At 40.2% G+C, this 72,089-nt stretch overlaps 1 protein-coding gene and 1 pseudogene across 1 annotated transcript; one reads left to right on the top strand and one right to left on the bottom strand.

Moving 5' to 3' along the window:
- Nucleotides 1-25,798: 25,798 nt before the first annotated feature.
- Nucleotides 25,799-32,797, bottom strand: NPBWR1 (neuropeptides B and W receptor 1). Its single transcript, XM_070075827.2, has one exon. It carries the CDS (start codon nucleotides 30,283-30,285, stop codon nucleotides 29,335-29,337), a length of 951 nt encoding a protein of 316 aa, XP_069931928.1. The 5' UTR covers nucleotides 30,286-32,797; the 3' UTR covers nucleotides 25,799-29,334.
- LOC149126194 (zinc finger CCHC-type and RNA-binding motif-containing protein 1-like) lies at nucleotides 30,772-67,166 on the top strand (annotated as a pseudogene).
- Nucleotides 67,167-72,089: the final 4,923 nt, after the last annotated feature.

Genomic DNA, 72,089 nt, shown 5'->3' with positions numbered 1-72,089 from the left:
TAAAAAAAAAAAAAAAGAAAAGAAACTATCAATTCCCAACTTGACTCTCACTGGGATTAAACATGACAATAAGTCTGATCTGATTTCATCATCATTTAAAAAAAAAATCATCTATTATTTTTCACTTTATGTTTCTGTGTGGGAACAAACTGTTGAAATCCTTACTTAAGGTATACTAAGCTGATCTTCTGTATACTAAGATAATCGAAAATGAATCTTGATGTGAATGGAAGGGGAGAGGGAGTGGGAAAGGGGAGGGTGGTGGGTGGGAGGGATGGTATGGGGGGGAAAGCCATTGTAACCCATGAGACGTACTTTGGAAATTTATATTCATTAAATAAAAGATAAAAAAAAAAGAAAGACTCCAAATACTGCTGAGGATGGGAAGCTCAGCCATTATTGATGTGTTTCAAAACATAGCCACATCAGAAGGAAATCTGACAGCTTCTTATGAAGTAGAACACATCCTTGCCATCCACCCCAGCAAGCCCACTGCTAGTTTTTTTTTTTTTTTTTAAGGGAAAGAGTTTATTGGGGAAAACCCAGCAGACCAGAGGGAAGGGGCGAAGAGGGAAAAAGAGAAAGGAGAGTGTAAGAGAGAGGTAGACAGAGAGGAGAGGAGCTAGCGAGAAGAGAGAGAGCAGAGATGAGAAGGGAGAGGAGAGCAGAGAGCCCAGAGAAGAGAAAGCGAGAGAGCCACATGCTCAGGAACAGGTCCTTTTAAAACTTTGCCAGAGGGCAGGGGCAGGGGCAGGGGTGGCGCCTGGGCTCAACAGGTTAATCCTCCAACTGCGGCGCCGGCACACTGGGTTCTTGGTTCTAGTCCCGGTCGGGGCGCCAGATTCTGTCCTGGTTGCCCCTATTCCATGCCAGCTCTCTGCTATGGCCCAGGAATGCAGTGGAGGATGGCCCAATGTCCTTGGGCCCTGCACCCGCATGGGAGACCAGAAGAAACACCTGGCTCCTGGCTTCGGATCAGCGCAATGCGCTGGCCGCGGCGGCCACTGGAGGGTGAACCAATGGCAAAAGGAAGACCTTTCTCTCTGTCTGTCTCTCTCTCACTGTCCACTCTGCCTGTCAAAATAAAGATTTCTTTCTTTTTTAAAAAATTTATTTATTTGAAAGAGTTAGAGAGAGACAGAGATCTTCCATCTGCTGGTTCTCTTGTCCAGATGGCCACAACAGCAGAGGCTTGGCCAGGTTGAAGCCAGGACCTGGGAGCCTCATTCGGTTCTCCCACATGGGTCACAGGGGCCAAAGTTCTTGGGCCATCATCTGCTGCTTCTGCCAGGTCATCAGCAGGGAGCTGGGTCGGAAGTGGAGCAGCCGAGGCACTAATCAGTGCCCATACTGTATGTCAGCATCCTAGGCAGCAGCTGTCCATGCTGAGCCACAAAGGCTCCCTTAAATTTATTTCTTGCCAGCTTAGAAATTGAAAATTGTTAAGTCAGGTTTTGTACAGTCAATTTTGTTATTATATCACATGAGTTTGAAAAAACCATGAAGGCTTTTTTCTTAAAGATATATTATTTTTTTAAGATTTGTTTGCTTATTTGAGAGATAGAGTTACAGACGAAGAAGAAGAGACAGAGAGAATTTCCCATTTGCTGGTTCACTCCCCAAACGACCGCAATGGCCTGAGCTGGGCTGATCCGAAGCCTGGAGACAGGAGCTTCTTCTGGGTTTCCCATGTGGGTGCAGGGGCCCCAACACGTGGGCCATCTTCCACTGCTTGCTAAGGCCATTAGGGAAATGCTGCCTCATCCAGCTGGGAGCTGGATCGGAAATGGAGTTGCTGGGACACGAACCGGTGCCCGAATGGGATGCTGGCTCCACAGGCAGAGGCTAAACATTTTATGGCACAGAGCTGGGCCCAGAATTCATACATTTAAAATATCTGGAGTTGTTTCAAGTTGCTCTGGTTGTTCTGTGCTGTGTGAGTTCTTATTTTATGTCTTCCTGGGTTGACATAAACATGAACTTGCATGTCTGATACCAGAGCTTTTATGCAAAAGCAGCTGGGAGTTATTGCAGAAGGAGAAGCAGCTTTGAGCTAGATTTCCAATTTGTTACAAGCAGTTATCTGTTCCTAGCCATTACGAGTATTTGCCTTTCCCAAAATGATACATATCTGGCTTTGTCTAATAAATGAGATGATAAGTTGATCTTTAAATCATTGGTTCACTGAAGTGTCTTAAGAAAGGCCGTATATTTACCCGGACATGATTATCTTTGAAGTTTCACTGAAATGTTTTTGTTTAATGATGTGAGTACTCCTAGAGAGGTGCATTTGAGGGAGAGGTGCTGTGAGCTGGTTCCATATGGCTTTGTGCCATACCATCTCAACATCTTGTATTTGCCTTCTAAAAATTAGTTTTGTTGTTATGATCTACTTACAGTTCTTTTAACTCAAAGGTCTCCTTTTGTTTTCTCTCTGCCTCATGCCCTGCCTACCTGCATTATCTGTAAGATCCTGGGGTTTGGAACCAAAGTAAGATCGTCACAAAACACACCAAACACCGGAGTAAGGAAAAGGGTTTATTGGAGAAAACCCAGCAGGCTGGAGGAAAGGGGTGAGGAAAGAAAAGAGAGTAAGAGAGAGAGAGGAGAGAGAGGAAAGGAGAGAGGGGAGTGAGAGAGAGGAGAAGAGCAAAAGGAGAGAGGAGCCCAGAGAGAGAAGAGAGAGTGAGCAAGAGAGAGCGAGCCGAGAGAGAGGAGAAGAGCAGGCGAGAGAGAGAAGATGAGCGCCCTGTGTTCAGGAACAGGTCCTTTTAAAACTTTGCCAGAGGGCAGGCAGAGAAGGAGAGAAGCAAAGCTCATTAGGATGGGGGTGGGGCTTGACACTGGTGGTTGGGCCATGTGGCCACATGGCTTCCAGCAATGGCGGTGAAAGCTAGAGCCTAGGATGGTGTCAGGTGTAGATCGCACCATAGATAAAACTGCACCATTTTCCTAACATTCCCCCCTTTTGTTTTTTATAAAGCAGGAATTGTATGGGATTACATTAGTCCCAAGAGTCCAGGAGGGGTAGAGGGATGATGATTTGTCTTTAGAGCTACTTCCTGCTGACATGGGGCGATGAGGTACTCTTCACTGGCATGGGGCAGTGTCTCAAGCCGCTGTCTCCTGGGTAGTTAGCCTCCACTGCTAGGTATTTACTGGAGAGAAATGAAAACAGATACCCAACAAAATCCGTATGTTACTATAGCAGCTTTACTCATAGCAGGTAAAAGTGGGGGAAAAACAACTCAAAGTATGGTACATCTATACAATAGAACAATACTCAGCAATAAGCGTGGAAGAAACTACTGATCACATGTAAAAACACAGACAAATTTCAAAAGTATTCCATTAAGCAAAATAAACCAGGCAAATCTACTTCCCTACAATTCTATTTATATGCTGTTCTAGAAAAAGCACAACTACGTAGACAGGTGATCTTTGGGGCTAGTGACTTAGGGAAGCTTGGACAGGGTCATGAGTGAACATCTTATGGGTGATGGAAATGTTCTACATCTTGACTGAGATAGAGGATCTACAACTGTAAGTTCCAGTCAAAGATTATTGAACTGTACAGTGAAAAGGGACAAACAGCTCAACACACACACACAATATTGAGAGCAAACCCCCTTGCACTCTCCTCTTAACGCAACCCCTGAACATGTGGCTCCTAAGTCTCATCGACTCAGCAAAATCTCTAGTAAGGTGACTAACCAGCCTCTAGAGAGCACCACAGCACGCCAGGTAACACTGTTCCCTTCTGTGGATCCTGCAAACACCATATGTCTCAAATATGGCCCTTCTCCCAAAGGTGTGGAAACCTTTTTGAGATATTTCAGAGTTTTTTATGAGCAGTGCAAATATCTGCCTCTCAAAAGCAATTATTTGTAAAACTGGTTAATACAAAGGCATAAATTTACAGAGTCGGGATGGAATTTTCAGTTCTGAATTATACCATAGTTTGATAGTTTTCCCTAGTATTGGACAAGTGCCTCTTAAGGATTTTGTTAGGCATCAACCATATATGAACAGCACGGTTTTATGATAAAGTGCATGATTGAGATCCTCTATGATTTTTTTATGTTCAAATGATTTGTCTGAGATTTCTGTGTAATTGTTTTCCAGAATACACAATAGTGAGGTTTTTATTGTTAACATAAATGACCCTACCTCCATTATCAAGAAGCACCATTACGCTTAAGCATGAGAACTTTATATAAAAGATCCAATTAACTTACCAAGTTAATATTCCTGGATAGTTTGTTTTCTCACAAAAATTGTTTCAGTGCTCCCTCTGGTGGCTTTTCTCAAAACCAGACTTACCTGCTCTCTAAGTGTAAGCAGTTTTCAGGGCTACTTTAAGTTTCAAAAAAAAAAAAAAAAAAAAAAAAAAAGCTACTTAAACTCTAAACTGTTGGCATAAATGAAAAATTATACAATGAGCTGCCTGAAATACAAATGTCTGGCCTTACAGACACTCTTTCACTTATCCTGATTTATCCTGCATTCAAATATTTGTTGAGTACCTACTATGTGTCAGATTGCATTTCGGAGGTCAGGCTTTCAGTAGTAACCTGGGAAACGTGACACCTTCATTTCGTGGGTTTACAACCAGCAGAATTACAGACTGAGTCAAGAAAACAAAAAATTAAAATACTTAGATATTGTATTTGTATTCTGGAAAGATCACTCTAGTGCTACTGGAGAATGGATCAAAGAAAAGCACGAGTGAATGGCCGGCGCCGTGGCTCACTTGGCTAATCCTCCTCCTGAGGCACCAGGTTCTAGTCTTGGCTGCGCCTCTTCCAGTCCAGCTCTCTGCTGTGGCCCAGGAAGGCAGTGGAGGATGGTCCAACTTGGGCACCTGCAACCACGTGGGAGACCAGGAGGAAGCACCTGGCTCCTGGCTTAGGATCTGCATAGTTCTGGCCGTAGCGGCCATTTGGGGGGTGAACCAATGGAAGGAAGACCTTTCTCTCTGTCTCTCTCACTGTCTAACTCTATCTGTCAAATAAAAAAAAAAGCAGGAGTGGAAGGTCGAGTATCAATTATACAGGGCTATTGCAATCATGCTGGCAAGAAATGCCAGTGGTTTGCATTCTAGTGACTGCAGTGAGAAGGCAGAAGTACTCACTATTTGCTTTGAAGATCAGAAACTTCTAATGATATAATAGAGGAAGAAATGAAAGACAGATGTCCTATATTCTGTGGTAATGCACAGGTTTGGGGTGTGGTTGGGGCAGATGTTCTGTGCAGGGGTGAAGAACAACCATCATAGGTTCCTAGTTGAAACGGACTCCTGTTACAAAAGAAAAATTAGCAAGAGAAAAATAAAACTTATTAATACAGATATTTAATTTATACGTAGGAGATATCCAAGGAAATGAGTAGCTTCCAAAGAGACTTTGAACTCCAGTCTATACAGCATCTTCAACAAACAATGGTAATTTTTAGAGAAGCGATAAATCAAAGGAGAAGGACTATGATTCTTTAGGGGGTCAACTTGGGGAAAGGCAAATAACTAACAGACAAAAGGCAGTTGATAAAGACTGCTAATGTGGATTCTTCTGGAAACACCTCCAGGTCAGTAAGGATCCAAAGGTATCTTCACTGGTTACCTTCTGTTCTCTCTGGTAGAAAGTAGGGAAGGAAACCATGTGTCTTTGTAAATCTACAAGAGAACTTCAAAAAGTCTACAGGAAAATGGAATTGAAATGCAAATTCATTTTGGTGCAAAATTTAAAATCCATGCATAACTTTTTTCATTATCCACATTTTCCATAAACTATTTTTCACTGCTAAATTATTTTTTTTATTTAATAAATATAAATTTCAAAAGTACAACTTTTGGATTATAGTTGTTTTCCCCCTATAACCTCCCTCCCACCTGCAAACCATCTCATCTCCTACTCCCTCTCCCATCCCATTCTTCATTAAGATTCATTTTTAATTATCTTTATATATAGAAGATCAACTTCATATATACTAAATAAAGATTTCAACAGTTTGCACCCACACAGATACACAAAGTATAAAGTACTGTTTGAATAGTAGTTTTACCATTAATTCACACAGTACAACACATTAAGGACAGAGATCCTGCATGGGGAGTAAGTGCACAGTGACTCCTGTTGTTCATTTAACAATTGACACTTTTATTTATGATGTCAGTAATCACCCGAGACTCTTGTCATGAGCTTCCAAGACTATGGAAGCCTCTTTAGTTCACAAACTCTGACCTTATCCATAAACTACTTTTTAAGAAATCTTAAATCTTTGGCTTTTAGGCAAGAGAGGGAAAGCAGAGAGCTTTCTGGCATCTGAATCTCTTTTACTGCCTTTAGTTCAATCACCCTTCATATTGTGGGGAAGCTACTCTGGTCTCCCTAAGTTACTTGCTACACTAGATATGGTTTTGAAGCATGAAAGTAAAGATGTTAAATACAGGGCCGGTGCCATGGCATAGCGGATAAAGCCGTTGCCTGCAGTGCTGACATCCCATATGGGTGCCAGTTCGAAACCTGGCTGCTCTGCTTCCAATCCAGCCCTCTGCTATGGCCTGGGAAAGCAATAGAAGATGGCCCACGTCCTTGGGCCCCTGCACCCATGTAGGAGACCTGGAAGAAGCTCCTGGCTCCTGGCTTTGGATGGGCTCAATTCTGGCTGTTGCAGCCATCTGGGGAGTGAACCAAAAGATGAAAGATATTCTCTCTCTCTCTCTCTCTCTCTCTCTCTTTCTCTCTACCTCTGCCTCTCTGTAACTCTGCCTTTCAAGTAAATAAATAAATATTTTTAAAAAATGTTGTTATGTAGGAGTTAGAAATACAAGTCAGAAAAAGACCAGAAGTGTTTGCTGGATAGAAAATCTGGACATCATCAGTGATTTCAAGGTAGTTGACCCTTCAGGTCTGAACAGTACACACAGAGGGTATGTACAGAGTCAAGCCAGAACAAGAATGCCAACACCCAGAAGTCCAGTAAAGAAGGAAGAACCAGGAATCTGTATTTAAAAGAAGATGTGAAGGAGGAAATACTCTCAATAGATGTTGCTGAGATGTTGGACAAAACAAGCAGGTCTTTATCTAGGTAAAAATACAAAGGTTAAGTTGATTAACAGCATGGAGGTGATAACACTCTCAATGTCTGTGTCATCACCTAGTTTCCTATGTTGAAATGCTAATCTGAAAGGTGATGGTCTTAAGAGGGCCCTTTAGAAGGTTATTAGGTCATGTCATTAAGGAAATTAGTTCCATTAAGCGAGGCTTGAGAGCCCTTGCCCATTCTCACCAACTGAGAACAGAGCAAACAGACTGCTATCAGTCAATGAACACCATCAGACCCCACAGCTGCCAATGCCTTGATCTTGGACTTCCCAATGTTCAAAACTGTGAAAAATTAAGATCTGTTGTTAAGCCACACATTCCATGGTATTATGATATAGTAGCCTAAATGGACTAAGACAAGGGACATAAGGTTTGAGTGCCCTGAAAAGTGGACAAGCGGAAAGAAGCGGACACAAAACACACAACTGTCAGCATTTTGACCATAGGGGAATGTAGATGAAGGATCCATAGATTTCAGGATAAATATGTGGCAAAAGAATATTTTGAATGTTTTATTTTACTTCCAAATTTTAATATGGAAATGTTCAAAGATAGAGGAAAGTTAGAAGCACAAAGAACACCTGTACTCCAATTGTAAGTGATTTGATTTGTTTGCTTTGATTATGTAGATTTATACAGACAGATAAATATTTTGCTAAGTAATGTGAAACTAAATTGCATCACAACACTTCTTCCCTCCATTATTGTACCTTCATATCCTTAGAGAAATTCTACATAACAAACAAAACCTCCTTAATAGAGTTCCATGTGAAGCTGGACATGGCCCTCTGGCCCAGGTGGGCATGTGAGCTGGGGCCCAAGGGTCAGGCCATAGTCTCTGCCCTCCAGACACCAGGACCCCTGACTGTGGCCACCCACCAACCCAGTCCAGGCCTTGAAGCAGTGGCAAATCTCTCCTTTGACTCCAGCCCAACCCTGAGGAGCCTGGGAAAAATCCCTGCCAATTTGCCCAGGACCTCATGCTTTGAGTGACAGCAGGCATGGTAGAGCAAAGAGTGGCAGCGGCTCAAATGCTGTGGAGAGCCACGAGGGGGTCAACATGGGGAGAAGGTGGATCCAGGCACACAAACTTGGCATAGCTATAGGCCACAGAGTCATGCCAATCTGAACCCCAGAGTAACTGTTCTGTTCCAGTTGGAGGAAAGTAACAACCCCAAAGGCTATTTAGTTTGGCCTAAATGTTTCTCCATAACCCAGCCTGATATGCAAAAAGAATATAACCTCATATTCTCATGATGAATAACTGAGTTTCAGACAATCATAAACAGTCAATAGTTCAAACCATGTTCCAATAATACAGACTGTAAGCAATCAGACTGTCTTACCTCACTTCTTTTTCTGCATGTCATTTCGTCTTCTCAGGTTTAAATATAACCTTTCCAGGTGGTGAGGTTGTTGTAGGCAGGCATACAGGATAAAATTGATCAGGTTTGTGAGCTGGAAGACCATGCCTCCACCACACCCCTGTGTGACCTCATGCCCCCACATGGCCACGCCTGTGAGTCCACTGGCCAAAATAACGACTCCCCTCTGAAAGTGGATTAAAAGCCTGGGACACAGTGTGGCCAGCCCTTTGACCCTTTCATTTTCTGGCCTTTTGCCAGTGTGGGGCTTGCCACCCCTGTACCTCGAGGGCCTGTGGTCTTTGGGCCACCCGCCCCATGCTTACTGGCCTGCATATTCCTCCACGTGGCTGGCTCCTGGTGCTCTGTATGAATCCAGATTCCTCTCCTTCAGATAGGGCCCTCACTCTCCTAGGCATTTTTCTCACTTAATAAAAAGCTTAAAACGTATCATGCTGCCTCGTTCATTTATGCCTATATTCAGAATTCTTCTCTGAATATTAGGCAAGAACCCACACAGGCTTATTAATATTGGGAATTTATTAATAAGCACATGGTGATATCACATGGCACCCGAGATGGGACTTTCAAAGAGAATTTTAGGGGGCCATATTCCGATTTCAAGGTGAAGAATGGTGAACCAGTGTTTGTCACAAAAGCTGCCCAATTATGAAACTGCAAACAAAACCAATGGATATATGCAAAACTAGATTTATTGTAATTTTGTCTACTAACAGGCCTTAAAGGCTTGGAGAGAGCAGAGTCTGAGACAACTTTGCAGGAAAGGGTTGGCAGGTGATGTATCAGGTCTTGATATTAGAAGAGGGAATTGGTGGAGTAACTCACCACACTTGGCCACTTGGAAGTGCCTGCCACCCCTTGGGAAGATTTGTCAGCCATTTATAGAAAATGGGTGTAGAGTACAAAAAAACTGCTTTCAACTTTCCTCCCCATGTTATAAAAGACAACTTTTGCCATACCTAGGCACTCTAGATATAAAGAGGTTGCCAATGTTGGGCATGGAAAAGAAGATTCTGTGCCAGACACCCTGTTTAGGAGGCATTTTCATGTGACCATCATTGTGTATTTTCATGTGACATCGTTGTGTATATATTTTATTATTACTATATGTATAGTTGGCAATGCTAAATACTTTGTTAGCATGCTCAGTCTTTCCAGATATTCTAAAATGCCTGATACAGGTTAAAATAGAGGCAATAAAATGGCAGAGTTTGTAAATACAAGTTTGTTAACATTCATATGAAAACTTTTGCAGAGGGAATGATCAAACCCCACCTCGGTTTCGTGCACTTGTTTGAGGTATGATGGACAGTAAAGAAATGCTCAGTTCTAAGCCAGTGTGCTTAAGGTAAGGTGAGATCAACTATTGTCCCTTATGTTTCTGTATTTTGTTTTACTCTGCTGCGTGTATAATACATATGAGGATACTTCAAGAGGTTGTGGAAAAATGGAATTGAGTTTGTTTTGGTCTAAATTTTTTTGAAATGCATCCAGATGAGGTGTCTTCAAAAGGGTTTATGTAAAATGTGTACTATGAAAACATTATGCATGGATTTCAAATTTTTTCCACCAAAATAAACTTACTTTATAATTCCATTTTCCATGGACTTTTTGAAGTATTCTTCTATAAAGCACAAAATGAATCTTACTTTAGAACATCTTGTATTTTTGTATGTTAAAGAGTTTGCCAGTTTATGACAAAAGTAGATATAATAAACCAATACATGTTGCACATTTTATGTAAAAAATCTTTGGAAAAATTGTCTTCTGAAAAGTGAGCATTATCACTCATTGGGTGGGTGGAGAACAGAAGGTTTGTAAGCCGGAATTTTCATATTTGAAAGACACTTTCAAATTTATTATTACATGTATGCAGTTTATTCAAAATTGTTGTATATGTAATGGATAAATTAAGTCCTTACCTGAAATAGTCTGTCTAGATGTAAAGAAATACCCAATGTACGCTAGATGTAAAGGTAGTAAAATCTTTTTTCCAACATTTCTATGCAATATTATCTTTTGGGAATGAAATTGTTAAACCACATCTATAAGCAGTGGAGTTACAACTGCCTGGCTTCAATAATTTGGAGGCGATGGGAAGGAAGGATTTGCAAAAATATAGTAGTGTGCATACTTGGTCATTTTCGGACTCCATTGTTCTGCATGTTTCGTATATTTTGCTTTGCTATTGTAAATAATATATGAAATGGACAAATGAGTCTTATTTTTGCAACATCCTGTCCTTAAATGTTCAAGAAGTTGCCAATATGTTAGTAAGGAGTTAGTAAAATTAGCACACTTTGTACTACTCACATTAAAAATCAAGGAAATGTTTTTCTTCTGTAAATGACCTTGATGTGAATTAGTACAACTATTTCAAAATATTATCCATGCCTGTAATTATCTGCTGGGTTGAGGCAGAGATAAAGAAGTGAGGAGGGAAAAGTACAAACCCAAGTGGTCATATTTAGAGAATACTACAAAATAAAGACATTGTTACATGTGTGTGGTTTTATTTAGCATCACTGGTACACAATGGACAAGTTCTTAAATATTGTACTTATAAAATCAGAAGTCCTTATGCATTTAAAAGTAAAAGAAATAGATTAGTACATTTGTCAACAGCTTTTAAAAACTGATGGGAAATACTATGTTTGATATTGGAATTCTCAGACTACCTCTATGAGCAGTTATTTAAAAATCTACCGTAGTTTCTAAAATTCAATGTATATTCAAATTTTCCCAAGTGTCTCTGAAACTCTTGAAGCTGGTATTTCAAATCAGAATCCAGTCAAAGTACAAGGATTACTACATTTTTTAATTTTCCTTTACCCCAGAACACTATCTGCATCATATTGACATTTGCGGGGTTAAGTAAGACATGCTCTGTGTTTTAAAGGAAAGTTACGGCTGCACTGCAAAGCATGATTTTTCTGCGTACCTCATCCTTCAGGTGGCAGGACAGGCCAATTTGTGTAAGTCCTTCAACAAGCATAACATAAATTCAGTAGCTCCTGGAGGCTTATGTTATCAATCTGGCTTCCCCTACTGAGAATAGCAAACAGAATTAATTAAACGAGTTTTCTTTCTCACTCATTGAGCATAAACTATTATTCACAGAGAGAATGTTTATTTGGAGAGGTTATTTATATTTCAAAATACTTATGGCAGAGAAAAAAAAAATAGCACTTTGAAGCAGGCCAAACAAATAATTCTTATGTGATTAAAAACCACGACAATCAAAGACCTGTGTCCTGGAAATCTAAATAATCACAATTTTGACATGATACTATTATTTGTTACTCAAATGATTATTATTACAAAATATAACCTAAATAATGATCAGGCAAGCAAGAGTGCAGCCTGCTGAATGCAATTCATTAAAAGCTGCACCAAATAAGTTAATGGTGTAATAATAGGTGGGAAAATAAAATTGTGTCAAGTGTTTCAGCTTTTACCATAAGAATGCCCCATATCTCAGTGACATAAGATGATTTAATCCATTTTCAGCAATTATAACAGAATATCTGAGACTGGGTGACTTATACAGAAAAGAGATTTATTTGGCTCACAGGAATGGAGGCTGGAAAGTCTAAGGGCCTGGTTCCATTATCTGCTTAGCTATTGGTGAGGGCTTTCTTATGGTAGCATCACATGGGAGAGAGCACCACATGGTGAGAGAGCAAGTGTACAAGAGGAAGCTGGTTTTACAGCAATGCCATTCCCATGATAACTCATGAATCTGCTAGTCTATTTGTGACCCAACTGCATCCCAAAGATCTCACCTCTTGACACTGCTGCATTGAGGATCAGGTTTCCAACACATGACCTCTTTGACAACACATCCAAACCACAACACCAGCTTGTATCCTCCTGTTTACAGATATGTGTGTGCCTGTGTGGCTGGTAGTTTTAAAAGTGCATATGCCCTGGGGCTGGCACAGTGGCACAGTAGGTTAATCCTCTACCTACTGCGCTGGCATCCCATATAGGCGCCAGTTCTAGTCCTGGCTGCTCCTCTTCCAATCCAGCTCTCTACTATGGTCTGGGAAAGCAGTGGAAGATGGCCCAAGTGCTTGGGCCCCTGTACCCGCATGGGAGACCAGGAAGAAGCACCTGGCTCCTGGCTTCAGATCCACACAGCTCTGGCTGTAGTGGCCAGGAAGGAAGACCTTTGTCTCTTGCTCTCCCTGTCTGTAACTTTACCTCTCAAATAAATAAATAAAATCTTTTTTTTTTTTTTAAAAAATATGCTAGCCAGTGGATTTGATTTAACAAGTCTCCATTGCAGTCTAGGGTCTGGCATTGTGGCAAAGAGGATTAAGCTGCCTACAACACTGACATCCCATATCAGAGTGCCTGATGGTGTCCCAGTTGCTTTGTTTCTTATCCAGCTTCTCTGCTAATATGCCTGGGAAAACAGAGGAAGAGATGGCCCCAGGATGGAGCTTCTGGCTCCTGATATCAGACTGGCCCAGTTCTAGCCATTGTAGTCATTTGAGGAGTAAACAATCTCTTTGTGTGTCACTCTGCTTTTCAAATAAAATAAAATAAAATAAAATACATCTTTCTTGAAAAAGCAGTCTGGACTTATTTGGATAATGATTGCCACCAAGTCCGCTTCCCCTGGGCACTGAGTGATGTTGTATTACAGAGATACCATTCTGGTGCGAGTGGATTATTCTCTCTTTATAGGTACAGGTTGATATCTCCAGATATTAGAATGTTTGTTGCCAGAGAGACTTGATGTTTAAGATGGCTTGAATTTATCATTTTATTCACGGACATTTATCTACCTTTATACATCAAGCTTCCTCCAAGTATTGATTTCTTTTTTAAAAATATATACATCATACATTCATTTATTATGAACAATGTGTATTTTTTTATTTTGACAGGTAGAGTTATAGACAGTAAGAGAGAGAGACAGAGAGAAAGGTCTTCCTTCCGTTGGTTCACTCCCCAAATGGCCGCTATGGCCGGGGCTGCACCAGCCCAAAGCCAGGTACCAGGTGCTTCTTCCCAGTCTCCCATGTGGGTGCAGGGTCCAAACACTTGGGCCATCCTCCACTGCCCTCCCGGGCCACATCAGAGAGCTGGACTAGAAGAGGAGCAACCGGGCCACATCAGAGAGCTGGACTAGAAGAGGAGCAACCGGGACAAAACCCGGTGCCCGTATGGGATGCCGGTGCCACAGGCAGAGGATTAGCCTAGTGAGCCATGGCACCGGCCCCCCAAGTAACTGATTTCTTACTGAGTTCTAGGCCAACGAAATTCACTAAAATTTCATCAAGCCTTTACACATGCATACCCACACACATTAACATATGCATGTATAAGTTAAAATGATAAAGATGATAATGATATAATATTTTTGTTATTTTCTCTTAAACTCTTACTATAGTGAAAGAAAAGGAAAAATTTTGATGAACAAAGAGCTGGGTGAGAGATAATAGAGCTGAGCAGTTTCAGTGATGTAGAAGGGCTGGTAAGCCGAAGGACAGGTAGTAAACAGCAACATAGAGAGAAGGCTACATAGGGAGGCACCCCTCCATGCAATCTGTTTTGCCTCCAGAGCACCCCAAGTGTCCAGCTACACCCACAGGAGCTGGATGGGGGCTGGCAGCAGGGTCAGTCACTGGAAAGTTGAATGATAGTTTTAAATGTATATTTATTATTTATTGACTTTACTTTTCTCAAATATTTATTTCATTTATTTGAAAAGCAGAGTTATGGGGTAGGGAGAAGATACATACACATACACACACACAGAGAGAGAGAGAGAGAGAGAGAGAGAGAGAGAGGTCTTCCATCCACTGGTTCACTCCCCAAATGACTGCAACAGCTAGGACTTGGGCCATCTTCTGCTGCTTTCCCAAGCTCATTAGCAGGGAGCTGGATTGTAAATGGAGCAGCCAGGACACAAACCAGCACCAATATAGGATGCTCACATTGCAGGAGGCTTAACCTGTTATGCCACAAAGCTGGCCCCTATTTTCCATCTACTTTAAAGGAAGAGCAAAACAGAGACAGAGACAGAGACAGAGACAGAGAGAGAGAGAGAGAGAGAGAAATCTTCCATCAGCTGGATCACTCCACAAATGCCTCCAACAGCCAAGGCTGAGCCAAGCTAGAACCAGGAGCCTAGAATTCCATCTGAGTCTCCCATGTGGGTGGCAGATGTCCAATCACTTGAGCTATCATCTGCTGCCTTCCAGGATGGGTTAGCAGGGAGCTGGAACTGGAAGCAGAGTAGTGGGACATGAACCAGCACAGCAACATAGGATGCAGAAGTTCCAGGTAGCAGCCTAATCTGCTGTGCCACAGGACTGACCCTGAATGAAAGTGTGTATAAGGAGTGGTTAGACTCCCATGTTTAACACTTGTAGCCAGGTTACCCCTTCTTCCCAACCCTCCTGGAGAAAGTAAATTCACAGTCTGGAGAAACTGGACTCAGTGTAGCACTGGACTCAGGGAATCAAGTACTGCCAAAGACAGGAGCAAAGTACTAAAATAAAAGTAGGGAAATGAAGCAAGATGTCTTTTTAAAAGAATGAATGGAGAGATCTCTCAAATACAGCTAGTATTCAAAAGTTCCTCCTCCCCAAATATTTCCCATCATAATGTCTAAAATTAATGGATTAAAACATTGAGGTGTAAATCTATATTTATTTATTCATTAATTTTATTTGAAAGATAGGAGGAGGGAGACAGGGAGAGAGAAATCCCACCCACTGCTGTTTCACTCACCAAATGCCCACAACAGCCAGCGTTGGGTCAGACAAAAGCCAGAAGCCAGGAGCCAGGTATCCAATCCAGGACTCATACATGGATGGCAGAGTCACAAGTACTTGAGCCACCATCCATTGCCTTCCAGGGCGCACTTTAGCAGGAAGCTGGATCAGGATTGGAGCAGGGACTCACAACCAATGACTCCAGTGTGGAACACAGGCATCTCAAGCAGTGTCTTAACTGACAAATCAGTAATTTAGCAATAAGGCAACAAAACCAGAATAAATAGCTGAAGTAGCACTGAGAAGAACTCAGGCTAGAAGGACTGTGCAGGAAACTGCTGATATATAGTCTTTTGGTACAATCAGAGTTCTAAAATTGTAAATTTTGCATATGTACTAGTTAGGCAAGAACTTTTTCAAACTTAAATGAAATGGATCAGATGGATATTGCTTTACTATTCCTGAAAGGTCCAATAGAAAAGATATAGTTGTAATTCTTCCTTTAAGCTAGAAGCAAAAAAAAAATTTTAAAGCTTTTCTTAATGAATGCAAATTTCATAGGTACAACATAGTAATATAGTGGTTCTTCCCCTCATACCCAGACTTACACCCCCACTCTCATCCCACCTCCTACTCCCACTCCCATCCCACTCTATATTAAGATTCATTTTTAACTTAACTTTATATACAGAAGACCAACTCTATACTAAGTAAAGATTTTGACAATTTGCACACACACACACACACAATGTGTAAAGTACTGTTTGAGAACAAGTTTTGCAGTTAATTCTCAGAATTAATTAATTCTCATTAAGGAGAGGGGTCCTACAGAGGGAGTAAGTGCACAGTGACTTTGTTGTTAATTTAACAATTAACAATCTTATTTATGATGTCAGTGATCACCGGAGACTCTTTCCATGAGCTGCCAAGGCTATGGAAGCCTTTTGTGACCACAAACTCCATAAGTATTTGCACAAAGTGATAAGCAAAGTGGTAGTTCTTGCCTCCCTTAAGAAAAAAAGTACATCCTTCTTTGATGGCCCCTTCTTTCCACTGGAGTCTCACTCACAGAGATCCTGCACATAGGATATTTTTTGCTACAATATCTTGGCTTTTCATGTCTGAAATGCTCTCATGGGCTTTTCAGCCACATCTAAATGCCTTAAGAGCTGATTCTGAGGTCAGAGTGTTACTTACAGTGATTGTCAGTCTATGAATCTGTGGGGAGCCATTGCACCGCACCCTAAAGATGGCACCGGCTCCTTTCTCCTGGAAGGATTGGCGAGAAACAAACAACTCCTAATAAGGAGATGGCTGAGCTCCCTTCTGGCTTCCGCATTGCTGTACCTATCAATCCTTGCCACTTGGCTGCTTTTGATTGGTGTGCTGATGGCTATAAGAGGGATGGGAGAGGGAAGGAGGCGGAAGAAGAAGCTTGTTCAAGGTTCCTGAATAAACTGCTTGAAGAAGAGTTCGGGTTGTGTCTTCCTTGCTGGTCGAGGGACGCGACAACTGGTGGCCCGTATGGGGAACCATCTCAAACGTGAACTCAGAACTTCCCTCGACCAGCAAGTAAGACACAACCCGAACTCTTCTTCAAGCAGTTTATTCAGGAACCTTGAACAAGCTTCTTCTTCCGCCTCCTTCCCTCTCCCATCCCTCTTATAGCCATCAGCACACCAATCAAAAGCAGCCAAGTGGCAAGGATTGATAGGTACAGCAATGCGGAAGCCAGAAGGGAGCTCAGCCATCTCCTTATTAGGAGTTGTTTGTTTCTCGCCAATCCTTCCAGGAGAAAGGAGCCGGTGCCATCTTTAGGGTGCGGTGCAATGGCTCCCCACATGAATCTGCTGTGTGGACTGCAGAAGCATAAAATTTGTAAAAAACTTAATTACTTAACATATTTTGTACATTTAAAATGTTTTCATTTTAAATTTATAGGTTTAAACATATACTACACTCTTTAACCAAAATAAAAAGTTGTAATAATAAATTAACTACTATTTAGAAATTATGTGAAAACTTCTCTTTTAACTAGGATCCCTGGAATTTCTCAGTAAGGAGAACAAGTAGAAATGAAGCAATGAAGAGAAATATTTTTATAGAAAGAGAGGACTAGAGGAATCAAGACCATATTACTCAGAAGAATGCAAGCAATATGATTGGTTCTCTTACAGGTGGAACTATTTCAAGTGCAGATTTCAGGGCACCTGGTGCCTTTTGCAGTTCAGGAGAAAGACTAGCTCTGGTTAAAGAATTTTTATTCTTATATAACTTTTAACAACCCAATACTTTGTAAGGCTCTGAGTTAGGATTGAAATTCTATTGTTAAACCTTACCCTCCCTTTATCTCTATGATATAATAATAGGCAGACCTTGCTTGAGCCTTTAAATATTTCAAAGACATCAATGATTTCTGTAGTCTTCTATTTCCAAATCACACACTGCAACAAATTCCATCTCTATAGAAACAGGATGAGACAATTCCTAGAAAAGGAGCTGGATGGCTCTGAGTGGCTTTGATCTCTTTGGCCCTGTCTTCATGTATTTCTTTGCAGTTCACTTTCTTTGTATGTAAAATGGGGATCAAAGTGCCAGACCCAAAGCTGCCCTATCAAGTGACCATTATGTGCAGAATTCTTTGATGTCTTCCTATGATCATGCATAGATTATTCCTCTCCAAGGCAGATGGAGGTTTGTTCTGTTGTTTTCCCAGGGTGTTATTGAGTAAATAGTTCACAGTAATTCCTTGGGGCTTTTCAGGTAGGCTTCTCTACCTTGCATACACTGGGGTATTTCAAAAAATCTATGGAAAATGAAATTAAAATGTAAGTTTATTTTGGTGTGGAAATTGTGAAACCCATTTACAGTTTTTTTCATAATATTCATTTCCACGAACTTTATAAAGACCTTTCATATGAATGCATTTCAAAGGTTTTTGCAGCAAAATAAACTTATCCCTTAATTCCATTTTCCACAAACTCTTTTTTTTACAAATCTTTGTCTTTATTCTTTTTTCCCCAAAGAAACCTTTTATTTAATGAGTACAAATTTTGTACATACAACTTCAGGAAGATAGTGATTCTTCCCACCATACCTGCCCTCCCACCCCCACTCGAACCCCACCTCCTCCTCCTTCTCCCATTCCCAGTCCCATTCTCCATTAAGAGAAAAAAAAAAAAGCTTCCTCAACAGTCAAGACAAGGGCTGTTCAAGTCATTGCTACTCAAAGTGTCAATGTCACTTCTACAGATTTCCTTTTCCCTTTTAGGTGCTCTATTGGTTCTCACAGATCAGGGAGAACATATGGTATTTGTCCCTTTGGGACTGGCTTATTTCACTAAGTATGATATATTTCAGATTCATCCCTTTTGTTGGAAATGACCAGGTCACATTTTTTACCACTGTGTAGTATTCCATAAAGTACATATCCCATAATTTTTTATCCAGTTTTCAGTTGACAAGCATTTAGGTTGTTTCCATGTCTTAACTATTGTGAATGGAGCTGCAATAAATATGGAGGTGCAGATAACTCTTTTATTTGCTGATTTGATTTCCTTTGGGTAAATTGCAAGGAATGAAATGGCTGGGTCATATGGTAGGTCTATATTCAAATTTCTGAGGTATCTCTAAACTGACTTCCATAGTGGTTTTATCAGTTTACATTCCCACCAACAGTGGATTAGGGTACCTTTTTCCTCACATCCTCACCAGAAATTGTTGTTTACTGATTTCTGTATGAAAGTCATTCTAACTGGGGTGAGGTAAACCTCATCGTGGTTTGGGAAATGCAAATCCACAAACTTTTGCCAGTATCCTTATATTTGTGCCATGGCTATACATACTGATAACTGAAATAATGTTATGTTTGCTAATTATTTAAGCAATTTCTCTTTTCACTATCTACACAGATGCTCAAATATTCAAGAATTGAAGTTTACAATTGTATAGTAAGGGCTTATCCTTTCTCCACATAGTGTAAATTCTAGAATCTCTACCAGTCAACAACTTTGCTTCATTTTCACAACCAAATAGATTGAAGAAGTGGAGCACTAAACCCTTAATCTTGGTCTGTCAAACACTTCCATTCCATTCTTCCTTGCTTATTCATTAGATAACTTTGCCATGAGGGCAGTATTTATAAAATCCATAATACATAAATGATAAGGTGACAGGATTATAGATCCCATGTTTTCAGGAAATACTATATTTAATATCACACAGATTATTTTCATCTTTTATTTATATCAAGCTCCTTTATAAGGACAAGCAGAATTTCTATATTTCTCAACATAAAGCATAAGCACACACATTTCACAAGTGTCCAAAATTGAATAAAAGCAAAGAGACATTTTAAATATCAGAAGTGGAAAAACCAAAAAAATAAGGATTTACACAAAGACTACAAGAATTCAACACAGAATTAAAACCTTTCAATGCAATGATGTCAATAAATTCAACTTTTTCATGGTCTATTTCTTCTTCTAATATCTAAGAGATAGAAAGTGTGAGGCATACAATGTTGACGTTAACATGCTCATAAAATGGTCACACCTAGAAATAATGACACACCACATAGCCAATGACATAGAAAGCCAGGAAGAGATTGAACCACTGAGTTGTATTTAATCTCACATACATGCTAGGATGCCAATCCATGCCTTGCTGTTGAGGACATACCTGTCCCCAGGCCTCTGTGTTTCCAACAGTTGCTCCCATGGATTCTGAGACAGTTCCAGGTCACTCTGAAGCAGGAATGATGTTGTGGATAGATGGATCCCACTACTCTTCCTCATTTGTGTCCAGTTATTGAGTTTATGAAGACATGTGAGATTTCCATTCCGGGTAATCAAACCCAGCTGTATCTGTGCCCTAATGTCTGCCTTGCTCTTTGTCCATCACCAAGTTTAACCTTCATTTTGAAAAGTTACCAAGGAAGGTTTCCTCCAAGATGGCGGAATAGGGAGGGAGCACACTGACAGTCCAGGAAAAGATTGTTTAATAAAAGTGGAGATCCTGTAGTTTCAGGGAAGAGTTAGGGACAAAACTGCAGAGGGAACTCTTCTGGAACTAGTGGGACATGGTGGACCTAAGAGGAGGGCATGGGCACCCATGGCTTGGGACCCCAGCTGTCGAATCTACGCACCAGCTCTGAAAAGGGAGGTGACGCAAAAGCTCAGTAGCCTGAGACACTGGCAGGAAAGCAGAAGGAGGAGCCTAGAGGGAACAAGGCTTGAAGCCTCAAGGGGTAAAATTCACCAGGCTACCTAGAGGAGAGAAAAATAAATAAATAAAAGGAACCAGTATGAACACAATTCTCTTTCTCCACTCACCTTACAAAGGTGAGCAAGACAAAGAACAGGCACCATTTTGGACATACATAAAAGCAAAGCCTGCCATCAGCCAAGCAGAAAAACCTGACACTGGTGGGGAGAAATAAGAGCAGGTTAAGAACTAGTGAATGTGTGGAGCTAATGAACTGAGACTGTGGGGAAAAAAATAAAAAACTGAGGATGTGTGAGAGAACTCTCAGAGGGCCTGATATGCCACAAACTTGGCAACTTTGGCAACCCTGTGGGAGATTACAGGGAAATTTGAGCTTACACTGAGGACTGCATGAATCATTTGTGTGGTCCTTGGGAAAGAGCAGACAGATAATATACCCACAGGAGCCAGAGCACAGAAATTAACTGCCTTCAATTCCGCTCAGCTGTATGGAATTACTTCCCTTCTGAATTAAAAGAGAGAGAGAGAGAGAGAGAGAGAAGATTTACCACACCTAACCTGGGTGTGTCACCTTTGGCACAATCTTAACCCTGAAGAACAGAACAGAGCTCTCTGGCCACACCCATCAAAAGACTCTAACGATTCATCAAAGCAGACAGTCCACTTAATCTAGAGAAATAGTATAATGAGAAAAACCACCACAGTAAGAAAAAAAAAAAGAAGAAACCAAAGAATATCTCCACAATGTCAAGCAACAAATGCAGAAACCAAGGAAACAGAACAAGGAAGACATTATGATGCCCCCAAATGAACAAGACACCCCAAATCGAGATTATGAAGATGATGAGATAGTAGAAATGGAAGATAGTGATTTTGAAAAATTTATGACAAGAACATTTAGAAGTTCTCAAAAACAAATTCTTGAACTACAGAAATCCTTATTGGACAGGATAGAAAATCTCTCTCATGAAAATGAATCTTAAGGAGGAATCAAAATGAAATGAAGAAACTAGTAGAACATGAAATTGTGATAGTGAAGAGAAACCAAAATGAAATGAAGAATTCAATAGATCAAATGACAAGTGCATTAGCGAGCCTTAAAAACATTATGAGTGAAGCAGAAGAGAGAATATCAGACTTAGAAGACAGAGAACAGGAAAGGATACAGTCAGACCAAAGAAAAGAAGAGGAAATTAGAAATCTAAAAAATATTGTTGGGAATCTAAAGGATACTATTAAAAAACCCAGCATTCTGGTTCTAGGAGTTCCTGAAGGCATGGAGAGGGAGAAAGGATTAGAAGGCCTTTTTAATGAGATACTAGCAGAGAACTTCCCAGGTTTGGAGAAGGACAGAGACATTCAAGTACAGGAAGCTCATAGAACCCCTAGTAAACATGTCCAAAAGAGATCTTCACCACGACACATTGTAATCAAACTCACCACAGTGAAACATAAAGAAAAGATTCTAAAATGTGCAAGAGAGAAACATCAGATTACTATCAGAGGATTTCCAATTAGACTCACAGCAGACTTCTCATCAGAAACCCTTCAGGCTAGGAGGGAATGGCGAGATATAGCCCAGGTACTAAGAGAGAAAAATTGCAAGCCCAGAATATTATATCTTGCAAAGCTCTCATTTGTGAATGAAGGTGAAATAAAGACCTTTCATAGCAAACAGAAACTGAAAGAATTTGTTGCCACTCATCCAGACCTGCAAAAGATGTGTTACACACAGAAACACAGAAACACGGTCATCAATATGAGAGAAGGTAAAAGAAGAAAACCTCCTAGTAAAAGATCACAGAAAGCTCAAAGCGTATCTTAGAAATATCTTTGGTAAAATGGCAGGGCAAATTTACGACTTATCAATAGTCACATTGAATGCAAATGTCCTCAACTTTCCAGTTAAAAGACACAGACTGGCTGAATGGATGAAGGAACAAAACCCATCTATTTGCTGCTTACAAGAAACACATCTTTCCAACAAAGATGCGTGCGGACTGAAAGTGAAGGAGGGAAAGAGATATTCCACGCCAATATAAACCAAAAGAGAGCTGGCATAGCCAAATTAATATCAGACAAAATAAACTTTAACACAAAAACTATTGAGAGAGACAAAAAGGGGCACTATATAATGATTAAGGGTTCAATTCAACAGGAAGATATAACTATTATCAATGTATATGCACCTAATTACAGGGCACCGGTTTATTTAAAAGATATGTTAACGGACTTAAAGGGAAACTTAGATTCCAATACAATAGTACTAGAGGACTTCAATACCCCACTCTCAGAAATAGATCAACCGGACAGAAGATCAACAAGGAAACAGCAGAGTTAATCAACACTATAACCCAAATGGATCTAACAGATATCTACAGAACTTTCAATCCCACATTTAAAGAATTTACATTCTTCTCAGCATTGCATGGAATCTATCTAGGATTGGCCACACACTAGGCCATAAAACAAGTCTCAGCAAATTCAAAAGAATTAGAATCATACCATGCAGTTTCTCAGACCACAGCGGAATGAGGCTGGAAATTAGCAACTCAGGAATCCATAGAGCATATACAAACACATGGAGACTGAACAACATGCTGCTGAATGAACACTGGGTCATAGAAGTAATCATAAGAGAAATCAAAAACTTTCTCAAAGTAAATGAGGATAACAACACAACATACCAAAACTTATGGGATGCAGCAAAAGCAGTGTTAAGAGGAAAGTTTATATCAATAGGTGCCTACATCAAGAAAGTGGAAAGGTACCAAATACATGAGTTTTCAATTCATCTCAAGGATCTAGAAAAACTGCTGCAAACCAGACCCAAATCTAGTAGGAGAAGAGAAATAATTAAAATCAGAGAAGAAATCAACAGGATTGAATCCAAAAAATGTTACAAAAGATCAACCAAATGAAGAGCTGGTTTTTTTGAAGAAAAAAAATTGACACACCATTGGCCCAACTAACTAAAAAAAGAAGAGAAAAGAACTACATCAATTAAATCAGAAATGAAAAAGGAACCATAACAACAGACACTACAGAAATAAAAAGAATCATCAGAAATTACTACAAAGAGTTGTATGCCAGCAAACAGGGAAATCTATCAGTAATGGATAGATTCCTGGACACATGCAACCTACCTAAATTGAACCAGGAAGACATCGAAAACCTAAACAGACCCCTAACTGAGTCAGAAATTGAAAAGGTATTAAAATTCCTCCCAACAAAGAAAAGCCCAGGGCCAGATGGATTCACTGCTGAATTCTACCAAACATTTAAAGAAGAACTAACTCCAATTCTTCTCAAACTATTAAGAATAATCATAAGAGAGGAAACCCTCCCAAATTCATTCAATGAATCCAGCATCACCTTAATCCCTAAGCCTGAAAAAGATATAGCAGAGAAAGAAAATTATAGATGCAAGCATAGATGCAAAAATGAACATAGATGCAAAAATCCTCAATAAAATTCTGGCCAATAGAATGCAACAACACATCACAAAGATCATCCACCCAGACCAATTGGGATTTATCCCTGGTAATGCAGGGATGGTTCAATGTTTGCAAATCAATCAATGTGATACACCACATTAACAGACTGCAGAAGAAAACCCATGTGATTATCTCAATAGATGCAGAGAAAGCATTCAATAACATACAACACCCTTTCATGATGAAAACTCTAAGCAAACTGGGTATAGAAGGAACATTCCTCAATACAATCAAAGCAATTTATGAAAAACCCACGGCCAGCATCCTATTGCATGGGGAAAAGTTGGAAGCATTTCCACTGAGATCTGGTACCAGACAGGGATGCCCACTCTCACCACTGCTATTCAACATAGTTCTGGAAGTTTTAGCCAGAGCCATTAGGCAAGAAAAAGTAATTAAAGGAATACAAATTGGGAAGGAAGAACTCAAACTATCCCTGTTTGCAGATGATATGATTCATAACTTAGGGGATCCAAAGAACTCTACTAAGAGACTATTAGAATTCATAGAAGAGTTTGGCAAAGTAGCAGGATATAAAATCAATGCATAAAAATCAACAGCCTTTGTATACACAGGCAATGCCACAGCTGAGAAAGAACAGCTAAGATCAATCCCATTCACAATAGCTACAAAAACAATCAAATACCTTGGAATAAACTTAACCAAGGATGTTAAAGATCTCTACGATGAGAATTACAAAATCTTAAAGAAAGAAATAAAAGAGGATACCAAAAAATGGAAAAATCTTCCATGCTCATGGATTGGAAGAATCAATATCATCAAAATGTCCATTCTCCCAAAAGCAATTTATAGATTCAATGTGATACCAACCAAAATACCAAAGACCTTCTTCTCAGATCTAGAAAAAAATGATGCTGAAATTCATATGGAGGCACAAGAGACCTCCAATAGCTAAAGCAATCTTACACAACAAAAAACAAAGCCAGAGGCATCACAATACCAGATGTCAGGACATACTACAGAGCAGTTGTAATCAAAACAGCATGGTACTGGTACAGAAACAGATGGATAGACCAATGAAACAGAATAGAAACTCCAGAAATCAACCCAAACATCTACAGCCAACTTATATTTGATCAAGGATCTAAAACCAATCCCTGGAGCAAGGACAGTCTATTCCATAAATGGTGCTGAGAAAACTGGATTCCCACATGTAGAAACATGAAACAAGACCCCTACCTTACACCTTACACAAAAATCCACTCAACACGGATTAAAGATCTAAATCTATGACCCGACACCATCAAATTATTAGAGAGCATTGGAGAAACCCTGCAAGCTATAGGCAGAGGCAAAGACTTCTTGGTAAAGACCTCAGAGGCACAGGCAGTCAAAGCCAAAATTTACATTTGGGATTGCATCCAATTGAGAGGTTTCTGTACTGCAAAAGAAATAGTCAGGAAAGTGAAGATACAACCAACAGAATGGGAAAAAATATTTGCAAGCTATGCAACTGATAAAGGACTAATAACCAGAATCTACAAAGAGATCAAGAAACTCCACAATGACAAAACCAACAACCCACTTAAGAGATGGGCCAAGGATCTCAATAGACATTTTTCAAAAGAGGAAATCCAAATGGCCAACAAACACATGAAAAAGTGTTCAAGATCACTAGCAATCAGGGAAATGCAAATCAAAACCACAATGAGGTTTCACCTCACCCCGGTTAGAATGGCTCACATGCAGAAATCTACCAACAACAGATGCTGGCGAGGATGTGGGGAAAAAGGGACACTAACCCACTGTTGGTGGGAATGCAAACTGGTCAAACCACTATGGAAGTCAGTCTGGAGATTCCTCAGAAACCTGAAGATAACCCTACCGTTCGACCCAGCCATCCCACTCCTTGGAATTTACCCAAAGGAGTTTAAATTGGCAAACAAAAAAGCGGTCTGCAGCCTAATGTTTATTGCAGCTCAATTCACAATAGCTAAGACCGGGAATCAACCCAAATGCCCATCAACAGTAGAATGGATAAAAAAATTATGGGACATGTACTCTATAGAATACTATACAGCAGTAAAAAAACAAACAAACAAAAAAAACAATGAAATCCGCTCATTTGCTACAACATGGAGGAATTTGGAAAACATCATGCTGAGTGAAATAAGCCAGTCCAAAGGGAAAAAATTATATGTTCTTCCTGATCAGTGGCAACTAACCGAGCACCAAAAAGAAACCTATTGAAGTGAATTGGACACTATGAGAAACAGTGACTTGTTCAGCCCTTGTCCTGTTGATGTACAACTTAATACTTTATCCCTTTTAGTATTTTTTGTTCTACTTAATACTATTGGTTGAACTCTGTAATTAACACACAGTTATTCTTAGCTGTTTAAATTTAACTGAAAAGTGATCTCTGTTAAATATAAGAGTGGGAATAAGAGAGGGAGAAGATGTACTGTATTGGACAATTCAATCTGAATTGCCCAAAATGGTAGAGTTAGCAATGTGCCAGGGGATTCCAATTCAATCCCATCAAGGTGGCATGTACCAATGCCATCTCCCTGGTCACAGTGATCAATTTCAGTTCACAATTGATCACACTGATAGGTCTAAGAGTCAAATGGATCACATAAACAAGACTAGTGTCTGCTAATACTAACTGATAGATTTAAGAAGGAGAGAATGATCCAACATGGGAAGGGGGGTACACAGCAGGCTCATAGAATGGTGGATGTCCTAAACAGCACTCTGGCCTCAGAATCAGCCCTTAAGGCATTCAGATCTGGCTGAAGAGTCCATCAGAGTATTTTAGGCATGGAAAGCCAAGACACTCTGGCAAAAAATAAAAATAAAAATAAAAAAAGACCTAAATGAAAGATCTCTGCGTGTGAGATCCCAGTGGGAAGAACAGGCCATCAAGGAAGGAGGTACCTTTCTCTTAACTGAGGAGAGAACTTCCACTTTGACTATGACCTTATCTAAATACCATCGGAGTCTGAACTCAAAAGGCTTCCATAGCCTTGACAACTCATGGCAAGAGCCTAGGGAGATTACTGACACCATAAACAAGAGTGTCAAATTGTTAAATCAACAACAGGAGTCACTGTGCACTTACTCCTCATGTAGGATCTCTGTCCTTAATGTGTTGTACTATGTGATTTAATGGTATAACTAGTACTCAAACAGTATTTTTCACTTTGTGTTTCTGTGTGGTGCAAACTGATGAAATCTTTACTTAATATATACTAAATCGATCTTCTGTATATAAAGAGAATTGAAAATGAATCTTGATGTGAATGGAATGGGAGAGGGAGTGGGAGATTTGAGGGTTGTGGGTGGCAGGGATGTTATGGGGGGGGGGAGCCGCTGTAATCCATAAGCTGTACTTTGTAAATTTATATTTACTAAATAAAAGTTAAAAAAAAAGTTACCAAGGAGCCATTAAAAATTTTGTGAGTTTTCAGGAAAATCAACAGAATGTTTCCTAGAAATTTAAATGACCAGGTCTTTGAAACCCACAGACAGAGGCCAGTCCAAATGTCAAGACTCCCATCATTCAAATTGCCCTGCACATGAAAATCCTCACTGTGAGCCATTAGCTATTGTTTGCCACCCAATGCAGAAAATTTCTAAATTTACATTATCTAAACAAATAGCTCTGAATTACCTGAATGTTCCTTGAGAGCTAAGGAATGAATTCCAAGTCAGAGAGATTTCCTCTCCACAAGACAACGAAGAGTATTTCTCTTCCATATATTCTTTAAAAGGTATTTTTGAACCTAAATATTGAGAACTTGGTTTAAAATTCCAAGCAAACTAGGTAAATAAAACCTGCTAGCAATACTATTCTTAAACAAAACCACTGAGAGGTACCATAGGAAGCAAGCATTTTTAGAAATTTTCGTATCTGTTAGAAATTCATCCTGAAGAGTAATACTTTTTTTAAACACTGTAATCGATTATCATAGTCCAGTTCAGGTCTGAGGCATCAACTGCAGATGAGTAAGCAAATCAGGTGTCAGTTCTCTCAGTTCACTTCTCTCTCCTCTAGGCAGAGATCGAATGCAGGTAGGGTGCTGGTCGGTTTCCCTTGTGAGACCAGACTTCACCAGTTTTACACTGACTACCTACCAGGTGCTTCTGAGACTAAGAAGTAAGAAACAGGTAGTCCACAGTTACCCGTGAAAGATGTCCTCTTCGGGGAAATCTCAGGAAGATAAATCTGTGATACATAAGTAGTATTTATACAGCTCTTGGTCTCTAGAACAACACACAATAACAACGAATTGATCCAAGTGGTACAGAGGCCTACAGGGGAAAGGTTGTTTGGAGGGTGGGGGTGGGGGGCGGGCTTCGGAATCGGTGAGAAAGCAGCGCGGATTAGCGCTTTGGTCGCTTAAAGAGCCGTTGCGGTGCGCTCCAGTGCAAAAGCCAAGCTCTGAGAAGCTCAACGCTGTGCGCCTGGTTCCTGCAGGGGGCGCCGAAGCAGCGCGCCCGGGGACTCCTCCGGGCTCTCAGTCCTTCCTGCGCTGGGCTAGCAGGGTCCCCGCTGGGTCTGACAGTCATGGAACGCTTTCAGGTGCGATCAAGTGTAGGAAAGGAGAAAGACAATGCAAGAAGGGACTGGAACAGCCAGGCTCCTGCCTGTTCCAGACCATCCCACGCCTCCTCCGCTACACGGGAGACACACACACACACACACACACACACACGACTCCCACCTCCTGCGGTCTTCCCCAGTCGAGGAGGCCCTTTGTCCCCGGCAGCTGTTCCTGCGCGCTCCACACGGCCGGGCGCATCTCAGAGGAGCGGGTGCAGGCGAAAACTGGGGCGCCCTGGCCCAGGGTCTGGAACGCGCAGAGAAGGACTAGGGGACCAGCCCGTTCTGTTCTCCTGCTGCAGCAAGGGCACAGACAGCAGTTTCCTAAAGCAGAGAAACAAAACGCAAGCGCAAGCGGGGTGCCGTCGCCTGGGATCCCGCGCGGCGTCGCCAGGTGTTCCCCAGGATGGCGCGGAGGATTCCCGCTAGAGCAGCGTTAACGAACAACCAGCTCCCGGAGCACGGTGCAGGGGCTGGAGGTTAGAAGGGGGCAGCTCCCAGCAATACTGCCCTCCTCTTCCACCGTTTGTGCGAAGTTCGAGGGTCAACTCCTCTCTTCGCCTTTAGGGAGCAGTCGATATGGCTTTCTCAGCCACCGAGGTTCTCACACTCGGCTTCTCCTGGAAGGGCTGGCAAACCCAAGCTGAGGGCGCAACCACAGCTGGGGCTGGGGTAGGGCCCAGGCATCCGCATCCCCATTAAGTTTCCCCGGGACACCAAAGCTGTCTTTCCGGGACCACACTGGAGTGCCGCTAGTGTCCATTCTCCCTGCGCTGGTCCTGGCTCGGGGTCCTGTTCGGGACAGCGCGCACCCGGGTGTCAGGCCTCTGCCCTGCACACTATCACCTGGTGCAGGCTCTTGCGGAAGCTGTCGTCCAAGAAGGCATAGAGGAAGGGGTTGAGGCAGCTGTTGGCGTAGCTCAGGCTGGTGATAAAGTAGGAGATGGCGATGACGAGCGGCGTCTGTGGAACGTCAGTGGTGAGGACCACCACGGTGCTCAGGTGGTAGGGCGTCCAGCAGAGCAGGCAAACGGCCAAGATCGCCACTACCAGGAAGGTCACCCGCTTCTTGGCGCGGTCCAGAGCCTTGCCATGGTTATCCAGCCGCATGGCGTGCAACCGGCACAGGAGCGTGGTGTAGAGGGCGCAGATGGTGGACACCGGGATGGCGAAGCCCAGCACGAGCGTATAGAGACGGCTGGCCCGCCACCAGAATGCCTCGGGCTGCGGGAAGACCAGCACGCACTGGCGCCGGCCCTGCTCCTCGTCGAGGCGGGCGAAGACGGCGAAGGGCAGCACGACCAGCGTGACCAGCGCCCACACGGCCAGGCTCACGGCTCGCGCGGCGCCGTAGGTGCGGCCAGCCACCCGGCGCGACTCGGCGGTGGCCAGCACCACCAAGTAGCGGTCGGCGCTCATGACGGTGAGGAAGTAGAGGCTGGAAAAGGTGTTGTACTGGTCGATGGCCACGATGAGCTTGCACATGAGCTCGCCGAATGGCCACCGGCGCAGCAGGAAGTCTGCGATGTTGATGGGCAGCACCAGCGTGAAGAGCTCGTCGGCGATGGCCAGGTTGAGGATGAACAGGTTGGTGACCGTCTTCATGCGCGGCGTCCGCAGCAGCACGTACAGCACCGCTGAGTTGCCCACCAGCCCCACAGCGCAGATCACGGCGTAGACAACCGGCACCGCCACAGCCAGCGGCAGCGGCAAAGGCTCTGGGGTCGTCGCGTTTGCTGACTCGGGCTCCGTGAGCGACGCGTTCTGCATGTCGGCGAGGATGGAGGAACCCGCCTCCCGTGTCCCCTACGGCTCTCCGCGGGGCTGAGCGATCCAAAAAGCCCGCTTCCCCGCGGACCTGCTCCCGGGCACTCGCCGCTGTGCTCCTAGCCGGTCTCTGGCTTTCTAGGGGAGGGGTGTTCCCGGCTCCCCCACAGCCCACTGGTCGCCGCTGACTCCCGGGGCTGTAAAACGGTATTGAAAGCACGAGTTAGGCTCGTTGACCGGTAGCATCAGGGAGGGGCGTGGCCCCGGAGGTGGTGGGGGTGGCACTCCAAACCTCCCCCAAGTGAGCGCTATCTGCTACCTGTTGAAATCTCTCGTTCCAACCAATGGATCAAAGTGCTAGAGAGAGGAGTTCTTAGCCTTTATAGGAAAAATACAAATCCACCTCCCCTGTTCTAGGACACCCATGGAAGACCATGAGGATCAGCCCACGGAAATCGACAGAGGTATGCTTCCGTCCCTTTGGGTTCCATGCGCGCGATAACAGCAAGCCCAACAGTAATCTTTAGCTTACCTTGTCGTCCTGGAACGGAAAGGATCCTGCCGGCGGTGGAGGAGGCTGCCTCGCCACCACCTAGGGTCTGCCTCCTAGCTCCCGCCAGGAGACTGCGGCTGGGGCCTGAGCCTGTTCCTCCCGCGAGTCTAAAGTGCGAGGATGCGCAGCCGCTGACTGCACTCGCTGTGCCGACCCCCACCCCACCCCCTACTCACTCCGAGCCAGGGGGCCTTGGAACAACAGACAATAGCATTCCTCAAAAGTAAGGTATTCTCTTCCTTCCAGGAGTGTAACCATTTGAAATAATAATAATTAAAAAAAAACCTTCTATAAAGAATTGAATTTAAGGAAAACAAAGTTAAAGTGTTGCTAATCTATTTTGAAAGAGCAATGTAGTCGAGGGTCCTATTCCAGTTCTTAAACACTATACCTCAAATGCACTGTTGGGATTCGGAATTTCATGCAAACTATTTTTCTCTATAGAAGGGGAAAAAATGAAGCCAATTTTAGAATGCAAATCATCGCTTTCTAATACTCTGAGCTTCACATGGGTAGAAAATTTTTAGTGTACAACAACGGCCAACAATTTGAAATGCTTTTAAAAATATATGCAAAGAGAGAGGGTTAATAAAGACAAATAACTTCTGAAATTCTTTTAAGGGACCATGATTTAATGTATGTTTCATAAAATGTTGCACATTGTTCAGCTCTGTCTCCTGACTCATACATTCAATCCGGATTCTCCTGCTAATGAGGCCCCTTCAGCTGCAGGAGCTGTTGCCACCTAAGGCAGAAAGCAGGGGCAGACTTGCACTCCGAGGATGCTATGCCCCTGGGCCTAGGAGTCTTCTTCCAGAAGGGGGAGTCATCTAAGGCAGCTCACCAGATTTTTTTTAGGACTGAATGAAACAAAATAAATATTGGTTCTCTCCAATTCCTATATTTTCCCTCCTCCACCTTCCCTTTAGAAGAACCATCAAACTGAAAGACCGAATTCTGTGATCTCATAAGCCACCTTCCAGAAAAGCAGGCAAAGCACAAACAACAAGCATTTGCTCTCCTTTCTGATGCATTTTGGAGTACAGGTTCTGAGATATTCAGAAATGAACAAATAAATAAGCCTGTGGATGAAGCCTGCAGAGACAGAAATATAGTTGCCATCCTTTGCCCACTCCTCTTTTCATTTTTTCTATCACTATTTACATAGACCTGGCTCCTCTGCAGCATCAAGCTTTGTGTGAAGAAAAATGGTAGTACCTTCACCAGCTAGGTCACTAAGGAACACTATATGAGAAAAAACCATATGGTGTTAGGTGAAACAAGGAAGGTTATAAACCTATGATATATATACACACAAATAATTTACAGATACATAATCTATATAGAATTAACTCACCCATACACTGTGCATGTATAATTGTGTATATATGTACATATTTGTATTTGGTAGATAATTGATCATTTTCACACACTTGGAGATCTTCTAGCTTTCTCATTGTTGATTTCCAGCTTTAATTACACTGTGGATAGAGAACATTATATGATTTTGACTCATAGCCATGTGTTGAAACTACTGCCCAGGAGTTATTTTACTAATTATTTCTCATGTACTTGAAATTAATGTGGTCTGTATTTAAGTGCAACACTCTATGTCAGCTAATCAAGTTTATTATTATGTTGTTCAAATATTCTCTCTATTCATATTTTATCTAATTTTATAAGCTACTGAACAAGATGTGCTTAAAAAAACTCAATCCATGATTGTGGATTTAAATATGCTTTATTTCCAACCATTTTTACTATATAATTTGATGCTGCCTTATTGGATACACACACATTTAAAATTGCTGTGTTTTCCCAGGGAATGGATTCTTTTATCATTATAACTTGATTGCCTGTTATCATTGTAATCTTCTTACTCAGTTCCTAATCTTAGTGTATGTAGACTCTTTTGTTGGATATCATGACAGCTACACTAACTGTGTTCCCAATTGTATTATAATGGAATATAATTTTTAAAAGTCATTTTACTTTAAATTTTCTTAGGTTCATATAATTAAAATATTATAAAGTGTAGTCAGATTCACTCTGGCAATATTTGTCTTTGAATTAGAATATTTATTTATTGTTATATTAATGTAGTTACATATTAGGTTTGATAGGGTCTGAATGTTTGTGTTCCCATGAACTTCATAAATAGATACTCTGACTTACAATGGTTAGATTTAGATTTTTCAACTTTACGATGGTGCAAAAGCAATATGCCTGCAGTAGAAACTATACCTCAAAGGATTGACCTTTTCCTGGACTAGCAACATGCAGTACAATATCGTTTCATGATGTTAGGCATCAACAACCAGAATAAATTCAAATCAGCCCTGAGGTCCTGAGGAAAACAACTGGTACACCACGGTATACTGCTTTCCTTGTTTGCAGTGTTGTGTAGGTTCAACTCAACAATGGATTTATCAGGAGCTAATTGCATTGAAATCTAATTTCTACTCTGATGGCATATGACATTAGGGCCTTTGGGAAGTGATTAAGTAATGAGGGTGAATATTCTCGAATGGGATTAGTGACTTATAGCAGAGGGCCCATGAGGATGGCATTGTGGTGCAATGGATTAATCTCCCTTTTGGGACACCAGCAAGAGTTCCTCTTGGAGTCTCAGCTACTCTGCTTCTGATTCAGCTTCCCACTAATTGCCTGGGAAAGCAGCAGATGAAGACTTAAATACTTGTGACCCTGCTACCCACATGGGAGTTCTCTCTTTTTATCTGTATCTCTCTGTGTGTATCTCTTTAGTAAATAAATAAATAATTGAAAAATATTTTTGAAAGAAGATGGTTGTCTAGGAAGCAGGCCCTCACTAGACTCCAAATTTTCTTTTTTTTTTTAAGATTTTATTTATTTATTTGAGAGGTAAAGTTACAGATAGTGAGAGGGAGAGACAGAGAGAAAGGTTTTCCTTCCGTTGGTTCACTCCCCAAATGGCCACAACAGCCAGAGCTTCGCCAATTTGAAGCCAGGAGCCAGGTGCTTCTCCCTGGTCTCCCATGCGGGTACAGGGGCCCAAGCACTTGGGCCATCTTCCACTGCTATGGCAGGCCATAGCAGAGAGCTGGACTGGAAGAGGAGCAGCCGGGACTGGAACCGGTGCCCATAAGGGATGCCAGCGAAGTAGGCGGAGGATTAACCCAGTGCACCACGGTGCTGGCCCCTCCAAATTTTCTTAACTTGGGCTTCCAGCCTCCAGAATTCTGAATAATAATTTCCTGCTGCTTTATAAGCCATTCAGTTTATGGTATTTTACTATAGCATAACAACAACAACAAAAAAACTGAAATAGAAAACTGATACCCAGACATGATGTGTTCCTCTAACAATCACTTAAAAATGTGGCAGCCGGCGCCGCGGCTCAATAGGCTAATCCTCCACCTAGTGGCGCTGGCACACCGGGTTCTGGTCCCAGTCGAGGCGCCGGATTCTTTCCCAGTCGCCCCTCTTCCAGGCCAGCTCTCTGCTGTGGCCCGGGAAGGCAGTGGAGGATGGCCCAAGTGTTTGGGCCCTGCACCCCATGGGAGATCAGGAGAAGCACCTGGCTCCTGCCATCGGATCAGCGCAGTGCGCAGGCCGCAGCGCCCCGACCGTGGCGGCCATTAGAGGGTGAACCAATGGCAAAAGGAAGACCTTTCTCTCTGTCTCTCTCTCTCTCTCACTATCCACTCTGTCTGTCAAAAAAAAAAAAAAGACATTTAAAAAAAATGTGGAAGTGGCCTTGGAAGTAGAAGTTGGGTAAAGGCTGGAAGAATTCTTGAGGTCATGCTGGAAAAAAAAAACCTACAGTGTTATGAATGGGCCTTTAAAGGCAGTTCTGGTGAGGGCTCAGAAAGGAAAGATGGGAGATGTAGAGAAAGCCTTCAGCTTCTAAGTGATTACCTAAGTAACCACCAACAGAATGTTGTAGAAATATAAATAGTGAAGACCATTCTGGTGAGTTCTCAGAAATGAGGAACATGCTGTTGGAAGCTGGATTGAAGGCATTCCTTGTTATAAAGTGGCAGAGAACTTCATTGCATTGTGTTCATGTCCTAGTGTTTTGTAGTAGAACTTGTGAGTGATGAAATTAGATATTTTGAGGAAAATGTGAACAAAATGTTGACAGAGCAATTTGGTTCTCTTGATGGTTTGTAGCAACATTTGAGAAGAGAGAAATGCCTATGACTTAAACGTAGAATTGTTAATCAAAAAAGAAAACTGAAAGACTTGGAAAATTATCAACCTATCCACATTGAGAAAGAACAGAATGGATGTGACCCAAACAACCCCAGTGCCTGAAAACTGAATTAGTCAGCCACCTAAACACACCAGGACCTATTGTCCATGGCCATGCAAGAAGGCAATTCAAAAATCAGCAGGACTGTCCTCATTATCACAGGCCCAGAAAGAAAAGGTCCCAGCAAACAGGGATCTACCACAGAGGCTGCCTGTTATGACACTGTCTTACAGAGCTGTAGAGGAGTGGCTGTCCCCACTATTAGAGCCACTAGTGTATGTTTCCAGCCTCAGAGAGTCAGGACATAACCTAGGCACAGAATCACCATAGAGGTGGGGCTGTTGAAAGCAATGGGACCAGGTGTACAGCCCTAGTGGGTCCAGAATGTAGGAAACCCTTGCCTTGGCAGGTTCGGGGGGCACAACATGAAGCCAAAGAGGATTATTCTGAAAGCTTAAGGCTTAATGTTATTTTCCCCACTGTGATTTAGACTTGCCTGAAATATGTTGTGTCTTCCTTCTTTCCAATTTCTCCCTTTTAGGAGAAATCAGTTTGTCTTATACCTTCCCTACCATTGTAGTTTTTATTTTATTTTATTTGCATTGTATTTTGAAAGCACATACATGGTTGATTTCACAGATTCACAGCTGGAGAGCTATCTGCCTCCAAATGAAATTTACTTTCAGTCTCACCCATACTTGATTTAGATATTTATTTTTAAAGTTTTGATAGTAATTGTTCATATTTATGGGGGATATTGTGATATTTCAATATATATACATGCAATGTATGCTGATCAAGTCAGAATGATTAGCATTTCAACCTACTCTTCATTTCTTTATGTTTGGTGCCTTCAATCTACTCTTTTGCAGTTCTTCATAAAACGTGTACCTTTTTGTGAACTAGAGTCATGCCATTCTGGTAAGGATCTAGGACGCATTCCTTCTATCCAACTGTGTGTTAGTACTTCTTATCCAGCCTCTCTCTGCCTCACTCCTTCTATACTTCCCAGACTCTAGGGATCACTATTTTACATTAAGATAAACTTTTCTAACTTCCACATATGAGAGATGACATATAGTATGTGTCTTTCTGTGTCTGGCTTATTTCACTTAGCATAATGATCTCCATTTCCACCCATTTTACTGCAAATGGTTGGATTTCATTTTTTATTGTTGAATAATATTCCATTGTACATTTATGGCACACTTTCTGTATCAATTAATTCATCAAAAGATACCGATTGACTCCAAGTTTTGGCTACTGTGAATAACACTGCAGTAAGCATGGAAGTGCAAGTATCTCCTTCATATGGTGACTTTATTTCCTTCAGATATCCAGAGGTCGGATAGCTGGGCCATATGGTAGATATATTTTTGTATTTTTGAGGAATTTCCGTACTATTGTCCATAATGCTTATAATAATTTATATTCCTACCAGAAGTGTATAAGAGTTTCCATTTCTCTACATCCTCACCAGCATTTGTTATTTTTGTCATTTTGATAACAGCTGTTGTTACTGAGATAATGAGATACCTCATTATAGTTTTCATTCATATTTCCATGATGGCTAGTGACGTTGAGTATTTTTTCATATACGTACTGGCTACTTGTATTTTTGCTTTTGAGAAATGTTTATTCAGATCGTTTGCCCATTTTTAAACTAGATTATTTTCTTGTTATTGTTGTTGCTGAATTTTTTTAGCTCTTTGAATACTCTGGGTATTATTCCTTTGTCAGATGAATAGTTTGCAAGTATTCTCTCCCATTCTGGAGGTTGTCTATTCACTTTTAGTTGTTTCCTTTGCCTACCCAAGATAATGCCAAAAAAGGGAAAATTAACAATTTCAGTTTCTATTTGGAGCTATAAATAAGTTAGTGATTCTTATTATTCTGACAAAGATACTCTTCATTCCTATCATTATATGATTTTGCCTATGAATTACTGGAAGGATTTTACAGTCTGTACCTCTAATGAACTTTAATTAAATCCATCTTTTGTGTCTCACATATTTTACCTCACAAGCCATTTTGAGAATTTAATAAAAATATATGCAAAGAATTTAGAATAGTACCTCAATAATAGTAAGTAGAGACTTGGAAACACTAAGAAACTGTGTGAAGGAAATGATATAAATCAAAAACACTGTAAGAGAAATGAAGAATGCCTTTGACGGACATCAATAGACTAGATATCACCAAGAAGTGAAATAAGTAACTTCGAAGGCATGTTAATATAAATGTCCCAAATTTAAAGGCAAAGAGCAAAAGGAATTTTTGGAATGGGATATAATAATCAAGAACTTCAGGACAATGACAAAAGGCACAACCTATGATTAACAGGAATGTCAAGAAGAAAAGAAAGAGGGAAATGATATTTCAGTGTTTGTTTAATGGTTTAATGTTTGAAATTTTTCTAAAATTAATAACAGACAGCAAGCCAAAGACTCAGAAATTTCAGAGAACACTAAGTAGCATAAATATCCAAAAATTACTATGTAGGTGTAGAGTAAATATGTAGGTATATAGTAAATATATTTATGTGGGTATATAGTATTCAAACTACAGGAAAAAAAAAAAAGAGAAAACCTAGTAGGAAATCAAAAAAGCAAAAAAAAAAAAAAAATCTTGCCAATAGAGGAGCAGGATAAGAATTACATTCAACTGCTTTTTTTTTTTTTTTTTTTTGACAGGCAGAGTGGACAGTAAGAGAGAGAGAGAGACAGAGAGAAAGGTTTTCCTTTTGCCATTGGTTCACCCTCCAATGGCCGCCATGGCCGGCGTGCTGCAGCCGGCGCACTGTGCTGATCCTGATGTCAGGAGCCAGGTGCTTCTCCTGGTCTCCCATGGGGTGCAGGGCCCAAGCACTTGGGCCATCCTCCACTGCACTCCCGGGCCACAGCAGAGAGCTGGCTGGAAGAGGGGCAACTGGGACAGAATCCGGCGCCCCAACCGGGACTAGAACCCGGTGTGCCGGCGCCGCAAGGCAGAGGATTAGCCTAGTGAGCCTCAGCGCTGGCCTCAACTGCTTTTCAGAAGCCACATGAGCAGGGAGATGTAGTGTGTTTAAAGTGAAAAGCAAAGTCTAGGTTTCTGTATCTAGCACAACTATTTTCAAAAGGGAAGAACTAGACTCTTTCCAAAATTGAGACTGTTTCCAGTTGAGCTACCTTGCAAGAAAGGTTAAAAGAAGTTCTTCAATGAGAGGGAAAATGATATAGTTCAGTAACTTGGGTTAATATAAAAAACAGAAGAGCATTAGAAAAGGAATGCATTAAATTAAAATAAAATATTTCTTCTCATGTTCAGTTGATCTAACACAAAAGACTATTTGTTCAGCTCAATACTTGCAACTTTGTACTGGGTGAAATAGCTTATTGAATAAATAAAATTAACAACAAGTTCTCTAAAGGCTGAAAGAGAGGGGAGAGATTTGGAACACTCTATTATAAGGCAACTATACTGCTTACTAAAGGAATATAGTGTAACTTCAAAATGTTTTCAGATTGGTTGTAAATGTATATGCCAATTCTAGGGCAACCATTAAATATTTTTTCAACAATACTTGATATGCTAAAAGAGGATAGAAAATGGAATCATAAAATGCAAAATTAAAGCCAGACAAAGCAGGAAAAGACTGAAAATAAAAAAAAAAAATTCCCATAGAAAACAAAAGCAACAAGTAGAAGACATGGTAGACATTCACCCAACTATATCAAGTATCACTTAAATGTATATGATTAAAATATACCAATTAAAGGAATGAACTCTCAGAGCACATTAAATGTATATTGTTTATAGGAAACTCATTTAACCATAAAAATACAGATTATTAAATCTGTGTAAAGTGAAGTGGTAAAGGAATGAAAAAAGATACACCATGCTAGTGTTAATCAAACAAGCTGGGGGAGCTTCATTAATTTCAAACAAAACAGATTTCTTAACAAGGTAAAAGATCACAGATAGAGCAAGCATTATATAAATATGAATAAGTTGGCTCTCTAAGAAAATAACAATCCTGCATATGTATAAACCTAACAACAAAGTATAAAAATGTGTGATTTAAAATTGATAGAACAACAAAGAGAAATAGATGAATCCACTAATGCAGCTGGAGACTTCAAAAACCCTCTTTCAGTAATTGACAGAATCACCAGGCAAAAATCGGTAAGGCTGTAGCATGCTCAATGACCCAGATTTCATTGACTTTCACAGGATTCTTTATCCAAAGGAAGACTCTGTTTTCTTCTCAAACTCTCATGGAATATTCATCAAGATAGACCACATTTTGGGCCCTACAACATGTGTGAAAAATGTTTAAGGTATAAATAACGCAAAGGTATCTCATAGACCACAATAGAATTTACCTAGAGGTCAATATCAGAAAGTTTGCTGGAAAATCCCCAAACATTTGATAATGAAACAGCACACTTTAAAACAACACATGGATCAAAAAAGCCTCAAGAGAAATTTTACAGTATTTCAAACTAAATGAAAATACGAATTGTCAAGCTTGTAGAATACTGTAAAAGCAGTGTTGAGGTGGTTGGCGTTGTGGTATAACTGCAGCTGCAGCATGTGACCTGAGCAGCCCATATGTGTCCCAGGTCTAGTCCTGACCGCTCCACTTCTGATTCAGCCAGGGAAACCCTCAGGAGATGGACTAAGTACGTGGGCCATTGCCACACATGTGGGAGACCTGGATGGAGGTCCAGGCTTCTGACTTCAGCCTGCCCCAGTCCCATCATTGCACACATCTGTGGAGTAGACTAGTGGATGGAATATCTCTGTTTCTTTCTTTGTCTCTCCCTCTATCTCTGTAGCTCTGCCTTTCAATTAAATAAATAAATAAATCTTGAAATAAAAGTAGTATGTAGAGGTATATTTATAGCATTGAATGTATATGTGAGAAAAAAAAAAATCTAAAGTCAACAATGTAAGCTTCCACTTTAGGAAAGGAGGGGGAAAAGCATATTAAACCCACGGGTCAGCACTTTGGCGCAGTGGGTTAAGCCGTCCCCTGCAGTGCCAGCATCCCATATGAGCACCGGTTCAAGACCCGGCTGCTCCACTTCCAATCCAGCTCTCTGCTGTGGCCTGAGAAATCAGCGGAAGATGGCCCAGATCCTTGGGCCCCTGCCCCGGTGTGGAGAGACATGGAAGAAGCTCCTTGCTCCTGGCTCCTGGCTTCGGATCAGTGCAGCTCCAGCCGTTGCAGCCAGTTGGGGAATAAACCAGCGAATGGAAGACTCTCTCTCTCTCTCTCTCTCTCTCCCTGCCTGTCCTCTCTCTGTGTAACTATGACTTTCAAATAAATGCATTCATATTAAACCCAAAGACCCAAAGTAAGCAGAAAAAATAATAAAAATCAGAACCCAAATAAAATAAAATTAAATTGAAAACACAAAAGCCAAAGAAAGAAATGATAGCAATTCTCTACAATTTCTTCCAGAAAATAGAAGTAGGTAACACTTCATAACTCATTCTATGAGTCCAGCATTACCCTAATCCAAACCAGACGTTATAAGAAAGGAAAAACAGAAGACCAATACTTTCATAAATATAAATATACAAATCCTCAACAAAATACTCACAGTAGCAACACTGTATAGCAAGAATTATACACCATGAATAGATGGGATTTATTCCAGTTATGCAATCTTGGTTCAGTATTTGAAAATCAATTAAAGCAATCCATCAGATGAATAGGCCAAAGAAGAAAAATTACATGATCATAACAACAGATGCAGAAAAGACATTTCACAAACTCTGAAACCCATTTGTGATAATAATTCACAGCAGGAATAATTCCCAGTGGAAAACTTCAACAACTTAATTAGGAATGTTTATTTTTTAGAAATTCTAGGGGCTGGCATCGTGACGCAGTATTAGCACCAGCATCACATACTGTAATGCCAATTCAAGTCCTGCTACTCTGATTTCAATCCTGCTAATGCATCTGCGGAGGCAGCGAATGATGATCCAAACACCTGGGCTTCTGCCGCCTACGTGGGAGACCAGGATACAGTTCCTGGATCCAGCTTGCCTCTTGGCTTGGCTATTGTAGCCATTTGAGTATGAGTCAGAGGCTAGAGGACCACTTTCCTCCCTCTCCCTCTCCCTCTCTCCCTCTCTCCCTCTCTCCCTCTCTCCCTCTCTCCCTCTCTCCCTCTCTCTGTCTTTCAAAAAAATCCTTTAAAAATTACAGTAAACATCATGAGAAACTACATGCTTCACCCACAAGATAACTAAGAAGGCAAAAACATTCCCTCTACCACTCCTCTTATGCAGCATCTTATTGGAAATCCCAAGTAATGAAATAAGACAAGAAAATCAGAAGTATGTTGATTGGTAAGAAAAACTAAAACTACCTTGGTTCACATATGACATGATAATATAATTAAAGATTCCAAACAACACTGACAAAAAAGCAGTCATAGCTAGGTTGCAAAGTACAAGTTAATATTAAAAAGTTAATTTCTTTCATATATGCTGGCAATTGAAACAATTAGAATTTGAAAAAAAGTTAAAATGGCTTAATGATATATTAGCATCAAAAATAAATACTTAGGCATAAATCCACCAAAATATGCATAAAATCTATAAGAGGAAGACTACAAAACTTATAAAATAAATCAAGGAAGAGCTAAATAAATAAAAGAGAGTCCAGTTCCTGCATAGGAAGAGTAAATGTTGTTAATAAGTCAGTTCTTTCCAAGTTGACCTATAAAGTCAAGGCAATTTCAAATAAACCCCTGTTTGATTTGTGTGTGTGCTTGTGTGTGTATACATCAACAGATTGATTCTAAACTTTTAATAGAAAGGTAAAAGACCCAGAATAGTCAATACAAAACAGAGGAATAACAAAGTAGAGGACTAATACTTATACTGACTTCAAAACTTACTGTAAAGTTACAGCAATCAAGTTACCAAGATACTGGTAATGTGCACACAAACAGATCAATAGAACAGAATAAAGAGCCCAGAAAGAGACTCTCACAAATATAGTTGGCTAGTCTTTGATAAAAGAGCAAACACAATTCAACTGAGAAAGGGTATTCTTTTAGACAAGCGCTTTGCAACAGCAGGTATTCACATACCAAAAAAACAAACAAAAAACTAGATACAAACCTTGCATATTTCACAAAAATAGCTCCAAATGAGCCATATCCCTAAACTGCAAAATGAAGTACTATAAAATTTCTACAAAAAATGATGTAAGAGAAAATCTAGGTGATCTTGAGGTTAACAATGAATTTTTACATACACTACCAAAGAGACCATAAAAGGAAAAATTAGTAAATTTGACTTGATTAAAACTGAAAACATAGGCTTTGCAAAAGACACTCCTAATGTAATGAAAATATAATCCACAGAACAGAAGATATTTTCAAAACATGTCTGGTAAAGGACTTTTGTCCAAAATATACAAAGATATCCTAAAAATCAATAACAAATGCACATTTTAAAATCAACAAGAAACAGGCACCTCACCAAAGTGTCTGTGTGGGTGCAAACTGTTGAAATCTTTACTTAGTATAGAGATGATCTTCTGTATATAAAGATAATTATAATTAACCTTAATGAACAATGGGATGGGAGAGGGAGTAGGAGATGGGATGTTTGCAGTGGGGAGAAGGGTGGTTATGGGAGGAAGAACTGCTATAATCCAAAAGTTCTACTTTCAAAACTTATGTTTATTAAATAAAATTTTTCAGGGCTGGTGCCATGGCGCAATGGGTTAATCCTCTGCCTGTGGTGCCAGAATCCCATATGGGCACCGGTTCTAGTCCCAGCTGCCCCACTTCCAATCCAGCTCTTTACTGTGGCCTGGGAAAGTAGAAGATGGCCCAAGTCCTTGGGCCCCTGCACCTGTGTGGGAGACAGGCAGGAAGCACCTGGCTCCTGGCTTCGGATTGGTGTACCTCCAGCCATTGCGGCAATCTGGGGAGTGAAGGAAGACCTCTGTCTTTCTCTCTCTCTCTCTGTAACTCTACTTCTCAAATAAATAAACAAAATCTTCAAAAAAATAGAAGTTTTCTATAAAAAAAGAAGACATATAAATGGCAAATAAGTATGCTCAGCACTGTATGCATTATAAAGTTGCAAAAACAACAGCAGATTATAGATACATACCTAATAGAATGACTAAAATCCAAAATACTGACTGTACCAAATGTTGATGGGAGCTGGAGCAATAGGAACTCTAATTTTCTGCTAGCAATCATGTAAACTTAGGTATGGCCACTTTGGGAGAGAATTTGTCAATTTATTACAAAAATGGTTTTATGATAGTATCCAATAGTTTTACTTCTAAGTATTTAGTCAACAAGTTGAAGATTTATGTCCACATAAACACGTGCACATTAATGTTTATTGAAACCTTAAACATAATTGCCAAAAGTTGGTAGCAATCATGATGTTCTTCAACAATTGACTAGATAAATAAACTGTGAATTCCATACAATGGAAAACTTATTATTAAATGATAAAAAGAAATGAGTTATCAAGCCACAAAAAGACATGCAAGAAACCTAAATGTTATGCTTAGAGAAAAGCTAGTTGGAAAAGCTCCATGTTGTATGAATCCAACTGCAAAGACAGAGAAAACACCTGTGAATGCCAGGCTTTTGGGGAGTGGGGAGGTGGGGAGCAAGTCAAGATGAATAAGTGATACACAGGTGTTCTGGATAGAGGAACTATTCTGCTAGGTTCTGTATCTGTGAATATGTAATTTTGTATTTGTTAAGACTTGCAAACCTACAGCACAAAGAATGAATCCTAATATAAACTATGGACTTTAGCTCATAATAACATATCAGTATTTATTCATCAATTGTAACAAATGTACCAAACTCATGCAAGAGATTGATAGTAGAAGAAATTGTGTGTGGATATGGGAAGGTGTTGAAGGGGTATATATGAGATTATTTGTATTCTGTGCTCAATTATAGTCTATTAAAAAGAAAATAAAATGAGACCAGCACTGTGGCACAGCAGGTTAAAGCCCTGGCCTGCAGCACTAGCATTTCATTTGAGTGCCAGTTCGAGTTCTGACTGTTCCTCTTCTGATCCAGCTCCATTCTGATGCCTCTGAGAAGGTAGTGGAGGATGGCCCAAGTCCTTGGATCCCTGCACTCATGTCAGAGACCCAACAGAAGCTCCTGGCTCCTGGCTTCAGATCGGCTCAGCTCTGACCATCATGGCCATTTGGGAAGTGAACCAGCAGATATAAGACCTCTCTCTCTCTCTCTCTCTCTCCCCCTCTCTACCTCTCTCTCTCTACCTCTCTCTCTCTCTACCTCTCTCTCTCTCTACCTCTCTCTGTAACTTTGTCTTTCAAATAAATAAAATAAATCTTTAAGAAAAAGAAAAAATGAAATCTCCAAATGTGCACAATGACTTTATATTCAAATACATAAAAAGGCAGTCAGGGCCGGCGCCATAGCTCACTTGGCTAATCCTCCACCTGCGGCGCCAGCACCCCAGGTTCTAGTCCCTGTTGGGGAGCCGGGTACTAGTCCCTTCCAGTCCAGCTCTCTGCTGTAGCCCGGGAGGGCAGCAGAGGATGGCCCAAGTGCTTGGGTCCCTACACCCACATGGGAGACCGGGAGGAAGCACCTGGCTCCTGGCTTCAGATTGGTGCAGCGACAGCTGTAGCAGCCATTAGGGGAATGAACCAACGGAAAGGAAGACCTTTCTCTCTCTCTCTCTCTCTCTCTCTCTCTCTCTCTCTCACACTATCTAACTCTGCCTGGCAAAAAATAAAAAAATATAATAATAAAATAAAATTTAAAAAAGGCAGTCCGGATCATGTATGCTGTTAATGTTTCACCAATTTTACTGCACTGTAATGATAAGCCAAGAAATGAATTCTAAGCGAAATATTTTAAATTTACTGATGAGTCAAGAATTATCAAAGCTAAAGTTTCAAAATGTTTTATTATATCCAATTTCAGTGCCAAATCAACGTTCAGATTCAAATACGAATCATATATGTGTATTTTTAGCTATGTTAATGAGGATCTGATGCCTATCATGAGGATTAAAGGAAAGAGAAGTCTAATAAGTAACCAGAAAGAGAAGGAATTCTATTTTTGGGAGAAAAACTTGTTTCTATTATTCTATTATTTTATTTTGCAATTCTATTTCAACTGAATTTCATTTTAGTTCCTTAATTATTTATGAATATATTGTTTTTACATGTGAAGATATTTTTACAAGGATGAAAACACTAACAGATAGCAACTAACAAAGTTCAGTATAAATCCAAACAATTTGAGAACAGATTCTCCAAAAGCCAATTTCATCCAGTTCTTCTAGGAATTGCACAAAATCCCATGTCTTCACCATAAAAACAAGAAAGAGCATGTTTCTATCGCTATGAGTGAGAACACCAGTGTAAGTAATCCATCTCCAAAGTTCAACTTGCTGAGACTTTCTAAAATTCTCAAAGTAAAGAATTAATCCAAAAATAATCCTTTCAGAAACTTTATTTTCTAATTTTATTAAAACTTTTAAATTATATTTTTCTTTCATATTGATCAAGGTCTTGATATAGCCAAATAAGCTCAGATGACTGAATTTTACCATATAAGCAAATTATCCTCCACAGGCACACTGATTGTATATGTTGCTTCACAGTCGTATCAAGAAATACACACAAATAACCAAAAGGTAAAGTCTGTAACTTTTACATTTGCAATACTCTGTAAAGTAGCACTTGTCCTTTTTTAACATATTCCAGAAGAGCTGACACAGAACATTTTCCCAAGAAGAAAAATGGTCCATTAATAATGAGTCTTGCATTTATATATACTCTTAAATTAGAAGTAGCTGTTTCTATCAGAAGTCCTGATAGCTAGATGAAGTATAAGCTCTCTTGGTTTCTGAGAATGTTAAAGAACAGAAAGAAATTTTTAAAGAAATAGCTAAGCTAGAATCACTTAGAATAGTTAGTGGTAAGTATATATATATATATACACACACACACATATACATATACATATGTATATACACATATGTGTGTATAATAAATTTAATTAAAAAGACAGATTTTAAAAAGTAAAAAAAAAAAAAGACTTAGATACCTTTAGCAAAATCATCACAAAACACTTTTGCTGAAGCCTTAAGAACAGGCTTATAACCTTCCTCTCAAATCTTGGATTTTTGTCATTTTGAAGCTATTATGTTTTTTAAAAATAAAGAATTGATGCTCTATAAACTCGATATTGTAACACAGTGTGTGGGTACTTTCATGTTGTCCGTGCACATAACATGGTTATGATTGCAATGTAGCACCTGATTGTTTGCTATCCAGATTTTACCATCTTCTAGGTAACCTAGCAACTGGAAAATGACCTGGTTCCAGCCGCTTCTCTGTGTTGGTGATACACACGCACGTCTGTCCCTCAGTCGAGATCTCTCTTGACAGGTCCATACATCCATGCCCAGGTCCCTAATGGTCACCTGCTGTTGCTATCCAGAGGCTGCTCTCATCCAGCTTCTCACAGCCAAGCACACAACCTTTTCCATCCCTCAAAACTGTCATGTTCTCCTTGTGAGTGGCACTAATGGCATTTCTTTTCCCTAAATTTCTCAGCTGAACTCCTGCTGATCTTAACTCTTAAATACCTCTTGAATCCAAACTTTCCTTTAAATTCCTACGAATGCAACTGAGTTCAAGGCATCACATCATTATAGTAAATTGCAGAAAATTGCAGGGTGCTCCTGATTTCTTCATTTCTACTTCTTCTGCCCCCTACTTTAAATTGAGCAATAGCTCTCAAACCCAAAACTGATCATATCGTTCCTTGATTAAAATCTTTCAAGTGAGGCATATTTCTTGTAAGATAGAATTCATATGCTTTAACCCAGCAGCCATACCTAATTCTGTCCAGGTCTAGGGGCTCCACCCCTGTGATATCATGACACTTGAATCCCTTCTCCATGGCCTTTCTTACCCTACACTGTTTGGTACCCTTACAGGTTCCCAACTAGATTGGGTGCTGACTGAAATATGAGTGTAATCTTCATCTATGTAGTTTCAGTGCAAGTACATAATGAGTACTCACTAAATGTTTAATCAATGAGTTTGTTGCAGCATTACTTACAATAGCCAAGATATGGAATCAACTGAAGTGTCCATAGAGAGATAAATTGGTAAAAAAAAAATGTGTTGGGGTGAGGTACAGCAAATATTTGTTATAGTAGTTTATATGCCACTTAGGATACCTGCATCCTATATCAGAGAGACTTGGTTTCTAGTCCTGGCTCCACTCTGATTCCAACTTCCTTCTAACGTGCACGATGGGAAGCAGCAGATGATTGCTCAGGTGGTTGGATCCCTGCTACTCTGATTGAATTGTAGGCTCTTGGATTCAGCCTGGCGTAGCACTAGCTGTTGTAGGCATTTGAAGAGTGAGTCAATGAATGAGTGATAGCCCCCCAAATTCTCTCTGTCTCTCTCCTTCCCTTGCAAATAAATGATAGAAATAAATAAATTACTTTAAAAAAGAAACATGTATACAATGAAATATTATTAGGCCATAATAAAAATGAAATCCTGACATTTGCAGAAAAATGGATAGAACCAGAGGACATTATGTTAAGTGTAGTAAGACAAACACAGAAAACCAAATACTGCATGTTGTCACTCAAAAAGATTGATTTCCTAAAAGGAGAGATTAGACTAGGGCCTACTAAAAGCTAAGAAGAGGATCAGATAGGATTGGGGTTACAGGGAGGCTGAAAAGTGGAGACCAAAACAGATTATTAGGAGGAATAAGTTCTGTTATATAGTACAGTGGGGTGCCCATAGTTTACTCAATTTATTATGTATTTTATAAAGTACTAGGCGAGAGGAGTTCAGTTTCCCATCATAGATCAACAAGAAATGTCTGAGAAGATGGAAAGGCTACTTGACCCTGAGTTGCTCATTGTTCTTTGTATACATGTATTGAATGTTCACACTGTACTCCATACATGTGTATAACTTGATCATTATTACTAAGTGGCAAATAAAAAATACTAAGTCTAACAAATGACCCAATAAACTCAGATATTGAAGTATACTACTGAATTAGTGATGGACCCTGTCTGGTTATATTTCTAGTTTTGAGTACTTTAAAGAAAGTGTTTCAGTTTCCAAAAAGCCTTTAGATTTGCAGTTACTGGGCTGGCTCATGGAGAAATATTTGCAAGCAAGGTTCGATGGCTCCCAAATCAAACCATGTATGTGCTGCCCATGGTGTGTTCACTTGGAGGTGATCCTGGCTGCGTTTCATTGTTCCTGGTTTCTCTATCATCCTTCTTGGCCAGCTGAGTCACTTGCAAGATTGTCCTTAAAACTGGCCATTTTTACAGCTTAACTCTGTTTCCAGGTCAGTTTGGTTTGCTGGCATTTTACACATGGCCCAAGTTTTTGTAACTTAAATGTCACGGAACTTTAATTAAAGGCTAAAGGTTATTATCATTTGTCTGATTTCTTTAATGGCCCTATGATAGCAACACAGAGATAATATTGATATTCTACAGAGGTTTTCATTTAGTTACTTTGAGAACTGGGATAGATATGAGATGGCATAATAACTGCAATATCTGCATAGTAATTTACCACTCAGATTTTACCATCTCCAGGCACTGTCTCCCCTTCTTTGCCATACTTTTAGAATATTATTTATTTCTTTTCATTTCTTAACAATGCAGAGCAGCAATGAGAGACAGACAGAGAAAGGGATCAGTCCTCTATTTGCTGGTTCATTCCCACAAATGTCTCCAACAGCTGGGGCTTGGTCAGAACAAAGCCAGGAGCCAAGAACTCTATACAGGCCTCCTATGTAGGTTACAGGGTCCCAATAACTTGAGCCATCATCCTCTGTCTCCCAGGATACATTAACAGGAAGCTGCATCTGAAGCAGAGCTTCCAGAACTTGACTCCAGGACCTCCGATATAGAAAGCACCAGTTCAAAGGAGCAGCCTGCCCCGTTTTTTGCTGTGCTTCGAGAGAGTCCTGCTGCGGTGATTTCCGAGGAGGCTCTCTTCAGATGACCTTCACCTTTCAAAATATTGCACAGGTTCTGCAAAAACAACAAAGGTGTCACACACACAAGACCCAGCTCCTCTCCAGAAACTGCAGCGTCTCGTCCTAAGACAACATCATTCTAGAAGTATTCAAGAGTGCTCTGAAAACCAAAGTGCTCTTCCCTGGCAGGGAGCTGGAAATGTCACGTGGGGGGAGAGCTCCAGCATGTCAGTTTCAGACCATAGTTGTCCTGTGCAAACTGAAACAAGGTAGCCTGTGAGATATTTTATTATAAAGTTTGATTTATTTCAGGTCTAACTCATGTTAAAGAAATGATCAAGAGATGTTGCATTTTTGCCTGGTAAAACATGAATATTTTCACTTCACCTCCTGCTATAGCCAGAAAAATGAGACATGCACTAGCAAAAAAATCACTTCTGGGAAAGATCTTATTTACTGAAAGCTCATGGAGTGTGCCAGGTGCTGTTTTAAGTGACATACCTATTTGAACTCATTTAATTTTCAGATTGGTGCTGTGCTTACCATCTTCATTCTGTGACTGAGGGCACTGAGACATGAGGAAGGGGAGTCAGTTGTTTAAGGTCACAGAGTGGGAAGCAGAGGAGAAAGAATTCATAGACAGGCCATTTAGTGCCAGGACCTGACACCCAGTTACTCCTACAAACTCTATCTCCCTTTATGTTGTGCTCAAAGGAGACCCAGGAACAAAATATGATGTCAAAGGAACTTTATAAATAGATAGCACAAGGGTAAATTCTTGGAATTGAAATAAATAAGCATTAGAATTTGATTCAATAAGGCTGACCAATTTGCCAGTTATTTTTCCATGTGACAAATACTTCTGTTTGGCAACTAAAATGCTGCTTAAAATGTTAGTTCACAATAGTGCTTAAAATGTCAGCACTGTACTCCCCCTCTTGTCTCCAGATTGTGCCAAATCAACTGGAATAAATCAAGGAATAACTATTATAGAAAACTGAATATTCTGTAATCACCTGTTTTCCAACTAAACTGCCCATTTCCCCCTCAAATCAGAGATAACCCTGAAAGTTTGCAGACAGAAGGAAATCTGCCTAAAAAAATCATATTTATTTTCAATTCTGACAGAATTTAATTTTCTGAAGATTTTGTTCTTTTGTAATTGCATTCAGTTTATTTAATTACAATATGTCCTTTCTATTATGAACAATATACTCACTTGATAGGTATTTATTAAGTGTCAGGCATTCTGATATGATCACTTGTAGTTACCAACATTAACACAATGGGATATAATTTTACACCCATATTTTGTGACATTCCTAACGAAGTCTGTAAATAAAGCTTATGTTAAATTTAAATGAAGCTAAAATAGAAGTTCTGATACATATATTTGTAAAAGGATCAAATTTTAAGGAAATAGAATTTCTCCATTATAGTTAGTCTATTCTTTTAGCCTGACAACTTTTAATTCTTTTTCTTTTCTATTTTTTCTGACAAACAGAAAGAGATCAGACAGACAAAGTTCCCTTTGTTGATTCACTCCACAAATTCCAGAATAGCTAAGGCTGGGCAGAGGGTAATGAGGTCCTTATAATATTTCCAAGTTGACCATAAGACCAGAGTGGTTTGCAAGCATCAGGGAAAGAGTTTCTATTTGTGACAATCATGTAACTTTCCTACATAGGATTATCCTCGCTTGGAGTTATTTTTCTTGTTAAATAAAATATTCTCAGTTGTTTAATTTTGGGCTCTTAAAGGAAATTCATGCTGTTTTGAGAGGAGTAGGAGCCAATGATGATAAAACTAATTACAACAGTAATTATAAGTATTTCATCCTTAACTATGTTAGCTCTAGCCTCCTAGTAGAGTGGTAATTTATGCAATTCTCAAATGAATTTAAAATGTATCTGGTAACTTGGTAAATATTGTCAATATCCATGCTCTAGCTAATAATACTATAATCATGGTAGGCAAGATGCATGCTAAACAGAAAGATAATTCTGAACCAATCTTCCTATTTTTATTAAAATAAGGAGAAAAGCAATAAATAGAACTCTTACATTAATTTTTGTGAACTAACTTTGAAGACAGACTGAAAGAGCTTTCAGACATGTAATTGTCTATTGTCCTGTATCTTTTTACAAATTTCCTTTCTACTTTTCAGTGTCACAAGGATGGTATTTTAGTCATGCCCTAATAGTCAGAAGGCTGATGTTGAAAAACTTATTCTAGGATCTTTTATCTAAACCATTATATCTTTCTTTCTTCAATTCCAAAAATCTTAAGTATTTTGCACATCTATATCAATCAGTTGTAAATTAATGGTCATCATTAAAAAATTACGTATACTTATATGACAAATTTTATATACTTTACTCAGTGCTGTATCCTTCAAATTTTAAAATCTGTACCATTTATTTATTTATTTATTTATTTTGACAGGCAGAGTGGATAGTGAGAGAGAGAGAGAGAGAGAGAGAGAAAGGTCTTCCTTTTCCGTTGGTTCACCCTCCAATGGCCACCACGGCCGGCACACTGCGGCCGACACACCGCGCTGATCTGAAGGCAGGAGCCAGGTGCTTCTCCTGGTCTCCCATGGAGTGCAGGGCCCAAGCACTTGGGCCATCCTCCACTGCACTCCCTGGCCACACCAGAGAGCTGGCCTGGAAGAGGGGCAACCGGGACAGAATCCGACGCCCCGACCGGGTCTAGAACCCGGTATGCCGGCGCCACAAGGCGGAGGATTAGCCTAGTGAGCCGCAGCGCTGGCCAGTACCATTTATTTTTATGTTTTTAAAACTGGACTCTTTATTCTTCAGGAACTTCCTAAAAAAGTAAACATAGGAAATATTATTACTTAATTCTTTTTTACAAAAATGAATTGTCCTATATTTAGGAAGTTATAAATTCTGAATTATATGATAGCAAGATTAGACAGTACAATAGAAAAAAATTATCAAATGAACAAAACATACATATTACTAATAATGGAAGCTAAAATATATATTATTTTGAAACCTTTTAGAAAAGACTTAAAAATTCATTTATTTTGAAGAAGTTAGAGAGACAGATCTTCCATCCACTGTTTCACTGCCCAGGTGGCCGTAATGATCAAGACTGGGCCAGGCCAAAACCAGGAGCCTAGAGTTTTATGTGGATTTCCCACATCTGTGGCAGGGGCCCAAACACTTGGGCCATCTTCCACTGCTTTTCCCAGGCCATTGGCAGGGAGCTTGATTGGAAGTGGAGCAGCCAGGACACCAACAACCAGCACCTATATGAGATGCCAGCATCACAGGCAGAAGCTTTACCTGCTACAGCACAATACTGGCCACTCTTTTAAACATTTAGGGCACATGCAAGTCAATATATTTATGTGGTATAAACTGAATATTAAAAAGAAAGAGAAGTGCTGGTAGGTCCGAAGCATAAATAAAGAATAAGGAAATTAAAGACTAGTTGCCTGGCTTGATAGGTTTATAATGTGTATATATGTGGAAATATTGTTCTGTACTCCATAAAAATGTACAAGTATTGCATGTTAGTCCAAAATTTTAAATAATAAAAAAACTTTTTAAAGAAATAATGGCTCTCCTCCAAAGTGAAAGATCTGGGGAAAGATTAGAGCTCCTTGCAGGAGGGTGATGGCACTTGTCGGTCTACTAGGGCACTGCCCTAGTGCTTGAGCCAGGCAAAGACCATATGAAACAGTGACAGCCTTCCTCAATACCTTTGACTCCTCTCTGTCCAGAACATGACCAGTTTCCTGATTGTTGGAAGACACAAAGACAAGTTTCTGTGTGTCTGTGAAATAGTAGGTTTTTTTTAAAAAAAAAAGCAAATAAGTCCACTCCACAAACATGATGTTTACCTAAAAGAATCTTTAACAAGTGGTATTATTTGGGTGGACTTTTGTGGCTCAGTGGGTTCAACCACCGCTTGGGACACCTGCAGCCAAATTGGAGTGCCGGTTTTGCATCCTGGGTACTTCCTTTCTGATTTAGCTTCCTGCTAATGTATCCTGAGAGGTAGCAGATGATGGTTCAAATGCTTGGGTCCCTGCCACCGACATGGAATTTCAGGATGGAGTTCCAGACCCTAGCTTCAGCATTGCCCAGCTCTGGCTGTTGTTGGCATTTAGGGAGTGAAGCAGCAAATGGAAGATTTTCTCCCTCCCTCTCTCTCTCTCTCTCTCTCTGTGTGTGTGTGTCATTCTGCTTTTCAAGTAAATGAAAATAAACAACTAAACATTTTTAAGTGGCATTATGAAAATTCCAAAAAAAGATTTGTCATGAATTAAAATCTGAAGTTTTTTTGTCCTTTTCTCCTCTGCTATTCCTGCCATATATAAACCAGCCAAGTCAATATACAGTAAATAGTCTGTCAGCCCCCAGAGTGGGGAGGGCTAAAATCCTGGAAATGAAATCCTTCCAAGATAAAGGCCCCTTCATCTGTCACTCTGTGTTGCCTGGGCTACATACTCAATGGCTGTAGAAGTTAACTGGATTAAATATCTCAGCAATTATTAGAAAGTTGTCACATTCAATATTAGGGATCTCATTATTGTGCATCCAGCAGAATGTGTTGAGAAAAACGTAAGACTAAATAAAAACCAAATAAAGGTTTTGTGACTGCATTTTCTACAATTAAATCTTCAGTGAAGTGAATTAAGGGCTAGGGCAGTCACGTGACCTAGTAGTTAAGAGGCTGGTTACAGTGCCTGCATTCCACACTGGAGGACCCAGGTTTCTAGCTCCAGCTCCTGATTCCAGCTTCCTGCTAATTGCACTCTATGAGGCAGCAGTAATGGCCCAAGTAAGTGGGTTCCTGCTCCACATGAGATTGAATTCCTAGCTCCTAGCTTTGGCACTAAACTGTTCTGGGCATTTGGAGATTGAAGCAGTGAATGGGAATTCTGTCTGTCTGCCTCTCAAATAAAATTTGTTATAAAAAATTAACAGGGCTAAACTTTATAGAAATGTTTACATGCTACAAATTCTTACACTATTTGGTGGGTGAAAGCCTTCACTTTCTGTGTTTTTTGTTCTGTCATCCTTTATCTTACTAGTACCAAATAGCTTCCCTTTTTAAACCTATATTTTCTCCCATTTCCAAGTTATACAAAAATGCTTGTTTTGCAATTCAAGATGTCTATAACAATATTAAATATATTGATAATTTGTATCAACTCATTAACATTTCCATCATATTTATTGTGGAAATTTTAGTGAAGAAATTCTAGAAATGGTGATCTTTTAATGTAGGGAGATTACCTACACTCTAGGAAATAATCTCAATTCATCCATCCTGAAACCTAATCAGGCCACCGCCAACATTTTCAAGCAAGGCGTCTTCGTATTTGCTGCTTATTTTGAATTTCTCTGACTGCTACAGAAGCTCATGACATTTTTCACCTTCTAGGTCACAGGGGAAATGCTTATTTGTACATCCACATTTCTTAAAGGCAAAGGACAACTGTCGCCTGTGTATGATATCAGTTTGGAGAATAGTTTTTATAGCTTCAACAGCTAAGACTTTAATTTTTAGTCCAATAACTTGTAATGCTTGTGAAGTATATAATGAACAAAAATTACAGAAATAAATCAGTTGGCATGTAGGAAAAGAACTACTAATTTATGTTCAAATGAGATTTGCAGTATTAAATTTTTCACAAAAGTACTTGATATCATAGGCAATACTCAGTTACAGAAGGAAGAATTTTAGGCTTTTGTCTGAAATGTTATCAAAATGTCTGAGTGCCTATGTGGGTAGAGGTTTTTATTATTTCCTTAACACTCATTTTGATTTAATAATTCTCTCAGAAAAATAATTTAAAGCTACCTAGCTTCTTGGATGAAAGGTAATCCAAGCTTTTTCTCCATTTATCTTGATCAAAATTATTTAATAGATTGTACATATCATTGTCTCCTAAGAGGGTAAATACTCATTCTGAGGAAAAGGAACTAAATGCATTTCTAATCCCAAATCAATTCACCATTTGCTTTTCTTTGAATTACACAGGTTAGTAGAAAAGGAACAGAGGATCCAGACAGTAGGCATTTGTAAATGAGGATTTCTGTCTCTTCTGTTCACTGTTGTATTGGAAGGCTTAGAACAATGCTGGTTGTTCAAGTATTCCTTTTTTAAAAGATTTATTTTATTTATGAAAGAGAGAGAAAGAGAATCTTCCATCCATGGGTTCACTCCCCAAATGGCTGCAGTGCTTGGTGTTGGGCCAGGCGGAAGCCAGGAGTCAGGAACTCCATCTGGGGTTCCCATGTGGATGGCGCGGTCCTAGGTACTTGGGCCATAAAGTGCTACGTTCCCAGGAGCATTTATAGGGAGCTGGACTGGAAGAAGAGCAGTCAAGACTCAGATTGGTGCACCAATGTGGAATGCCAGCATTGCCAGTAGCAGCTGAACATGCTACACCACAACGAGGGCCCTCAATTATTATGTAGTAAATGAACACATTGACCAAAGTAAATTTTTCTATTCTGTGTAGATGTCAAAGTTAGAAATTATAGTCAAATATTATTACACCTTTGTTAAACCAATGGTTAAGAATGTTTTACCACTATAGTTTTAATGATCTGTGATTATTTTAAAATTTGCTGTATTTGGGTAAAATGATAATTTTCCATTAAATTATTATGTATATCCATTCTCTATATTTGCACTAAACTAGGATCTTTTTTGCTTTTTACTTCTTATTCTGCAAAGTATTAAGCCTTTTCACTGCAATGTAAATTTAAAATATGTTATCTCAAAAACAAACAAAAATAAACAGAGAAGGAAGGTGAGTGGGAGGGAAAGAAGGGGAAGGAGGGAATGAGGAAGGGAACATCATTTTCTTAGAACTGTATCTACATGTACAATTTGGGATATGCTCAATCCCAAATTGACTTGCCCGAAATGGTAGAGTTAGAAATGTGCCAGGGTATTCCAATTCAATCCCATCAAGGTGGCATGTACCAATGCCATCTCACTAGTCAAAGTGATCAATTTCTGTTCACAATTGATCATAGTGATAGGACTAAGAGTCAAAGGGATCACATAAGCAAGACTAGTGTCTGCAAATGCTATCTGATAGAACAAAAAAGGGAGAGAATGATCCAACATGGGAAGTGGGATACACAGCAAACTCATAGAATGAGTCCTAAACAGCACTCTGGCCTCAGAATCAGCCCTTAAGGCATTTGGATCTGGCTGAAAAGCCCATGAGAGTATTTCAGGCATTGAAAGCCAAGACACTGTGGAAAAAAAATGACCTAAATGAAAGATCTCTGCGAGTGAGATCCCAGTGGAAAGAACAGGTCATCAAAGAAGGAGGTACCTTTCTCTGAAGGGAGGAGAGAACTTCCACTTTGACTATGACTTTGTCTAAATATGATCACAGAGTCGGTGAACTCAAAAGGCCTCCATAGCCTTGGCAACTCATCACAAGAGCCTAGGGGGATTACTGATGCCTTAAACAAGAGTGTCAATTTGTTAAGTCAACAACAGGAGTCACTGTGCACTTACTCCTCATGTAGGATCTCAGTCCTAAAAGTGTTGTACATTGTGATTTAATGCTATAACTAGTACTCAAACAGCATTTTACACTTTGTGTTTCTGTGTGGGTGCAAACTGTTGAAAGCTTTACTTAATATATGCTAAATTGATCTTCTGTATATAAAGATCATTGAAAATGAATCTTGATGTGAATGGAAGGGGAGAAAGAGTGGGAGAGGGGAAAATTGCAGATGGAGGGAAGTTATGGGGGTAGAAAAAGCCACTGTAATCCAAAAGCTGTACTTTGGAAATTTATATTCATTAAATAAAAGTTTAAAAAAAAGAATTATATCTACAAAGCACATTGAATATGTTAAAAACTAATTAAATTTTTAGAAAGCTTTTCTTTAATAAATATAAATTTCATAGGTACAGCTTTTGGAATATAGTGGTTCTCCCAATACCCATCCTCCCACACCTACTCCTGTTCCACCTCCTATTCCCTCTCCCATCCTATTCTTCATTAAGACTCATTTTTAATTAACTTTATACACAGAAGACCAACTCTAAACTAAGTGAAGATTTCAATAGTTTGCATCCATACAGACACACAAAGTATAGAGACAAGTTTTACTGTTAATTCACATAGTACAACACATTAAGGACAGAGATCCTACATGGGGAGCAAGTGCACACTGACTCCCATTGTTGATGTAACAATTGACACTTTTTAACTATTATTTAATAAATATAAATTTCCAAAGTACAGCTTTTGGATTACAGTGGCTTTTTGTACCCTATAACCTCCCTCCCACCCACAACCATCCCATCTCCTGCTCCCTCTCCCATCCCATTCATATCAAGGTTCATTTTCAATTATCTTCTATACAGAAGATCAATTTAGTATATGCTAAGTAAAGATTTCAAAAGTTTGCACCCACACAGAAACATAAAGTGTAAAATACTGTTTGAGTACTAGTTATACCATTAAATCACATAGTACAACACATTAAGGACAGAGATCCTACATGAGGAGTAAGTGCACAGTGACTCCTATTGTTGATTTAACAATTTGACACTCTTGTTTATGGCGTCAGTAATCTCCCTAGGCTCTTGTGATGAGTTGCCAAGGCTATGGAGGCCTTTTGAGTTCACCAACTCTGATCTTATTTAGACAAGGTCATAGTCAAAGTGGAAGTTCTCTCCTCCCTTCAGAGAAAGGTACCTCCTTCTTGGATGGCCCATTCTTTCCACTGGGATCTCACTCGCAGAAATCTTTCATTTAGGGTTTTTTCTTTCCACAGTGTCTTGGCATTCCATGAAATACTCTCATGGGCTCTTAAGCCAGATCTGAATGCCTTAAGGGCTGATTCTGAGGCCAGAGTGCTGTTTAGGACATCTGCCATTCTATGAGCCTGCTGTGTATCCCACTTCCCATGTTGGATCATTCTCTCCTTCTTAATTCTATCAGTTAGTATTAGCAGACACTAGTCTTGCTTATGTGATCCTTTGACTCTTAGTCCTATCACTATGATCAGTTATGAACTGAAACTGATCACTTTGACTAGTGAGATGGCATTGGTACATGCCACCTTGATGGGATTGAATTGGAATCCCCTGGTATTTTTCTATCTCTACCATTTGGGGCAAGTCAGCTTGAGCATGTCCCAAATTGTACATCTCCTACCTCTCTTATTCCCACTCTTATATTTAACAGGGATCACTTTTCAGTTAAATTTAAACACCTCAGAATAATTGTGTGTCAATTACAGAGTTCAACCAATAGTATTAAGTAGAACAAAAAAATACTAAAAGGGATAAAGTATTAACTTTTTCCTCAACAGTCAGGACAAGGGCTGTTCAAGTCATTGTTTCTCATAGTATCCATTTCACTTCACCAGGTTTCCTTTTTGGTGTTCGGTTAGTTGTCACTGATCAGGGAGAACATATGATTTTTTCCCTTTGGACTGGCTTATTTCACTCAGCATGATGTTTTCCAGTTTCCTCCATTTTGTTGCAAATGACCAGATTTCATTTTTTAATGCTGTATAGTATTCTTAAGAGTACATATCCCATAATTTCTTTATCCAGTCCACTGTTGATGGGCATTTAGGTTGATTCCAGGTCTTAGCTATTGTGAAGAATTCACACTCTTATTTATGACGTTAGTAATCATCTGAGGCTTTTGTCATGAGTTGCCAAGGCTATGGAAGAATCTTGAGTTCACAAACTCCAACCTTATTTAGACAAGGCCATACATAATCAAAGCAGAAGTTCTCTCCTCCCTTTGAGAAAGGTATCTCCTTCTTTGATGACCCTTTCTTTCCCCTGGGATCTCACTCATAGAGATCTTTCATGTAAGTCATTTTATGCCACAGTGTCTTGGCTTTCCATGCCTGAAATGCTCTCATGGGATTTTTAGCCAGATCCAAATGCCTTATGGGCTGATTCTGAGGCCAAAGAGCTGAAAAACTAATTAAAATTAAAATTAAAAAAAAAATTAAAGGTGGCAATTCACTGCAATTACTGGTTAAAGAACTCAAATATCACAATACTCTTTCACTGGTTAACTGAGTCATCATTTTTTTTAACGGTTTGCAGGTTATCTAGCATGTAGCTATTGGGTTTTCTTTCCTTGGACAATTTCTTAACAGTTCCAGGTACATTGTCTTGTGTTCAGTTAAAAATGCAAACATATGTGTGAGATTGACTACAGGCTTTTCATATTCCTTCTAACAGTAGTAATGTTGTGAACTATTTTAGACCACCTTTAAAAAATTTATAACCATATACCCTCAAGGAGTTCTAGAAAAAAATATCATGCACTCCAATGCTAAAAGGAATGATTTCTGAATGATCATACAACTGATTCCTTTCATCAAATTTATAGAGTTTCAGAATATTGCCAATCTGTAAACTCTCTTCTGAAGATTCCTGCTGTAAATAGAATTGAAGAATAGTTAAGAAAAAAATGATAATAAAACAGTGACTATGATTTATATCCAGGACAGCCTTTTCAGAATGCCCAATGAGTTAGAAATCAGAATCCCAATGCAGCACGTATCTGGTAAGACCATGGTAAAATGTCCGCGTGATATGATCAACCTTGAGTAACTTGCCACAGTTACATCATTCATGGATGTTTCAAACTGACTTCCTTTGAAATATCTAACTACTCTTGAAGTTTGGATTCAAGGACTCCAGTGAATGAAGATGAAAATTTTTATTTAACTTTTGAATTCAGTGGAGTTGAGTAAGCTGCTATGCCTGTGATAATAGTGATAGACATAACTATGGTCATTATTCATTGTTACACTTTGTGCTCACCATATCCAGTTTTATTTACCTTCTTGGACAGAAGAAGAAGCACATTTCCTTGTCCCCCTTACACTTATATAGGCTAGTGAAGCTTTCATTAATGATCCATTAAAAAACTGAAATTATGTATGACTATTCTGGGCTGTAGCACTAAGGAGCCCATGAGTACTTCTCTGTGCTTTCTGTATCCTGATATTGTCATGAAAGAATCTTCACAGTGGGCTTGAGATGCAGCAGTATCAAAAACTCTTGGAAACTAAGCCACTGCCTAGAAGCACATGGTTTTAATGTCACCCAGAATCCCAAAGCAGACTATTTGTATGGGAATTAAATATTTTTATGTTCAGCTACTCATCAAGATTTGGGGGTATTTGGGCCAAACCATAATCAAATTTGTCTTGATATTGATAGCAAGAAATACAATAACTCAAATGTGGATAACAATGGCTTAGTAGTCACAAAGCAGGAAGCAAGTTAAGCAGTGGCAAACATTTAGTAAAATTGAGATAACTTTCGAGGTACATTAGGTGCCCAGTGAACATTTAGCTCTAAGAAAGAAGATTGAAAAACAGAATTTTAGTAGTGTATATCAAATGGTTTTACTACATATGTCCAAAGAATTACAAGAAAGAGAGCAGCTCAGAAACAAATGGCCAGTTTGCAAGCAGAAATGAGAGAAGAATGGAGAAATTTTAGAAATTTGGTTTCTTTCAGACTTGAAAGTTTCCATCACTTCTTTATCCCAACTAGTAGAAGATAAAAATGAGAGAAAATATATATCAAATACCTACTAAGATTAGACTTGGGGAGTGGATCTTATGAAAGCTATAATTTCTTACTTGCAGTTAACTTCAAAATGAGTTGACTATTCAACAACCATACAACCCAACAATTGCACTCCTGAGCATTTATCCCAGAGAAATGAAACTTACAGTGACACAGAAATTTGTGCCTTAATGTTAATTGTGCCTTTATATATACTGTTTGAAATTAGAAATAATTTCAATGACTTCTTTAAAAAAAGATTTATTTATTTGAAAGTCAGAGTTAGAAAGAGAGAGAGAGAAGCTGACAGAGAGAGTGAGATCTTCCATCTGCTTCATCACTCCTCAAATGATCACAACAGCTAGGACTGGGCCAGGCTGAAGCCAGGAGCCAGGAGCTTCTTCTGGTTCTCCTATTTGACTGCAGGTCCTAAGCACTTGGGCCATCTTCCATTGCTTTCACATGCACATTAGCAGGGACTTGCTTCAGAAGTGAGGCAGCCAGGACTTGAACCAGTGCCCATATTGAATGCCAGTGTCACAGGCAGCAATTTTAGGTGCTACGCCTCAACACCAGCCCCATATGCCCTTTAATAAGTGAATAGCAAAAACAACTGTAAAACAAACACACTGTTGAACACTATTCAGCAATAAAAACAAACAGGTGATTGACACATTCAAGAACTTGGATTAATCGACAAAGAATTACTGAATGATAAAGGTCCAAACCAGAAAATGACGTACTATATGATTTCAACATTCACATTTTAGAAATGACAAAATTGTGGAAGTGGAGGACAGATTAGAGGTTTCCTGCAATTAAAGAGGCAGATGGGACAGGAGAGAAGTAGGTTTGACTAGTAAGGGGAGTACAAAGTACCTTTGGGATGGTGGAGCTCTTTGGGATCTTGACTGGTTGTGATATTCTGGTTGTTATATTTTATTGTAGTTTTGTAAGATGTTACCACTTGCAGAAATTTCATAAAGGATGCATGGAATTTCTTGGCAGTGTGTTTCATAACTGCATATACTTCTATAATTATCTCAATATTTAAAAATTTAATGCAAGAAAAGAAACAAAAACATAACATAATGATTTATAACGAGCTCAGATATATATGATTTTAATGCCAACTTCATCAGTTTTTTCATGTACAAAATGGCAATTGTAATAATTTTGGTGAATGGAGAGAGTTAAAGATTTTATTGAATGCCTTATAGAAATAACGCTGAGGCCGGTGCCGCGGCTCACTAGGCTAATCAATCCTCTGCCTGCAGTGCCGGCACACCAGGTTCTAGTCCCGGTCAGGGCTCCGGATTCTGTCCCAGTCGCTCCTCTTCCTGTCCAGCTCTCTGCTATGGCCCGGGAGTGCAGTGGAGGATGGCCCAAGTCCTTGGGCCCCGCACCCTATGCGAGACCAGGAGAAACAGCTGGCTCCTGGCTTCAGATCAGCGTAGTGCACCGGTCGCGGTGCGCCGGCCACAGCACACTGGCCGCAGTGGCCACTGGAGGTTGAACCAACGGAAAAAGGAAGACCTTTCTCTCTGTCTCTCTCTCTCACTGTCCACTCTGCCTGTCAAAAAAAAAAAAAAAAGAAAGAATGCTGAATAAACGGCAGCTGTTATTATTGCCACTGTGACTATTAAAATGTAGTATTTTACGTTTCGTTTTTCCCAAGGAAAGCATATGTCTGATGCCAACTTCAGAGTTGACCAAAAGAATAATACAGAAGAAACATCTCAAAGCATACAGTCATGTCCACAGAGGGCAACAGTCATGAGAGCTACATAAGATCAGAGTCAGGGCCCTAACAAAGTGGGTATGGGCCATCACAATCTTCTCAGTGGAATTTTAGTCTTGTGTGGAATCAATAATTGCCATTTGTTTTCCATTCTTCTCTTTCCTGGCTGTTCACTGTGGCTATCCTATACTCTTGGACTATTATATCTTAGGTGCAGGGGAAGGGGTTGAAACTGAGTCTTTCTGATTTATTTGTAGGCAGCCATGCATGCACTGAAGCCGAGTACTACACATCACCTAGCTCTCCAAGACCCTGAGCCGGACACTGTGCATCCATGAGACTTTGGAGTTGTCTTGGGAAAAGAGAAACTAATTCTGCATATGGAAAGAATAATAGACTAAACATTTAGTGTCCAGAGGGCTAACTGAAGTAGACATTACTAATGCCCATTAAATCCAGTAGATGAGTCAAGTCACTTAGTCTCCAGAAAGACTGCATTTCCTGTGACAGTTTGCCCTATCTCCGCTGCTGTGAAGGGTCATGCAGAGACCTGTGCAGAAGACACAAGATTTAAGCCACCTGGGTCATAATCATTTCATGGAGGTCACTGGCCCTGGAAAACATCCTGAACCTACATGAATGTTAAATAAACATTAAGTTGGCCGGCGCCACGGCCCAATAGGCTAATCCTCCACCTAGGGGCGCCGGCATACCAGGTTCTAGTCCCAGTCAGGGCGCCGGATTCTGTCCTGGTTGCCCCTCTTCCAGGCAAGCTCTCTGCTATGGCCTGGGAGTGCAGTGGAGGATGGCCCAAGTGCTTGGGCCCTGCACCCCATGGGAGACCAGGAGAGGCACCTGGCTCCTGCCTTCGAATCAGCGTGGTGTGCCGGCCGCAGCGCGCTGGCTGTGGCGGCCATTGGAGGGTGAACCAACGGAAAAGGAAGACCTTTCTCTCTATCTCTCTCTCTCACTATCCACTCTGCCTGTCAAAAAAAAAAAAAAACAAAAAAAAAACAAAACAAAAAAAAAAACCACATTAAGTAGAGTTTAGTTAAGCCCCTAAGATTTGGACATCACTTTCCACCATAGCACAATATACCCTAGTCTTATCAATTAGGTATATGTTAATCATATATAAAATACTAAATGAATTTTACATATGTAATCAATGTACTGGTATACACATATGAACATGGTCTGAAAACTCCTGGGTCAAATTATTCTAGGGAAATAATAAATTAAGTGTTTAAAACAGTATTTCAAACAGTTCACAGAAAATGGAATTCAAAAAGTTTATTTTTGGTGCAGAAAAATTGCAAATACATGCATACAAAACATTCATGGATAATGCATATAAGGAAAAAACTATGCATGGATTTAAAAAATGTTTTGCAACAAAATAAACTTGTCTTTTTATTCAGCTAAGAATCTAGCTAGATAAATACTATGAGAAATACTCTAATAGAGTTTCCAACAGTAGGAGACAGGGAGTGAGTAGATTTTTGCCTGTGGAAGGGTCCAGAAATTCCTGAAGGATCCAAAGTTCAACCTGATTGTCAAAATAGAAGCATCACCACAAAGTGACAATCAGCTTGGTCGGCAGGCTCCTGGAAGTCTTTGTTTTAGTCAATATTTGTGTTGCCTCTCTAGTGAAAGAGGTCATAGAAGCTAATTTTCATTTAAGTGATTGTTTACAAGTCCAGATGAATTGTTCTGGTAGCAGAAGATGTAAAAGCAGCAGCAACAGAAGGCATTTAAGGCCCTCTACACTAAGTGTATCAAAATAAATAAATAGGTAAAATATCAACCCTAATTATTCAGTTCAGTACTACACTTGCTTTTCTGAACATTTGACAACCATAAGTCCATCTATTAATATCTCAATATCATTTGTGTTGACCTCTGCAAATATTATTTTTATGCTTGTAATATTACTTTCTGCTATTGCTATTGATTTTTTTTTTAACTTTTTAAACCCTACTTGAAATGTGATGAGTATTACACTGAAGTTTTACATGTGAGGGGGCTTGAAAACATTCACTGAAAATTTGCACTGTCTTTCAAATCCATTTTTTCATGAACTTGTCAAAGCCTTCTCATATGTCCCCTTTACTCACACATGCAGCAACCCTATAAATTAATTATTAGCACCCATTTTCAGAAAAGAGGACTGAAGGTCATATTGCCTGAATGTTACATGGACAGCAGTGGCAATACAAGGACTTCATCTGAAGGTAACTGTGACAAAGCCCTGTAATGAGAGTCCTGCTGTGGCACCACCTGTATATCCCCTGGTCCCTGCCACAGTATCACTGCACAGCCCAAAGGATTTACCATTGGGTTCCATTCTTCACAGTCTGGGCCAAGGAAGCTGGCAACGTTGGTAATGCAAGGATGTAAAGTGAAGGGAGTAAGAGAAAACGCACCAAGATGTTAAGGAGACTTTTGTTGTACTATGCTGAAAACACAGGAAACAAAGAAGCACCACTATAACCTCATCTTTTGTAAGGGAAAACAGGCATTATAGTCAGACCCCCTCTCCAGGATGTGTGGGTTGTATAGGAGATGGAATCTACCTTCCGAAAATCATTCCACGGCCAGCCCGAGAGAGGGGGTGATGGACTCCAACACCCTGCATCTCTGGACTAGTGAGGAGGGAGGAGGTTGCTGGAAGATGATGCCAAGTGAATGATTTGTAAGTTTGGGGCATGCCCATTAGAATGAAAGCCTCTTGTCTCATTCTCTGGTTGAACATCTTCTTATAAAGTAACCATTTCTTCTCTCTCCCCTTTACATACCTGAAGGGTGCAACAGGAGAACAGGAGAACACAAGAACAATGGCAGGGCAGACAGAGGGGCCACTGCAGCACCACCATTTAGTCTGGGAAAGACAAAGAGTATCAGCAGATAATAGAGACTGAGTGGGCTGAAACACTTCCCACTGGACAAAAGGGTGGCTGACAGGCATGAACCCAGTATCAAGAAGCTGTGAGTTCACTGGAAGGGAATGTAAGAAGAAGGGCATTGGGAGAGGTTAGAGAGGGTGGATCCATCTCAGAGAGAAGTACAGATGGAGGCTTCTGCCAGGTCTCAGAAGACTGAAACTGCTTAGACTCCTGCTGGTAGAGAGCTTCTGTGATCAAGGAGGAGTCCCGGGAGGAAGGACACTCACAATGGAATGGACCACACATGGGCAGTTAAATGTGAGATGCTTACCCCTTGCCTCCCTCTTCATCTCTGCCCCAACATACATGGTAGAGAAACCAAGAACAGGGAAAGGGAGGAGGGATCCCACAGGTTCCCCTGCTAAGAAAGAAAGGAAAGAGTTCAAGAGCTGACTGCGAAATCCTCTTCTGTTCATATTCCTGAATCTGTAGATCTTACTGACACATGAGTAGGGCAAAACGTTGGGTGAGATAAGAGATGGAAGACCTGGAGCCAGTATTGTGGCGCAGAGTTAAACCACTGCCTGCAGCACCAGCTTCCTGTGTGAGCATCTGTTTGAGTTCTAGATGTTCCACTTCCAATCCATCTCCTTGTTAATGCACCTGGGCAGGCAGAGGAGGATGAACCAAGTGCTTGGGCCCCTGCACCCATGTGGGAGACCTGGATGAAGTTCCTAGCTCTTGGCATCAGCCTGGCCCAGCCCCAGCCATAGTGGCCTTTGTGGAGTAAACCAGCAAATGAAAGATCTCACTTTCTCTTTCACTCTGCTTTTCAAATAAATAAATATTCAAAATGAGAGAGATAGAGAGAGAGAGAGAGAGAGAGAGAAAGAGATGGAAGACCTGATGCATTTTAGTGACTTGAAAACAAGGGGATCTTCATAAAATGTCATCACAGGGTCTCAAAGCTTGATTTAATAGAGAAAAATAAAACAGTTGATCCCTTCTAGTTTTAGAATTTTGAGGATTTGGCAGCCACTCTGCTATTTATTGGTGCCTTCCCCTGAAGGACCTGTGATGCCAAGAACACAGGGAGGGGACAGGAGGAGTCAGGCGGAGTTGAGATTGAGCCAGCTGGTCAAGGGCTCACATGTTGCAGCCCCATCTGAAGAAATGAGAAAAGCATACCATACATCTCCAGCTTACTTTATTCCCTGAGAACAGTGATTTATACAGGATATTTTCCCATTACAGCAAGGTGTTAAAGTTCACTATAATGAAAGACGAAGATACCAGTAAGAGTAAAAAAGTTGCATTCACTCTGATTTTGGATACAGACTGCACAGAACTCCACCAGGGCAATGAACAACAAACAGTTATTTGGCAGAGTGATAAAAGCAAGCTTTGCTATTGACAATGGAACAGTGGCTGAGTTTATCCAAAGATGAAACAGCTTTGATGGATCCAAGTATAACAGATGTGGGCTGTGAAAGTTGGCTGAGAGACTCCTGACTGCTCTAAGTGAGCTGATTGGAATGTAGGCTGTCAGGGAAAGGACACTTCAGTTATACCTGTCCTAAAATATGCGTGAAGGATTTGCATCTCCAAAGAAGAAAGAAAAACAATAAAAGTTCCTGAACAGAAGAAGAAATTGAGGATGTAACAGAAAGTGAAAATAGAGGGGAAGACCCTGCCCAGACAGCATCAGCCAGGCCATAGCCTTCCAGGAAGCCAAAATTGAAGAAGAAGCAAAAAAAGAATCCAAAAACCTAGTTCAGAGGGTCCCTCAACATCAGACAATTCACGATGCCTGAGGACAAAGAAAAGCACATATTTCAGTGATGAGAAAGAATTTGATGATTAAATTATATTTATTATGTAAATTATAATAAAAATGAAAAGTTCTTTTTTCTGAAATTCAACCTTATTTATTTGTTGTTATTAAACCTTATTTTTGGCTGGACTCAGATTTAGAAGTAGGCATTCTCAGAGAAGGCAGCCTATGTCTCTTGGCAATCTGTTGCTAGTGTTTTTCTTTGGCCTCCTTCATTCTCTTGGCCAAAAGTTGAGCATATCTTCCAGCCTCTTCCTTGTTCTTAGTACACTGTGTCTGCAGAGAAGTACACCAGAGTTTGTGTTGAGGACACATGGAGTAACCAGACACTGAATCTTGGGTGCTTTGGTCCTAGGTTTTTTTATCCTCTTTGTCTAAGCGCTTTCTTACAATATACTGGCATACATCATCTTCTTTAGAGAGATTGAAAAGTTTGCAAATTCTTCTGGTTCCTTGGAGACCCAGGAAATGAGTCACCATGGTATCAGTTAATCCAGGAATATCATTCTCTCCTTTTTTTACAATAACCAAGCTGAGAACACTCAAATTGGCATCAACAACGCAACCCTAAACAGATTTGCACTTTGTTTCTCCAGTTCTCCTTGGTCTCTAACAGGAATGCCCCTTACTCAACAGTAGGTGGACCAGGCCATGGGTCAAGAGACCTTGTTTCATGGGAAAACTTTGTTTGTCATTCCCACCACTGAGTCACACCACATAACCCCTCCGTTCTTTAGCTAGAGCATCAGCAGCAACTTCTGTGGCCATACATCGCTCATAAAAAGTACAAAGTTTACGTTCATCATCCACTTCAATGAGTTTCTGGCAGCCAGGCTGGGAAGGAGATGTCCAGCTTCATTCTGAAGCAGCTTATCACATTGGAGGGGCCAGAAAAAAAGTCTTAAAATAAAAAAAGTCTTGCAAAGTTCAGTGTAAGACTGAGGCTGCCTTTAGAATTTGAGCATAAGAACACTTAATACTAAGCAGTTTTTTACTAGAAAATCAATCATAAGAAATTTTAAAATACATATGAAATATCATGTTTCTGTCCTTCCTTAGCACAATACAGTTGAGCGTACTTAATCTGAAATCCAGAATGCTACAAAATCTGAAAAATTTTCAGCATCAACACAATTCTCAAGTTGTACATTCAATACCATGGAACTCTGATTTATAAAATCATTATTACACATCCTGTATAAAATGTATATGAAGTTTATATAAAACATAAATGAGGCCGGCGCCGCGGCTCACTAGGCTAATTCTCCACCTTGCAGTGCCGGCACACCGGGTCCTAGTCCCAGTCGGGGCGCCAGATTCTGTCCCGGTTGCCCCTCTTCCAGGCCAGCTCTCTGCTGTGGCCAGGGAGTGCAGTGGAGGATGGCCCAAGTCCTTGGGCCCTGCACCCCATGGGAGACCAGGATAAGTACCTGGCTCCTGCCATCGGATCAGCGCGGTGCGCCGGCCGCAGCACGCCGGCCGCGGCGGCCATTGGAGGGTGAACCAACCGCAAAGGAAGACCTTTCTCTCTGTCTCTCTCTCTCTCACTGTCCACTTTGCCTGTAAAAAATAAAAAAATAAAAAATAAATAAATAAACATAAATGAAGGTCAAATTTAGTCTCAGGACTCATCCCCAAGATATCTCATTATGTATGTGCAAATACTCCAAAATCCAAGAGAATTTGAAATCCAAAGTATTTCCAGTCCCAAGTATTTCAGATAAAAGGTATATAACCTATACTAAAAATCTGAATTTGCTAGTAATAATATTGAAAAGAGCTCTTTCTAATAAAAAGAAGAAAACAAAATTATTATAGTAATACTGTTGTCATCCCATAAGAAGAAGATATTAAAGTGTTTTTTGAGATGTTCATAATAAAACTTTATTCAGGTCTGATTGGCTTACATGACTTTTGAAATTTAAACTTCAAAAGAGTTCATAAATGTTAACAAGTATTTTTAACAGAAATAAAGAATTTTGAGAATTTGTTGTTGCTACAGAATATGTCAGTTCTTTTGGTTCTCTGGTCATATTCTCCTACTTGTTTTCTTGTCTTTAGAATAAACGCATACTTTCATGTAGGATTAGTTCTTTTTCTTTTTTTATCTTTTGATATTTATTTTATTTATTTGAAAGAGTTACAGAGAGAGGTAGAGACAGAGAGAGAGGTCTTCCATCTGCTGGTTCACTCCCCAAATGGTCGCAATGGCAGGAGCTGCACCGATCCAAAGCCAGAAGCCAGGAGCTTCTTCTGGGTCTCCCACGTGGGGACAGGGGCCCAAGGACTTGGGCCATCTTCTACTGCTTTCCTAGGATTGGAAGGGGAGCGGATGGGACTAGAATCTGCACCCATGTGGGATGCTGGCGCCTCAGGCCAGGGCGTTAACCTGTTGTGCCACAGCCCCGGTCCCAGGATTAGTTTTTTAAAAATATTTATGTATTTGAAAGACAGTTATAGACAGAGGGAGAGAGATGGAGAGAGAGAGAGAGAGACAGAGAGAGAGAGAGAAAGAGAGAGTTATCTTCCAACAACTAATTCACTTCCCAAATAGCTGCAAAAGCCAGGACTGAGTCAGACCAAAGTCAGAAGCCTGGAAATGCATCCAGGTATCCTACATGGGTGCCAGGAGCCCAAGCACTCAGTCATTGTACCCTGCTTTCTCAGGCACACTAACAGAGTGCTGAATCAGAAGCAGAGCAACCAGGACTCTTAGGCGATGCCAGTGACACAGCTTAACCTTCCATGCCACAATGCTGGCCTCAGATGAATGGCTTTAACGTTACAAAATGTATGTCCCAAATAAAACTCTGAATTTGGAAAATAAGTTCCATATATTTGCAAAAATAATTTGTTCCTAACAACTGATAGTTTTTTCAGCTTTTGAATATTTACATGATCACATAATTAAACCAATAAATATGCTATGCCTCAAAACTTAGAAGGAAATAAAACGTGGCTTCTATGCTGCCTCAGCTCCAGGAAAGATGCTATTTGACTCACTGTGGAGGCATCGTGTGTCCTTATTTAACATAAACAGTGGCGTTTAAGAAAAAATTGTTTGGCTCTTTTCCATGGTTACAGGGGCAAAGAAAATGTAACAGTCACTCAGAAGAACTGAAATTGTCATTCTACCTAAGAAAACGTTTAGGAAGAGACAAAGTAATACTGGGCTCTTTATTTCCAAAGTCTGACATATACCTACAGAGAGTATGAGAGACTGCACTTGACCATCCATTGGTCTCATTTATACCCAACCTTCGTTCAAATCCCTCCAGTCTCTGTGCTTCTGGGAACACTTCCCTGACAGATACAGTCCGATCTGAATGTTTCTCTGTGGTGCTGTACATTGCACCCCATTAGCATACCCCCACAATAAATATGATGGCTGATTTACAAGTCTGGGAATGTCTCCTTCTGAGACTGATAGTGATGCTGGTTGCATTTACTGAGTTTAATATATATTAGGATACATTAAAAAGTTCATGGAGAAATGAATTTGAAAGATCCGTTTATTTTAGTGCAAAAAGATTTTCTTAAATCCATGCAGACTTTTTTCATGCTATGCATTTTCCATGATTGTTTTGAAGTAATCTTGCATCATAATATTTAACCCTTAACAAAATGTTATGAAGTAGATACCATTACTATACCCATTTTACAGATAGGAAACTTGATTTGCTTAAGGTCATAAAGCTGGTAAATGCCAGAATCATAATTCAGAAGCAGTCTCCGGGTGTGGCCCTTTGTACTACTGAAGGAATAAATAAATGAAAAAATAAGGAAATTACTGAAAATTGAGAAAGACAGGTCAAGGGGTCCACAGTGTGGCATCACTTCTTATCTTCTTCTGAGTTGACCTGGAGGAGTCCAGGATGTAGGCGGAGCATCCTAGAAAGCCATTGTCTCCAGGCACATAATAAGGCAATGACCTCCTATCTCTTCATTGAGTGCATCTCAGCCTGGAAGCCTGAGTCATGGCATCATGAGTGTAACTCCGTACTTAGCCGTCCCTCCTCTTCTCACTCTCCCCATGTCCATCCCAGCCTCTTTACCAGTTGGTTTCCTATTAGGACTGTCAGCAGGAGCGCTGGCAGCCTGGAGTGCTGCAACTGCCATGAGAGCAAGAAGTGTACAGGGGCCGGGCACAGGCCTCAGGCCTGCCAGCCCACGGAGGTCTCTAATAGAAGACATGGCTCCCAGCTCTCCAGCTCTGAGTCACACCATTTTCCCCACGGGTAAGGTGGCAAGCCTGGCATTTCTATTCTTTTTGTTTTATTATTTTAAGGGCAGAGAGACAGACAGAGCTCCTATTCACTGGTTCACCTCCTAAATACCTGCAATGGCCAGGGCTGGACCAAGCTAAAGCCAGGAGCTGAGATTTCAATCTACTTCTCTCTCATGGGTGTCAGGAACCAAGTACAACAGCCATCATCTGCTGCTTTCCAGGGTCCACATTAGTAAGAACCTGAAACCAGGCTTAGAACCCAGGCACTCCAAAATGTGCTGTGGATATCCCACTTAGTGGCTTAGGAGCTAGGCCAAGCCCCACCCCTCACCAGAGTGTCTAAGTTGTGAGGGGCCTTATCACTCCCATTTCACTCAACCAGTGGGAAGGCAGTATAAGATAGCCCATATACTTGGACCCATGGCATCTCTGGGAGACCAGCATGGAATTCTGGCTTCTGGCTTTAGCCTGCTCCAGCCCTGGCTGTTGCAGCCATTTGGAGGAGTGAACCAGCAGGTAGAAGATCTTCACTGCTTTGCCACTTGAATAAATAAATAAATAAGTAATTTGTAAGTCCCCCTATCTCCAAATACAGCTACTTTCTGAAGTGCTTTGGTTAGGACTTCCACATATAGTCATGCACATGGGAAATTCCATTCATCCCACCAAAGAAAGTATCAAGAAATATCTCCAGGGTCAATTGTGCTAAGGCTGAAATATAGGGT

This window comes from Oryctolagus cuniculus, chromosome 6 (genome assembly GCF_051225735.1).
Source record: "Oryctolagus cuniculus isolate XC-2025 breed Fujian yellow rabbit chromosome 6, ASM5122573v1, whole genome shotgun sequence".
Taxonomy (NCBI): domain Eukaryota; kingdom Metazoa; phylum Chordata; class Mammalia; order Lagomorpha; family Leporidae; genus Oryctolagus; species Oryctolagus cuniculus.
The sequence above is the reverse complement of the archived record's forward strand: the minus strand, read 5'-3'. Positions and strand labels throughout refer to the sequence as shown.

Excerpts from the sequence above, each read along its gene's own strand:
- NPBWR1 (XM_070075827.2), bottom strand. The coding sequence starts at position 30,285 with ATGCAGAACGCGTCGCTCACGGAGCCCGAGTCAGCAAACGCGACGACC.